This window comes from Homalodisca vitripennis, chromosome 4 (assembly GCF_021130785.1).
Source record: "Homalodisca vitripennis isolate AUS2020 chromosome 4, UT_GWSS_2.1, whole genome shotgun sequence".
In the NCBI taxonomy this organism is placed as follows: Eukaryota; Metazoa; Arthropoda; class Insecta; order Hemiptera; family Cicadellidae; genus Homalodisca; species Homalodisca vitripennis.
The window spans coordinates 132,196,660-132,268,748 of record NC_060210.1 but is presented as its reverse complement, the minus strand read 5'-3'; the positions used below and the strand labels follow the sequence as shown (position 1 = coordinate 132,268,748).

Genomic DNA, 72,089 nt, shown 5'->3' with positions numbered 1-72,089 from the left:
TATGAACAGATGCACAAAGAGACAAATGAAATTATTACATCTCTCTGGCAGACTCAAGAGAAATTATGCCAGCATAGTAGGTTACAACACCAGCATACAATCGAGTGATACTAAATTTGTTCATAAATTTATTGTTCATTCTGAGTTTGTTCCTCCAGGTCAGACTGTCAACCAAAGATTTTATTTAGAGATTTTAAGAAGATTGCGCAACAGTGTTCGCCAGAAAAGACCCGATTTGTGGCAGACTGGAGACTGGTTCTTCCACTACGACAACGCACCGGCACACACAGCCATCTCAGTTAGGCAGTTTTTAGCCAAAAACGGCATGGTTCCGCTGCCCCACGCACCTTACTCGCCTGACCTCGCTCCATGCGACTTTTTTTTATTTCCACACATGAAAAGAGGCTTGAAAGGTCAACGATTTGACAGCGTTAAAGAGGTTAAGAAAAAAACGAAGCTCGAGCTTGCAGCCATTTCTAAAGATGACTACAAAAAATGTTTTGATCAATGGAAATACCGTTGGGACAAGTGTATTAGTTGTAATGGAGATTATTTTGAAGGAGATAAGGTTGTATTGTAAAAAATTTGATAATATATAATTTTTATAAAATAATTCCGGTTTTTTTTTGGGTACCCCCTCGTAATAAGAAAAGTATTGATTCTTTGAATGGGACTTTGACTGAAAATTACTATGGTACTTGATAAGCGATTGGTAATGTGATATTTGACTGGAATATAGCCTTCTATTAACGATTATTCTTCCAACAGCATATTTAGTGTTTTAATTATTGATTTATTACAGAATGAAGAAACAAATAAAATATTGTTACTCGAATTGAGTGAAAAGAGCCATGATATCGTGAATTGTTGATACCTCAATACCCCTGAATTACAAAATGGAACGAAAACTGTCTTTATTATAGAAGCATAGTTAGGGTGATTCATGTATCGAAGTATTCTGGTATCATAATTCACCCATTCCTGCCTATTGAAGAAAGACAATTAACCTTTGCACACTGCTAACGAATTCCATAATATTTCTTCAACGCCAAGACATCTATAAAATATATTTTTCATTAAGCTCAAAGCTAATTTTATTATAAATATGTTATAAGAGGTAAATGCAAAAAAATATGAAACAGGCATTTTAGCTAAAACTAGCATATATATACTGCTAAAAATCAAAAATTAACTATGTATCATACTGTAAATATAATCTAAATTGAAATTTATAGTACAATATACATGGTGACCATTAAGTCTTAGGACGACTTTATAACTTTTAAACGACAAGAGATATCATAATCAAATTTTGTATACCATTACTAGAAATTTTAAGCTACTTTTTTGTGTACATAGTGGTCGGATTTCACCTTTGGGGGAAGGCCCGTCGGGGGTTATAAGAAAATCTTTAATGACAGCCTATGTTGAGTTGTACATCATTTTAAATGTCTACTTGAACTGAAAACAATGCCACAAACCGGACTTCAAAAGGTTGATCCAGTCGGAAGAAATCGCTGTTCAAAGTTTAAAAAATGTTTAATACCATTATTACATAAGAAATAACTAATACTGTAGCTGTTAAGGAAGAAGTTAAGGGGAATACTTACTGAAAATCTTTCAAAGTAGGTGTTCAAAATGCTCACCATCGGTCGTCTGGCAATGTGCTAACTAGACCATGGAATGTAGGTTGTCTAAAAATACTTCCTAAGCGTGGGAAGGGTTAATATTTGGATTGATACAATTGTTATTGAGAACCCATTGGTAAAAATGGTATAACTGTGTTTTGTTGCCGTTTTGAAATATGTAATTTATATACAACTATTTTCAGTAATTGTATTATTTGAATATATTTAAGAAAGTAATTTAATGAAATATCTGCAGTTTCCAAATGTTTAAACACAGTTGTCCATAAGTACTTCAAATATGCTAGAAACATCTTGAAACAACATATAGCTCAACTTGAATTCCATCAAATTATTGTTATTTACAACATCAAAACAAATTATTGCAGACAAGAAAAACAGCCAGCTGGCTCTCTGAGAAGATGTCCAAAGATGGCCATGCAGTCGCACTTCTGTCTGGGGAGCTGACGGTTGAGCAGAGAATCGCAATCCTGGACCGGTTTAGAGAAGGCAAAGAAAAAGTGCTCATTACAACAAATGTTCTTGCGAGAGGTTAGTATCGTAACACGTTCTTGATTATATTTATTTTTTAAGATGTTGTATGTATTTTGTACTATACATATCAAAAAAACCATAAAAATGCTCTATGTATAGCAAACATTAAAACACATTCCAAAATGCTGTATGATACATTTGATAAGACTATTGAAAGTACGGCTGGGTTAAGCTCACCTTTCAAATTATACAAAGTGCGTGGCTCTAGAGCCCCATGACGGGTTTTAAGAAAGGTCTAGAGCCCCTAAACGGTGTGAACGTGTTAAGTGAAACTCAAACAAATTCTCAGATATATTTTGATAAAATATTTTAAATAACATGATAAATTTTTAGTCCTCCAACAACAGATCCAGGAATGTAATATTGAATAATAAATAATCTTTTTTTTGATAAGCAAAGTTAGGCCCATTTAGGACCTTTCTTGTGCATCAATAAATATCATAAAGAATAACTTAACCCTTCCCACACTGTAGACGGATATATATATATCAGAATGGTAGACTGTTACCTAAACGTCAACTACAGTTATATCCGATATTACAGATTATGTCTCTTGGAGAGTTTTTTAGTTCACAAAAGGCCGTCAAAATGCCCATACACGCTTTGTGCTTATTGCGGTTGGCAAGGAAGTATTTACACATGACCTTCACTCTATGGCAGGGGGAGGGAAGCACCTTTTGTCTTATTCTGACCATCTGCTTGTCAGATGTGCATCTCCTACAGAGCCATAACCAAACATATCCATGGCGTGTATTACTGCTTTCTCTGTTGTCACATTTGATAAGACTATTGAAAGTACGGCTGGGTTAAGCTCACCTTTCAAATTATACAAAGTGCGTGGCTCTAGAGCCCCATGACGGGTTTTAAGAAAGGTCTAGAGCCCCTAAACGGTGTGAACGTGTTAAGTGAAACTCAAACAAATTCTCAGATATATTTTGATAAAATATTTTAAATAACATGATAAATTTTTAGTCCTCCAACAACAGATCCAGGAATGTAATATTGAATAATAAATAATCTTTTTTTTGATAAGCAAAGTTAGGCCCATTTAGGACCTTTCTTGTGCATCAATAAATATCATAAAGAATAACTTAACCCTTCCCACACTGTAGACGGATATATATATATCAGAATGGTAGACTGTTACCTAAACGTCAACTACAGTTATATCCGATATTACAGATTATGTCTCTTGGAGAGTTTTTTAGTTCACAAAAGGCCGTCAAAATGCCCATACACGCTTTGTGCTTATTGCGGTTGGCAAGGAAGTATTTACACATGACCTTCACTCTATGGCAGGGGGAGGGAAACACCTTTTGTCTTATTCTGACCATCTGCTTGTCAGATGTGCATCTCCTACAGAGCCATAACCAAACATATCCATGGCGTGTATTACTGCTTTCTCTGTTGTCACAACAACTGTTGTGCGTACATCTACTACGTATCTTGTTATTATTCTTCATCGGGTGGTAGTGTTGTGATTAGTTTGAAATATTTATCTTGTTTTATATTGAAATAAACAGTTTTATAAATAGTTAATTTTTATTTTTATCAATAAATATGCTAATTTTAAGTAAAATGCCCAGTTTTATGCCTTTTATAATTTAGTTATAGTACAAATTAGCTTTGAACTTAAAGAAACAAATCTTTTTACTTTTCATGGGATTATAGGAAAGTTAATGGATTTATTAGTGGCGTGCGAAGGGTTAAACAAAAATTCACCACATAGTAAAGCATATAAACAAAAATAAAATACTAAAAGTAAATTGTAAACTGTTAGAGAAGGCTTCTTAGCCCTACCTTCATCTGGTAAATGAAACATTCTTTACTATTTTCCTTTTTTTTAATTTATTAAATTATAACAATATAGATATGTGAATGTGTAGAATTATAACTATATTGGAGTAGTACTATAGTGAAGAGTGCATCCATATTTTTTGAACTTTTTAGTAAAAAATGGATCCATTTTTTTATGTGTTTGTTTGACTGTCATGCTTAACAGTTAAAATAAAACTATGACAGATCAAGTTATATATAATTCATACATACATACCTGTACACACAGAGTTTTCACAAAAGGGTGTCGTAAACTTCTGTGGGGAATAGTATTCATCATTTCAAGCAAAAATCTAAAAAAGTCCTATAAATATAGATAAAAAATGTGTCCTTTAGCCGCTAGCCGCCATTTTGTATTTTTTATAAAAAATGTAATATCTCTAATTATGTAAGCTAAGAAAACCAAATTTGGCACATCAGTTTGAATATATGAGAAAAATTTAAAAAAATTATTGTGTCATTTTCATTAATATTAACCCTGGAACTGGCCATCATTTTTCCCAAAATGGCAGGCACTTTTTGGTGATTTTGTAAGGGTTTTGTATTTTAATCACTGCTCATCTATTTTTTAAGATAAAAACATTTTAAAAACATCAATGTCTTTAGAAATAAATGCAGTTTCCCAAAAAAATATTAAAGGTTGAATCATTTAATGTATTTTTATTTTTTTACAGATTAACGTAAAAATATTAGTAAAGAATAAATGTTTCTCAAAATGTATAGCACCCTCTCAGGTAATATGAAAGTTTTTAGAATAATTCTAAAATATACAAAAGTTTGCTTATATACCTCAATTACAAATTACAAAAAAAATATTTAGGTAAAAGAAGTTTATTGGTACTTTTGAACAATATATCTATAAAAACTACAAAATCTGAAAAAAGTTTGTATAGCACTATTATGTATACCATTTTGACATTTTGGAATCTATTGGATGAACAAATATTTTTTTCTAAGAGATACATATATTTAGAAGAGAAAAATATGACATTTATAGAAGTTTACATTGTATAAGATATTTTTATATGGCAACACATTTTTTTTTAAATTTTTACAAAAGTCAAAATTGTGAAATAAATGCCTAACTTTTTTAGCTAACAATTTTCTTTTCATCCAAATATTATTTATAAAGATAGTACGTTTATTGAAGTTTACAAAAATGTACAATGTATTTTTATTTATATTATTTTTTTGTTAAAAAAATAAAACAAGCGATGGTCATAGAAATAAAACGCTAATACCTTCAGAAAAAGTAAAAAAAACCTTTTCACTTTTATAATAAATACCTTTGCATAAATTCAAATCAAAATTTAATTATAATTAAAATTAAATTGTCTACAAAATTATAAAACACTGAACCTACGTGAACATAGGCTTATTTTCAGTTTCACAAAAATCCAACCTATTCCCTAAAACCTAACCTCTACATTTTTCACTTCACTAATTAAAAAAAAAAAACGATAAACAAACTTTTATTTATACACACTAAATAACGAAATGTCTAAAATATCCTAATGAATAGCAAGCAATACACTAATACCGGCAATTGCGTAATAACAACAAAGAAATCAACATGGCAACCATGCGATGCGTTGTTCTTCTCTACTGGCTGAGTCGGTGATTGCGCAACAGAACAAAAATAAAATACTAGTTCATAGTCTTCGTTGTCTATTATACTGTTGCTTAGAGCAATTCTTCTTCTTTGTTTTGATATGATTTTCACTATTTCCAGACAACGATAAAGTAACAAAAATAACAAAATTTAATGAAGCTATTTTCGACGCATTAGGCATTTTGGGATTTTACAAAACACGAGCTTTTCAAACGCTTATTTTATAAACATTAATTTTCCTACTGGCTATTGAAAAGATGTTTCTGAAAGCCAAGAATACACTGTTTTCAATGACGACACTTACGATCGTGTAGAACGTAAACTCACGATAGGGAATTTTTACAAACATACAGTAATTTTAGCGTGTTCGGAAATTACGCAAACAAATGGCAATCGGAAATGTGAACATCCAAGTTTAGAATTTTATAATGAAAGATTTAACTTAACTATAGAGCGTTTTATGGTATAATATGAAACCTTGAATCTTTATCTTTAGATTTACGTATGTTTTACTTCAAACAAAGTAAAAATAGACTTGCTGTGAGAGATCATATCACGACATAGTTAATGCGTCGAAAATAGCTTAGTGCCATTTTGAAACTGTAGTTAATGCGTCGATAATCGCTTAAAGCCAGTTGCAGGGTTAACAAAATGGCGTCTGTTAAAAATATTTAAAGTCCAACAACAACAAAAAACTGTATAGTTATAACAAATTTACCAGATACCAGTTATTTGAGCAATATAATTACAATTCCAACAGTACTTTTTCTAATAAAATCCGTCAATGCATAAGCGAAATCCTGTCTGTTACCATCAGTACCATTGACCTTGTACTGTATCGACTCTCCCCCTTATTCTGTTTGATAAGATCCTCGCACAGGCCAGTGGCCCATGAGAGCGGACAGAATAAGGCTTAAAAGGGGATCGGCCTCTCCTTTTTTTTTTAAAAAAAAAAAAAAACACAACCACATTAAAGATACGCTTCCTCAAGCTAGAAGTGCCAAACATGTCACAGTTAAGAGTTATCATTGTTTGTTAGCCTGGACATAAGGGCTAACCCTGCCTGCTTTGTCTGGAGAGACTGGTACAGAGCTGGCCTCCTGTTCTTCTAAGGTGACATGACTGAGATAGATATTGCTCTTCATAGATCTCCTCCGTGTAGAACTAATTAAAATGAGAGGTTTTTCAGCTTCTTGTCCTAAAATAACAAAGTTAAACGTCTCAATGACACTCACCCAAATCCCATGGTTGGACATGTACATAGAACTCATTCTTGTCTATGTAGAAATGAAGTTTCATGTAAGATCTAGAGTCTGTAGGTCAGGTTGTTCTTGAGATATAATGCAGATAGACAAACAGACAGAATTAAATTTTCCTGTCCATCGAGTGATAAATATCACTAACGCTCAGCCAATAAACTTGTTCTGCAACTGTTTCTAACTAAAAACATCAACTACTAAAAAGTTTTAATTCAGTGAAAATATTTTAAAGTTTCCACCAACTGTAGTTTTTAGTCACTCCATGAGACACATATTTTGCAGTATTATACACAATTGTGATGAAAATAAACATGTACTACTAATAATCTTTAAAAATATAATTAATTAATTATATAATTAGCACTACTATGCATATATCAATGATTTAGTAAGACATTTACTGGTCTATTTGCTTTGTGGCATTTAAGTTTGTGATTTTACATTAAAAATTTGTATTCGTCTTACTCATTCACTTTATCTTTCAGGGATCGACATAGAGCAAGTAACAATAGTCGTGAACTTCGACCTCCCCATAGACCAGGCCGGAAATGCAGATTGTGAAACATACTTGCACAGGATCGGTCGCACAGGACGCTTCGGCAAAGCTGGACTTGCTATCAATCTGGTAGATGGTCCTCAATCAAGAAGAGTACTTATACAAATTGAAGAACATTTCGGTAAGTACATTTGGAATTCTAGGCCTATAGTTTGTTGAAAAAAAACTTGCTCCCGACTAATCAAACCGTAAACATGTCCATATCGCTCCAATTAAATTTTGAAATATTACTAAAGTGCAAATTTATTGGCTGGTAATTAATATAATTAATAATTTTTTAATCAAAACTTTTGTGTAACAACAATTTAACATTTTAGGTCCAGAGGCCAAAACCAGCTTTGATTACGTAAATATGGATAGAATAGAAAGAACTTTATTAAATTGCAAGGTTAGGTCTTGATACATAAAGTGTAAATTATAACACAATATTTCACGGAACACATTTTTACACTTTTAAAATCAATTTAAGATTTTATGCTCCAATACATACATCCCATCTTACTAAAAAAACACAAAAATTCACCATTTATTGATGAAGATCAAATAAACAAAATGTTGTTATTTTGTTTTGCTGTTAAATTATCCCAACATTTCATTGTCATTTATTACAAGACCCAATACTTATTAAATTCTAATGTTATAAGATTTAAAGTCAAATTAATGTTGGTTAGTAACAGTAGTGTGGTAGTTTTCGGGGATTTGTAGGAAACTATGAAATATGCCTTTATTAAAGAGGTGGAGTTAGGGTTATCAAATTGTATAAATAATGTATTGTATGTATTAGTATGCAAGTTTATGAGAAATTCTCCATAAATGTGCTTTTTTAACTCACTACAAATTCAATTTCTATTGGGTTTATTAGAAGGAATTTCAGTAAGTCACCACTTAGCATTTATCATGCATTCATTGCAAGTTTTGTGCAATTCTTCTTTTAGTTACGTTTTCATGTTATTATCCAATTATTTCCATTGTAGTCTGACTTTACTTATTTTTTTAAATTTTCTCTTTTCAGGAAAGAAAATTGTACGTCTCAACACTGATGATGTGGATGAAATAGAGAAACTGGGAAATGAATGACCTTAAAAGTACATGCGTTCTTTGTTGTTTATAATTTTTGTTACAGAAGTGATTCACTTGTTTGTATTGCCAGTAAATAGTTTTGCCAACAGTGCACATAACAGGAGGGCAAGCACGTTGGGTTACCAATTGAATACCTTAAAAACTATGTACACTCTGCGTATGGCCTTGTAATTTTACTATGTCTAATGTTACTCTTTAAGACTATTCCTGTAAATATTTTCCACGCAAATGAAAATGTAGAGTTAAGTAATGTTTAGTTAGTATTAAAATGGATGTCAGATTTTTAGGTTTTGAGTTTGGTTAAACATTATCATTTTTGTACTGTTTTCGATGTATGGACGTTGAGTGGATAGCTCAATTACTGCTTACTATTGCATTTACCTTTCATTAAATTTTAAATTATAAAGATCTATTATTTAATTTAGAATTTATTTTTCTTTACAATACTCGAAACAAAAACATTGTTAACAGTGAAAGTATTAATCATAGTATGAATTTTGTCCAATAAATTTATGAACTAATCCAATATGGCTCACATACAATGTAACGGACAATGACCTGCCACTGTTTTGTAAGACACGGCTTGGTTGTGATCCTCTTGTAATTGTTTTTATGGACAACATGAAAATTATTAAAACTAACAAATGGCTCAACATAAAATGTTTACATTCTGTTGAAGGCTGTATATGGGACGTAAAAAAATATGGATTTTTTAATAGTTGCACTAAAATAAACCATACTCATAATTATACTGTAGTAGCGTATGAAACTGTACAGTGTTAACAATTTTGCTCCTGTCCCAATACCTCTTGTACAATTTCATTTCCAAACAGAAGACTCTTTACACTTATTCTAGAGCTGAACAAAATTGTTTAACATACTAGCAAGTAACAAGCAGCATTCAAGCCAACGTGTAAAGCTATGTGGCAATACAGAAAACATGCTATAATTTGCTATATTGTTGGACAAACCAGACACACAAACTGTTAGTATTTTAGTCCAAGTGAAATACAAGCCGTACGTAAGCTTTGAATTTTTTCATTGTTCAAACTAACACTATTACATTATAAACCAAATTAGTTATAGCATTCAATCACAAATTGTGTACATTTTAAAATCCCTTTAATATCTCTTAGAGTCCTTATTAGTACTAGTTTTGTATTAATAGTTTAGCCATAAAGTTATCTTTCTCCTTAAAACGTCCAATTTGGGTGTATTGCAGAATCAAATTTTAATAATTAATGTATCATAAATTATATATTTTTAAGTAATCGTCTCAATACATATTTTTTTTGTCCTTGTTTATTTATTATTCTATTCTTACTTGAATATTGAAGTAATACTTCATCATTAGTTTTACCAATTATATTCAAAAAATTATTCAATTAAACATGTATTAACGTGAATAATATTAATTAAATATTGGGCAATGCTGGTACAATGAAACATGGATAATTCGAAATTTAAAGAGATGGTCGAAAATTCAAATTGTATAAGCATTTTAGGAAGAGCTGAAAAATTATATTAACCTCCATATGATATTTATATAACAAAACCAATGCTAGGAACATAGTTAAATGTTGTTTATACTGCATATTTGGTAAATTGTACTGATATACAAGGTGTTCATAATTACTCTATTAAATTTCACAATTTGATTTGTAAGGTCTAATTGAATAAGAAACATCATATAAAGTAGACATATCTTGCTTAGTTTATCGTTTGTCAATCTGTTCGCGTTTTAGGGGATAATAAAAAATTATATCTTTAAATTGAGCAAAGGTATAAAGTTCAAACTTTGCAAAATGTTCCACCCAACTAAAGGCTGCCATTTTTAAACCTGACATGATATTTTTCTGAAGTTTTTTCAAAATGGGGTTTAGTTTTGCAACTAAACAATTTTTCAAAGTTTGAACTTCATACCTTTGTTCAATTTAAATATATAATTTAAAAAAATTAAAAACAGGCATACAGTAAACTAAGTAAGTTAGGTTTATACTTTATACGACATTTCTTACTCATTACAAATCAAATTTTATAGATAATTTATGGACACACTGTTGTAACAAATACAAAATGTAATTATTTACTCAATATTGAGTATTGTGACAGTAATAGTGGCTAAATAAAAACAGTGAGTATGGGTTTGAGTTGGAGAGGTAGGGGTTAGGCCTTGATCTTTACAGTGTTTAGATAAAGTACTGATACATTCAGCTATGCTCATAGCTATAGTGAGTCAATTACAGTACAAGATAATGCATTTTAGTAATGCATTTATTTTTAAGAATCCTAGCTCAGAAATTATGTACTATGGCCAATATAGTATTTAGTGAACAAAAATAAAGTTCATATTAACCACCCTATTTTATAATTACATATAATGCTAATGTCAAATCACCAGAAGAAAAGTTAGAACTTTTTTTGAATTTCAAACTTTTAAATTATCCATGTCCCACTGTATCATCTGCAATGTGTATTGATCCTATATTGTATAGCTTAAAGTATAAAATTTGTTTGGGCATATAATAATTGCCTAGAATAAGAAGTGTAATTTGTGTACTATTGCAGTGGCAATATGTTGGTCATGTTAAACAACATGCAGTATCAATACAGCATATTCTATACTGTATATGACTACTATCTGTATTTTAACTGATCGTTTGGTTTATTAGCTTACATTAATCTGAATCTTAGCAAAATTTCACTGAGTAAGCAATAAATAATTCAAGAAATGTTTTTGTAAGCTCTTGTTTTTAATATTGCTGTTGAATTGTTTTTGTGATTGTAAGTATACATTGTTTTTAGCAATTTGACTGGTGATAGGTGGTGTGGACCCTCTATTTAGTGAGACATTGACAGAGTGTATCAGATCACATGGACCACTGTATCGCCTAAACTGTGGGCCACATTGGCACCTGTATCGAACAATCAAAATGGAAAAAATCTTTGTTCCAACAATAAACCTATGTTGTAAATCATAACTAGTACAACACATTTTTGTGTTTTATTGACCTTTCATTTGGTGTGCATATGGATGGCATAGGTTAATATTTGAAAATTATGTCTTAAAGTTTTTTTTGTTTTCCATTTCCCTGATATTAAATAATTTTGAGCAAAATGAAGCTCAGTTCTTTAAATGTGTGTTTTTTTTTGTTTATTTAACAGAGTTAAAAATAATTCTCTGAGTTCTTTGGAGTTGAAAATGTAAGATTAGAGTTAGAACAAAGATTAAGTTTTAATTTGTTTGGCAGATACAGGCAGTGGTAGTCCAGATGGTTTCATACATCCTGTATAATATTCTGTCATTGTTGAATTTGGACTTTAAATTTTTAAGTGGCATTTTAGATATTATCATGCATAAGGAAATGGTAGTAGGCAATATTAGTTCACATTTATAAAATTCATAAATTTGAAACATTTTATAGGACTAATACCAGTAAACATTTTATAGGACTAATACCAGTAAAGTAGTATGAGTTTTTCTCAAAGTATGTATATAATTTTTAAAACATACTTAATTTAACTGGTTGTTTAAAAACTAGAAATCAATAACAATTTCTGCCCTTGGATGAAGAACTTTATATTAAATGACCAGAAGGTAAAATTATTATAAATCTGTTTTATACGCTTAGCCTATGTACAGTAGTGCCCTTTTTATCCGCCCCAATCAGATCATTCAGGTTTTCTTATTAACCAAATCTACTGGAAAACTTCAACAATATTTAACGAAGATTGATTGATAAGAAGTGAATAGCATGCTACAGTTATCAGGTGCCTTAAAAGTGTACACAGTATGCAGTGTATGTGCAGCTATTGCTGAACATTCTCAGGTATCTAGCGTGTTTGAGATCTTCAGGTTTACCATCACATTTGACTTACTCCTGTGTTAAACAATGATGCTTCAAATTAGTATGAGTACATGTTAAGTACATTAGGATTTGTTGTATTCAAACTGAATAGTCTTTATTTTGTCTCATGAGTAAGCTGGTTCTTTTATCTCATGGATGGACTCAACTAATTGAGGCAATAACTTCCCGTTTGTGTTTATTGCCATGATAGAGTAGCAATCAAAATTCCATGTATGCGAACATTTACACTAACGTGTGACAAAGGATTTGAACTCCATTTTGAGTGTGCTTCTTGTTGTTTTTGTGGAACTTATTTATAATGGCTAAGTTAATTCAAAATACCACCACATGTTTAATTATGTCTGTAATTATTTTTCTGAAGGCGAGAATTCAGTAATAACGTAAAGTAGTGGACATTTTTACTAAATAGGCCTGTAAGGTTTATGGACAATATGGACAGTGTTTCGGTACAAACATTGTGTTCTCTTTATAGATTTGCTTGAAAAGTTGTGTCATAAAAACAGAAAAAACTCTGTGGAATGACCACCAGCGACATTGTTTTGATCCCAATTAATTCTCACCCTCACACTTTAAATGCAAAAGGGGACAGGTATTTGAACATTTAATATAACAAAAATAGAACACTACATTTTAAGGATTGGTATCTTTCCTCTTCTTCACATGTAAAACAACATAACATTAAGCATACACACAAATGAAAATTAATTCATTTGTAGCTATGAACTCGCCAAAGTCATGGCTAACAAGAAGTACTTAAAAACTTAAGCATATACCCGAGAGACCAGGTGTCGAGCATTAATTAACCATGTCATTACACAGAACAAGTGCTATGAACAAGACATTTGCAAATCACAAGATATGATGAAAGACTGACAAAAAATCAATATAAGCACTTCCCGTGGCAGTAGGCCAAGTTATCTGAAGCAAAATGGCGGGGGAGGCAGGATGGTAATTGTTGGGTGGGTGGACAGTCAAAAGTTAGCCGCTTTCAGCTTTGTATTTTTATTCTTGATCTTAGTTATAGTGTGTGTGCGAAGTTTTTTTTTGACTGACGTTTCTCTGATTGTTACAGTTTGTTTAGGTTTTCTTTTTTCAACCCTTTGAGGACTATAGGCAAATCCGTTGGTCTTGACATTTTTCTTTTCCTGATTAACTAACAGTGATTAACAAATTTATTTGTTGGTAAAGCTTCTAGTGATTTAGATGACGATACTGACAATGTTTTTTTCCACTTCAATATCTAAAAGAGAATTTTCTAAAGATGGTATCAGGATAGAAGAAGTTTACTACCTTAGGTTATGATTTGCCTTAGTAATGAACCATGCCCAGCTCCGAGTTCATAAACCAGGAACACTGTTTTTATCATAACTTTTTTATTTTTGAACTTAACTTTGTGTTTTCATTTACTATAGTATTGTAAAGTTGGTAAAATTGTTTCACACAGGTTAAATATTTAGTGTTTTTATCACAAATATGCTCCAAATTTTTAAGTAGCTATAAATAAATAATACAAATAGACTTTTAAAATACCTAGATTCTTTACAAACCATATTTCTAAAGACAGGGTGTCTAGCGACCGAGAATAGTTATGGAAGTTTTTCTAAATGGATAAAGTCAGGGAATTTCACGATAGACAGAGAAAATTGTATGGTTATTCTTGCAGGGTGTCTACCGGTCACGAAAGTCCGGGAAAAGTTATGAATTTTAATGAGGATTCACAGAAATCACCAAAATTCATAGATTATGACTTTGTTACAGAAATATCTGTTTTATAGCATTCTGAAAATAACCAGTGATGTGTCGAAGCAAAATCTCGAATCTACCGAATTAAAAAAATAAATTCAGGTCCGAAAATTGGTCAACGACATTTGAGGATAGACGCTGCATCATTAATTATCAGCTGATCATCATCAGTATACAAATCACCCATTATTTTGTTATATTTGTATTTGAAAAATCGTAAATAGATAATCTTATTAATGTATCGGCTGAGTTTAATATGTAAACACTAAGACGTGTTTATTGATGTACAAAGAAGTAAAGAATGTCTTATTTTACCAGGCGAAGTTAGGTGATGTACCTTGTGTATGAAAATCCGTAGATAGATATCCTAATTTTATAAATATTTTGCTTGCAGTTCTGTAAGTATGATACGTATCGCTGCAATTATTACTGCGTATATTTGCGAACTGCAGCTGATCGGTAGTATACCAATCGTTAAAACATGTTATCGTACTTTGTGTATAAAAAGCGTAAATAGATTAACAAATTGCAATGTTTTGTTAATTGTCTTGATTTTTTACAAGTATTAAAGTGCTATGTATAAAAATTGCTTGGTCAACTGAATATTACACATACGTAATAAGGTAATGAAGGAAACAGGATTTTTTCGGCCATTTGCAATCTTTCAGTGATACAAAAAATCAGTAACACTCCATTTCGAAATCTGCAATCTGATTTTTTTTTTTTCAGGTAAATAACTAACCTAGCACATAATTACAAACTAGGTTAAAATAAACAAATCATACCAGAGCATTGTAACACGCATAAGTTAGGAATCACAACCACCATGCTGTGTCAACTTCACTAACTCTAAAACAAGCACTTAATAAAAAACACAACACTAATTATTCAAACTGAACTACAAAATACAGGTCACAATAGGTTTCTATTCGCTGACCAACCACCTGTGATCAAAAACAAACTTCAAACAAAGGAGTAAGGTAATATTGTAAAAACGGTTTCTTCAATGTATGCATATATTTGCCAGTTTAATAAGTGAAATATGGCCTTGAATATTGCTTTGTAAAGATGTCGAGTTTGTACATTACTTTTGTAATGGTTGTCAAAACAAGTAAACAAGTTGCTTCAAAGGTCACTCACTGAGAGTCATCAAAAGTCATTCCTCTGAAGTAGACACCCTTTCTTGTAATTGTCAAAATTTTATATTTGACTATTCAGAAGAAGCAAAGATAAGTTTTGTAGACCTTCTAGAACTTTCTGGGGTTGGGTTGGTTGTAAATTCCAAACATCCCAATATACTGCACATGCAGCCCTTTATTTTAACTTGTAACTTTATCCAAGTAAATATTAGCTTTTTTAACTTACAGTTGTATTTTGATCAGTATCTGTGACCATACTTTTACACTCACATTGTTTATAAATAAAACTATTTTTGTTAAAACTGTTAATTGTATTGGTCATGGGATATGGACATTTTTTTGCATGGAAAGTCAGGGAATTTCTTGAAGCCATTTTGCTAGACACCCTGTAGAGATTCGATGAAAAAACTTGATGTTATTAAATATATTACCATTGTTGTGATTTCCTCCTCTGAAAGTCTACAAACAGCTATTGTAGTGCAGTTTTTCACATATTCCTTTTGATGGGCCGTATAAATATATGGTCCTGTCGAAAAATAATGCAAAAATTGTTGGTCCTCAAATAATTGATATTGGTAGACAAAGTGGCAAAAAATTTTAAAAGACAGTTGGCTTATTAGTACGTCTGGTTGTTTTATGTTTGAAGCCTCAATTAGTTTATTTGAATAAATTATTTTTAAGGTGTATACAAAATGTTTGTTTTATCCTACTTCGCATTCCACTGTGATGATACAACAACGCTCTGTCTGATCATAATTTGTGGTAGTTGAACTTGATCCGTATCAGTGCCACTGTTAATCAGTTTTTAGGTGGTGAATCATTAAATAATTCATTTTATCAATGAAAATATAGGTGTAGTTTTATTCTTTTACAAGCTGATTGTTTTTGATCATTGTTGTAATTTTTACTGACATTCAGTTATGTTTATTATCTTTTTACACATTTTATGTGTTTTATTTATTTATTTTTGTATTGTTTTATATGTATGTAAGTGTTCATTGTCTAGTTAATTATTTTTTGATTTGTTTTTTGTGATGTTTGGAGGTAGCGAGTAAATGAAGCATGAATTATATTTATAGTGAAATATTAACTCGAGAGTTGTGATAGGATAGGAAGAGCAGGCTTACCTTTATCAGATTGTAAAGATATTTGTCTTCTTCTTAATATAGAGACATTAAAAGTACAAACAAATGGGTTAATTTATGCCCACTGGGTACTTTATCGATTTAAATAGGTTCAATTTGAAGTATCCAATGTTGCCAATCTGCATAAACAAAGGTAGAACTTTCACTAAGTCTATTTAACACATTAGTGAAATATAGCATACAATATCTACACAATACATTTCCAGTTAGTAAACCTGCAATCGATGTAGTGAATTAAATGAGGAAATTATTTTATGTTTAGGTAAAATCTCTGGATTTGGTTATCCATGGGTAAGCCAACTCCCACCTCCTCAGTATGGATTGAATGGGTATGGCTTTTATTATTTTGCTTGTCATAGGCCTCATGTGTTTTGTGGTATTCCAAATAGAGGAGATCTTTTGGTAATAGGTTTAAGTTGAAGGATGCTTTAAGGAAAAGGATTTGAGAATTGATTTAATAATTTTGAAAGCATAGTAATTTAGTTGTTTTTAGTGGATGCTTTTGTGGATTGATTTTTGAACTGTGAGAATTCATTTTTGAGGATTAGTAGAAAAGAGGATACTTTAAGGTTTTTTATGATTACAGAGGCAAAAAGTCAGATTTAACCTGATAGTTCTGATAGGATAAGATAGGAAAAGCAAGCTTAACTTTTTCAATTTTTGACACTTTCAGAGCATTGTGACTTTTTTGTGAGTTGTAAAGAGTAACAGCGATATAAAAATGTCTCTAAACAAGTTCATTCTCACGTATTTTCCTTCTTTTTAAAACATTTAAAAATCACGCACATTAAAATGATCTTGAAGAATGCTGTGAGTAATCCGGTGTGAAATTCCAAGTGCAATGTGCAATGGTTTATCTGACACAATCAACATTGCCATGTGTGGTGAATATGGAGGAGTAGTCACTTTCAAGATCATCTTCAATATTTGCACAACTTTCACAAAAATGCATATCCAGCCATGCACTGCCGTTTGCATCATCGCACTGTATGCTTTTTTTTAAGCATTGCAAGGATCTCAGATGGTAGTTTTTAATGCAGAACAGAATTTGTTGGAAAGCTGCTCAAAACAAGATATCTTGAATCTTGACATATAGAGATATGTGAATGTTGAGTTTAGCTTCAGTTCACCTTTCTCTTCGTGCAGCATCTGGAATCTGGAGTCATGTTTGCCTAAAGAGATCCATAAAAAGTCGATGACAAAGGAGCTCAAAATGAACTCTTTACATCGTTTCGACATAGAGACACCTAGACTACAAAATATAGTGTGATCTAGGTGAAGAGGCATTTTCATTGTCTCATCCGTTGCACAATTGACGATTGAGTGCAATATAATGTTTTAGACATGATCTCTAAGCATGTTAGAGCAATCAAGTTTTCTACACATTTACTTTTTTTACAAATTTATTACTGTGCAAGTTTTTTGTTGCCATCATAGATACCCGCAGTACCAATTTAAAAATATTTGTGTAACCCAGGAGTAACAAAACATGTCAAAACAGCTGATGCCTCTCAGCTGACAATAAAGTTGAGATATGTTGCTCCTGGCGTTTGCAAGCATATCTTTAAAGTGGTCGTGCTTGCTTATGCGTTGACGAATTTCATTGAAAGTACCATTGGAATTGTAATGAAAATGGCAAAATAGTTGGTATCTTGTACATTTTTTATAACTATACTGGCTTTTTTTTAAATTTAACTTAAAAAGTTACAACAGGTGCCATTTTGTCAATATTGATCCAAATCTCACAATTATTTTGTTACAATTTTCCTCTTATTTGTGATAAACCTATGTGTAGAGTGCAAATATATTTTTGATCTGATCAGAATTGTCTCTTACTACTTCATTGATTAAAAGTAATAATACAGTAGTAAGATTAACAAAGTCAAAGATTAACATCAACCACAAAGTTGGATATTGCAAAATGCGGTACTTTGGTAGTGTAATAGTATTGTTTACCATCAACATCCTGTGCTAAGGTGTGTGTGTGTTGCAGCAAACATCTGCTGCTTGTACGCACAAATTACTGAAGAGATGAACCAAAGTCGGAATAGAAAATCCTCAAAGAATAAGTTTGCATTGACACACAATCCAAAAGCGTTTCAAGGATCGCAAAGAGTAACCAGGCTCTACGAGCTTTCGGATCCACAAGAGTCACAATCTCTTTGTGACAAAGCCCTGTCACCTGGACAAATTGTCTTGCGAAATGGGAAATTAATTTATGATCCAGTTTGCATCTGATCCTGTTTTCATCCTAATTTTGAAACTCATCAGCATGGCAAAATAGCCATGAAACTTGGAAATTTGAATTACAGCTGGTACTGTTTGTATTTATCAAATACCAAGTCAAAGATTAACATCAAAGACAAAGTCGGATATTGAAAAATGTGGTACTTTGGCAAGGTAATGTTGTTGTTTACAATCCACATCCTGTCTTAAGGAGTGTGTGTCGCAGCGAACATCTGCTTCTACACACAAACTCCTTAGCTGAAGAGACGAAGTTGTAACAGCAAATATGCTCTTGACATATTTGTGGATTTTCTGCAACACACTCACCTTAGAACAGGATGTGAATGGTAAACAATAACTGTAAGATTGTATTTAAATCTGTCAAAATAAGGTTTAACTTGTAACAGCCTAGTGCAGCCATATGGAGGCAGGGATATATTGAGTTCTTGCACAGTGTTATTTCTCTCTGTACCTATGCTGATACGGGCTAAGTGTTTATGTAAATATCTTGTAAAAAATCTAAAGGTGCGTCTGCTTGCCAAAATAGCAGAATTGGCACTCAGTTCCCAATCTTATGATACGGTTTCTAGGAGGTAATTTTCTCAACATTTTACATGGGTAAACCCACTGTTTAATGTTTTAATCTCCAGACTCCCCATTTACTATGAAGACAGTTATTCATCAATGTTGCTGTTTCACCTAATTTTATTATTATTCCACCTCATGCCACTGATTATCTATAAATTATTATCCTTTACATTCGTCTACTTATATATACACATTGAGCTGGAGATTCATAGATCTGCAAACTTTCTAGGGTCTGCCTTTTTCACCTGAGAAGGCCTGGGGAATTCTTTTCCAATTCATCCTGTGGACACTCAAGATAGGATATCGTACTTTGTGGTAGGAGAGTTCAGCCAGATGTATTCCCAGATATTTTTTTCCTGCCAAATCTATTGACCTTTGTGTCATTCAGTCAGTCATCAAAGATATTTTGGGATATATCCCTTGCTTGTAAACATTCTTATCAGAAGTCTGTATTTCTCTTTTAAATCCAATGCACTGATGGCATGCAATATTTTAATATTTATGAACATTCAAAATATTAAAAATGAATTGAACAGCAGTAGTTACACAATTGTCATAGAATACTAGACTTGGGCTAATTAAGTTTAAGTATCATGATTAGCTAGAAGTTGGCCTACTACTGTTGGTCTAGCCAGAAAAGGTAAGTTGATCTGAAATCGTTTGTTGGTGGGAAGTTGGACGGGAATTTGACAACGTTAATGGGTTAGTGGGAAAAGGGGACTTGAAACGGTGTTCGGTGCATAAATCAGCAAGTAATATAAAATCAAACGTTTATACCTCTTTGTGGGACACCCGGTATAATTGTGAAAAATCGTTGTTATATTCTCTTTTTGCTATTGATAATTAATACCACATCTGCCCCTCTCAGTAGTACAGAGTACAAATATGTCTGTTCTTGAGGCCTTAAATTGTTTAGGGATTTAATGGTACTCGTATATTCCTTAATGCTGTTATTAAATATGAAGGAACCTCATAACAGGCTTGCCTTTGAGGCCCTATTGTTTTCCCTTTGTGTGGGTTAATTTTTGGCATAGAATGGAATTATTGTAAGCAATGTATTGTTTATACCTACTTAATTTGAGGAAAATAAATTATTCTTGATTCTTGCTTATATGCTTATATATATATATAAATTTTCAATTTGGCATCTGGTCCAAATTTTTCTTTACCAAACATCCAATGGATGAGGTGCTTACACTCTCCTACTTAAATAATTTTGTTAGTGGTAAAAAAAAATTGTGGTTTACAGAATTTTAGTTCTGAAAGAAAGATCCGGTGAGATACTTTAAAAAATTATTTCTGCGGCATTTACCAAAACATTTTATCAAAAGAAAAATTAATATTGCCTTTAATTTTGTACCTATGCATAGGTGCTAAGGTGTGTGAACATGTATAAAAAAGAATTCAGTAGAATAGATTACATGACTTAAGAGTGTAGATGCTAGTGATTTTGCATATGGCAAGCTCCGATAAAACTTCCGCTAACTGTAATCAAGTACATTCAATATTTAAAATGCTTAAAAAATGAATGTACAGGCACATTTAATTACCATCAATGTAATTGTTGGCAGTTTCCAGCATCATCATTGTTATCCTTAGCAGTTTTCAACATACCATAATTTTATTTTTTAGGCTTATGTAGCCTATGTATGACATCTGGTTCCAGTTTCATAACTCTTGACTGAAGATGCCTCTCCTTAACATGGCCAAATTATCTTAATGTAGTAATAGGGTTAGAATACTTACAAACTTAAAAGATAGTCATACTCATTTTGGCACAAAGTCATACATTCCACATTCTCCTTAAATGCATATTCTTTGGCATCATAAGTTCCCTCATCTTCTTCATTATTTGGTTATTATTAATTTTAATTTTGTAAAACTGTATTTGTATTATGACTGTCTCTAATTAAGATATTTGAAAACATTTTATACTTACCAATCCAGAAAATGCAGTTTCTTACTTTTGAAGTTGTATGTTTATAATGATTTAGGGTATAAATAAACAGCTTATTTGGGCCACAATCTTATTGTGAAAATTGACTTTTTTTCGCTTTTGGTGAAATTAGTTTAGTGCTATAACAATATAAATCTAAAACCTTGAATGCTGAAATAGTGTGTTAAAACTTTGAAGAATTTAGTTCAGGTGAATAATCAATGGTCAAAAAAAGTTAACTATTATAAAAATATTTTAATTCTTTATTTTTAATTTAATAGAAAATGAATCTCATTTATGAAGACGTTTCTGTAAACCTGTATCTTCAATTTATTTTAAGTTGTTATACATTAATGTTTTGTATCCATTGTACTGATTTCCGTTTAAAAACATCATTTTATTGAAATATCCATTTTATGTCAACCATAATACCTCTATGACTTAGGTTACATGAGGTTGTTATGTCGGACTTTTGTACTGTTGATATAATATAAGAAGGAGAGATAATAAATTAAACAATCTACATTTCTACAGTATGTTTTCTTTCAAAACCTATTATTGTTTAAACATTTACCCTTGATGTATAACTGTAATACGTGTTATACTTATCACTGAAGAGTAATATCATAAATAGATAGAATAAGTCATATTCATATTTATGAACTGGCATTTGATTTTAGCTCCAAAACATTAGCTTCACACACTTTTTCAACCTTATTTTTACTCGTAGAATCATAAAAGATGTCTTATTTTAAAGTTATATTAATATGCGTCCAAACACATTTTAGTGTTTTTTTTTTTTTCATAATATTATTTGTTATCCACAAAAACTTTTCTGTAGTGCATTATTGAAATAATTAAAAAGTATAAAAACTTTAGAAGAAAATGAAAAGGTGTTTGGATGCGTAATAATGCGTTTAATTTTAATTAAAATGAAACTTTTTCTACAAGTCTATTTTGGATATCTAATATGGATGTAAAATTGTTTGAAGTTTAATAATTTTACAGGGTAAACATTCAAGGTTGTTCCATTACTGCCAACTTATGAGTACACATGGTTTTAACAACCTCAGATTTTAAATCAAAAAGTGTTGTCTTTAAGAAACCATATGGGGTCTCTGTTGGAAGTAAAAACACTTTGGCTGGAGAAAGATCCTTTCGATCTTTATTTAAGGAAGCCACACAAACTTCAACGTATGGTCTATATTGAACTAAAGACTTCTTTTTGAATGAGCCTCCTTCTCTTCAATATCCTGTATGCTGTAATGGGCTAAGAGATTTATTTTTGTACATCCTTAATTTAGCCCAGATTTTATTATTCCCAGATCAACTACAAGGTATCATGAACAATAAATGTGAATCTAGGAAGAGTAACCCTATACGTAGGGTTACCATACATGCAGATTTGAAACATCAAGAGATAAATTCACGGTCCAGAGAGCAGATAACCATGTTGTTTACAAGAAATCCACAAAATACCAAAGCGTAAATGCATCTTTACTTACACTGAAAGAAGAATATAAGTTTCGGCAACAGTACCAAAATAGTAACGATCACGTCAGATGTTGACATGTAATTCAGAATTTTCTGCGAAGCATTGAGGACGGTATATGTTGAAAAACACTGGTAAATTGAGAGGAACAAGATGTATAACCAAGCAGCATTCGCCGCAAGTATCAAAAAAGTTTTTAAAAGCACTGGTGTTCAGTGATAATGTGAGGCGAAAGAAGCAACTTTTGCCTAACGTAGTACAATGCATAGACTTAGCTTTAAATCTTCTCACTGTACACTTAACATGTTAAAAACCTTTATGATCAAAAATTTACAGGAGCTGTGACTTAAACTGAAGCAGTTAACGTCTTTGTAATATCTCCAAACATATTTGACAAATTTCTATCAGATCTAAAAGAAGCAAAAGATATTGTTGCAATCCTTTTCATTGGATGCTTTGTCCATATTTTACAGAATGTGTGTGATGCCCTGCCTCTTGATATTAAGGTAAATTATTGTGAGAGCACACAAATTTTTTTCATTATACTTGGCAGTATGGCAACATTGAAAGTTTTATGAATTTACAAACAAGCCAAAGCCAAAATAAGATATACAATTTATAATTTTTGTTCTTATTTGTGTATGAAATGAAATTATTTGTATTCAAGTAATTTTCAGTAATCATATTTTAGTTGCATTATTTCCAATTCTTCAAGTGATTGCAGAAATTGTAAAGTTGGAATCATCCACATGCAAGTAAAGTATGGTTCTGTAAACTACCGAATAATTTTCTCATAGTGTTGATGTAGTAAAGAAACAAAACTGACCCCAAAATAAAACTTTGAGAAACACTACATAATAAAGTTTGAAGATATAAAGATCTTAATTTTTTCTTTCCTATAAAATGTGTTATTTCAATCCGGCCTGAGGATTAAAAACATATGTAGGCAATATCTTTTCATTTCAATATTTTTAATATAGAAAGATGAATTTCATGTCAAACGCTATCAAAAGCCATACAAGAGGATCCTAGCTAGAATGAGATGGAAGAGAGTGCTAAAACCATACTCAGTGTGGTGCGAGATTCCATCAAAGTGGATAAACTACTTGACGAGCAATCACTCCTTAAAATTCTCAAAACCTCCAATCTAAATGGACTTCCTTGCTAAAAGAAGAAATTCCAACAGTTTAAGGAAAATAAAAGAAATGTTTTAATGTTTCTCAAGAAACGTCTCCAGTTTAAACAGTTTTATAGTGTAATTTTCTTTGTGCCTGCCAGATTTATTGGCACCACAGAGCACATTTTTCTATGATGGGCTCAATTTAGACGGCCAAAAGAGATAGACTAGCACTGCCAGTTGTAAAAAATAACTGATTAAACCAATTCTAAAATGCCTTGTTCAGAATTTGATGAACAAATAAAAATACCGAAGCCTTTCTGAAGAAAATAAATATTTTTTCATAAATATATGAACTAGTCATACTTATACCTGGCACAGACTAAAAAAATAGAATTTAAGAACGTATTAATAAATAACATCACTATATATTTGTAATTAATTTTATTTTCAATGACCTAAACCAAAGGTTTAGTCCACTCACTAATGTATAATATTTTATTTCTTCGTGTATTATCTAACTTTGACTGATTTTAATACTGTAACTCTATACTGAGTAAGACCAACTACTCTACCTACCTTTCCGCACCATAAGGCATTAGCCACAATTAACATGTTTAATTACATGTATTACAGCTATATTGTTGTATTGTACAGTAGTTAACCACTTCACTGTTGCACTGTACCCAGTAAAACTAACTCTATTTGCCTTTCTGCGGTGGGTTGATATGTTAAGATGGGTTGGTGAATGAACAGGGTTGTCTTGGTGGTCATACAAACTACTACTCTCTCCACGTCATTTACATCTGCACTCATGGTTTTTAGATCCACTTAACTGATTTTTAATACAGTAACCCAACCAAAGTGCAATGTCTAAACAGTCATGGAGGAAAAGGTATCTCAATGCTTACAATTTGGCAAAACAAAATGTCACAGTATAATATAAATTGCCAGTTTGTAGCATTGGATTCCAAAATTTACATAATTTAATTAAATGATTTATGATGTTTTACAAACTATCCATAGTATACAATGTTAGGGATAACAAAAATGTCAGTTTTATTTTAAATGTATTTATTGTTTTATATTCAGGATATTAATTGTATAACTGGCTATTATTTAATGGAAGGTTTGTAAATCAATGATTTAGTCCTGCTGTGAAGAGGTCTAATTTTATTATATTGTAAGTTGACTTTGTACTCGTATAATCCTCCCCTTTCAATCATTGCATTTACATTTTGTATGTAATATTATTTCTACAACTGGAAGTATTAACTCTCTAAAACAAGATTTATATGATTCAGTTGAATGTATAAAAATACTTATCTTAATAAAATCAAAATGGGTTAAGTTACTGGTGAAAAGACCCAGTGCGACTAACAAAATCCACAAACCATAACAGGCTAAAGTTTTTCTCCCAGGTAATACCCAGTTAGTTTTATTCCTTTTTAATTGTTAAGTAAACTATAAAAACCTTTAATTCTAAATGTTTTGTTATAGAACATTTGTAATATGATAACATGCTGTCATTATGATAACAACTGTTATATCATTTTATCAATAGAATATTTTTTACTATTAGCTAACTAGTTAAATTTGTATTCAAATTGTTTTGTATACTACTACTGTGATTGAAATGCTATAGTTAGTTAGCTCAATAACCTTTCATTAAATTGGTTTAGTTATCAATAATCTAAATTTAGAAATAGCCTTGGATCAATCAATAACAGACACTACAATCCAAGGTGAAGTCTGCAAATAGTTAAGGTCATTAATTAATTAATATCATGCAGAAGTTGCTGATTAATACACGATTTTGTTGTATATCCCGATATAAAAAGAAAGCACTTTCAATTAAATTTATTTTTTAGCTGTTAGTAACTTGCATAATATTGGAAATTCTATTTATTTTACAAAACAATCAGCCATCCACTTTTATAGAGTAAATATTTTTAAAACCTCTTCGAGTTTTACATACGAGTTGTATTTATAATTTAAACTTAACATACAACATTTAAAAAAAAACCGTAATAATGTACCTGAATACTAATTTGTGATGAAAATGGCTTAATAAAAACTAATTCACACATACAAAATTCAAAAAATACAATATAATTCCAACCATGTTAAAAACTGATTCTAAAAAGATTAGCTACAAGAGGAAGTTGTACAGCAACAACTGAAGTAGTTTGATGAAAAATAAAACTGTTCAAAGAACACAAATGATGTAACACAGAATTAGCTCACCAGCTCATACTAAAATCAAGACAACCATATTTATAGTCTGACTAATAAAGACTATTCTTTACCTGCTATAATACATAAAGCTTAAATGGTTATTGTTTTTGTTAATTATTGTATTATATTATCTTCATTTGTTCTTTTTATAATTACTTGAAAAAATTTTTCATTTTATAGAAATATTGTAATAAATTAAAGATATAAAAAATCGTGACAATATTTACTAATGTATACAGGGTGTTCAGTAAAAGTGTTCCAATACTTTTTGCAATACAATTTAAAAAGGGCGATCCACTTCAAATATGTAACTACTGACCAATTTCAATTCTTCCTGTTTTGAGTAAAATTTATGAGAAGATCTTTCTTGAGAGACTGGTGTGTTTTTTGGAACATCTGGATATTATCGACCCAGAACAATTTGAATTCAGGAAAAACTGGTTGACTATAGATGCAATTACATATCTTATAAAATCGATTGTTGATGGCATGGAGAGGTGGGAACATGTGCTAAGCATATTTCATGACCTGCCAAAAGCTTTTGACTGTGTGCATCATTAGATACTGCTGCTCCAGTAAGAATCACAAGGCATTCGTGGTCTGCTGCTTGCATGGCTCTCGTCTTATCTCAAAGACAGGGATAAGAGTGTTCAGATTGGGAATGTCATATCAGTAAAGGTTGATATGCCTTATGGTGTCCCTCAGGGATCCAGTTTTGTTTTGATAATATGTGTTCACTATCATTTTCACTAACCCAGGTTTCCAAAAATCGAAGTTCTGATAATCTGGGTTTTCTGTACAATATAGTGTTATTGATATATGTATATATTTGGTCATAAACCGTTTATATCGAAGAGTGCATATTTAGAGTAAAATATGTCAAAAAAATGAAAATAATGTTTTCAAAATTGCTTAAAAACATGAAAAGTATTTAAACTATTGCCATTCTTTCTATCTATTTCATAATCGGTACATTATAAATAATTAATCAAACAATTTTCAATTAACACGCCTTTTACTTGACAATAATTTTTTTTAATTACCCATTAATCAAATTAAATTTCTACTAAAAACTTCTAAATTTTAATTCTTAAATGAAAAATTAATTCATAGAGTAGATATTATTTTAGCAGAGCATTCAGGTGCTGGTGACATACTGTACTGCTGAGTTTTAAAACAATGGTGTTTAAATATGATCTATATGAAGGGAGTGCTATGGCAGCTGTTGAAGAATACAGACGTTACCCTTACCACAGACTTCCAAATGCTTGAACAATTAGTGCTATATTTCTTATGTTATGGAAAACAGGTTAACTTCAAATCGCAAAGTTCCAGTATTACCGTTATTTACCAACATGTTACCTTACACAATTACCTTACAGTTATTCTGGGACCTGTTTTATTCAATTTATCAGGTCAAAAATTATAAGAAAAAATTGAATTCACCCCTTAATCTACCTTGCCGAAACTTTGGGAAGATCTTATAAACACTAACAAACATGGTGAGCTGAAATCTTTCGCTAGACATAACTCGTTGATGAAGCATTTCCGAACCCTTGTTTATATAAGCTTTTTTCACCGTTTTTACAAGTAGTATGAACTTCCATAGTTTCTGCATATCTTTGTGAATCACACTGTATTACTTTAAGAAAAATATCGAACACATAGGATTATGCAGCAATTAATTGTAAATAACATAAGTGTAATTGTATGAAAAGGCAATATATATATTTATAAACACAAATTTTCTTCTACATCTCTTATTTCACTATAACAATTTTTTCCTTTTCTTTCTCTTAGCCTTTGAAAATAGAAAACTGGAGGCAAGATATTTTCCTTGTATCATATAGTATTTTACAAGATTCCGTAAAGAAAGATCTCTTTTTAAACAAAAAGTTCTCTGAACCCTCATACAATGACACTAGGAAATAATATAAAATCTGTTAGGATAACATATTTATAACTTTTATTTTGCAATAGAAAACGAGAAACATTCAGTACATTTTACAATAACAAAATATTTTTAACTATCTATCAAAAATAACAAACATAACCATTTTTAGAGAGAAAAGTCACTGGCAATTTTCAATAACTAGTAGGAAATATAATGCATTGTATAAAGTTAAATATAATTTTTGTTACTTCACAGTAAATTAGTGTCAGTAAACTATCTCTAATTTTCTCATATACAATTTATAACAAAAAAATATATAAAATGAAAAGTCAACTAACAGAGATTACTTACTCTATGACATTTATCTCACTTTAATAATGCCTTTTGAACATACATGATCTACACAAACAATTCCATGTGTTATTATTCAACATTGTACTTAATATTCCATTGCTTACAGGTTTGATCAATTTTATTGTTTGGCATTGACAATTGTTACAAAGTCAGGTTTCAGCGAAGCTCCACCGACCAAGAATCCATCAATGTCACCCTCCTTGCCTAGTTCCTTGGCATTACCAGCTGTCACTGAGCCTCCATAAATGATCCTTGTTTCTTGTGCAACTTTCTCTGACACTTTGCTCTTTAACCATTCTCGCAGCTTCTGGTGCACTTCTTGTGCCTAAAACAAATTTATATTTAAAAAAGGCTAAATTAATATTTTAATAAGATTATATAAAATCTAAAAGTAGTATCTTATCATAGTGTGTCTGTGTGTCTTTAGGGGAACCCAGTGGTCAGTCTGTGGCGTCGAACTAAGGGTTTAGTTAAAGATACAGTGGGAATTATCTGTGACCATTGCACTTTTTATCAGTAACATCAACCTTGTACGGTACAGACTCTTCTCCTTATTCTGTTTGATAAGATCCTCACCAGTGGCCCATGAGGATGCACGGATTAAGACTAAAAGGGGATCAGCCTCTCCTTTAAAAATCTATAAAATAAGCTACTTTGGCACATGATTTGCGGGCTGAAGGCAAGTATGAAAATAGCACTTCTGGACAAGTAAGGAACAATATTTATCATCGTACTGCAAATAGTGATTTTTAGAGAATAAATCGTTATAGAGAATTTCATTAAAAAAATTAATGTTAATTTGCTTAACCCTTCCCACGCCGTAGATGGATACATCAGAATGGCATACTTAGACCAAAATGCCAAATACAGTTATATCGCGTTTGCAAAGAAAGTAATAAACGACCTTCACTCAGTGGCAAGGAGACGGGAGTGCTCTTTTTGTCATAAACATATAGTATTTAAAAATTACTTTGTTTGTGAGTTTAGTGTACTGGGCCATCATGCATGATAATTAGCTGCTATATGTTAGTTTATTTGTGCTATGTGAGTCAGTTTAGAACTAATTTAAAATGATAAAATGAATTTATTAACCTAAATGACAATAAAACCTGTTGTAAATTTAAATAAATATTTGAATAGTTAGACGTTAAGAATTATTATACAGTGTATAATAATTTATTCAGACTTTGTTATCTTACTTATATGTAGTGATAGACTTTCATGTATGTAATCACAATATTTGTTTATTGTGTATCTAATTATTAACAATTAACACTTACAATAGAGATATATTAACCCTTTGAGTACCGTAGCTATTGTACTATGTTAACCCCTTAAATTGCCGGCCTGATTTTCTACATTTGCTTTTCAAAAAAATCTATTTAACAGATTTTCCTAATTTTTGTTTTGTTTTTTGGCAATAAAATCAAGAATATAATACATATTTTTTGTTATTTAAAATACAAATTATTTTTACTATGGTTAGTACAACATTGTTAAAAAATGTTTTGTTAACTTTTGAGTTAATTCAAAATGGTTTGTATGTATTAGTTTTTTACTGCATTGAATATGCCGATGTCGCAGCTCTCAAATGGTTAAATAACTGGCCTAATTTTTCAATTACAGACTGCACCAGTATAAGTAGTCTATATCAGCTGTTCCTTATAAGGTTTTAATCTGTGTTTGCTTTAGCATAAACAAATTCATTGACATGGAGTACATATACTTTTATTAAAGCCTGTTTAAAATTGGTTATGGACACAAACAACTTCTCACTGAATATTCTTTAGAGAAGGAGCTGAATGATGGTATCTAAGATCGTGAGCACGTTACATATTATGCTGTTTAGTGGCGGATTTATCAATAGGACCAAACCTGCAGGCCCAAAGGAGCTGTAAATACAAGAGGTTTTATTGCTATTATCATAAATGCACAAATAATTTTCTCACCTTTTGGTTATTCAAAATATAAAGTATTTTCTTTTAAGGTGCTTTGAACTCAACAAAAATATATAGAAATCTATATTATGAATTTATTCTTATTGTCACAAGTGGTGGAACAATTTTCATAAGAATTAAAAATAAGTTTTCACAGGAAAGTCCACAAAATTTGTTGGGATCCTTAGGGGTTCATGGAAGTAGAACTGCCACTGTGCAATATGTAGTTATATAACTACATAAAACACACTGTTGTACCAGAACAAAGACTATGTTTCTAAGTACGAACATTAAGTACAGATCACACTTCCAAATACCTGTTGAGGTGTTGCAGTCTTTCCAGTGCCAATGGCCCACACAGGTTCATAAGCCAGGACAACTTTGGACCAGTCTTTGATCTTATCTGCGATGGCCTGTGTCTGTCGGAAAACCACAGCCTCTGTCTGACCAGCCTCTCTCTCTTCTAGCTTCTCACCAATGCAAGCAATCACGGACAGACCCTGATCCAAGGCATGGGCCACTTTATCTGCTACTAACTGCAACACATATTCTCAAATAAAACAACTAGTTTCATTCATAAAATTTTGTTTTAAAATTGTAAAATATAAATAGTATGAAGCCATGTTAAAAGGTACATTATATGTATTTTTGTACCTGAATATTTTTGTTTGATCAACTAATGGTTTCTCAAGTTAAGTAATGTCATAACATTGGGGGAGGGGTGGGACTTTGTTTCTCTTTGTAATGACCTCAACCACACAATTTTTAGAAACAATGACTTTGGCAAAACTGTGTAATCAATTTTGTATCAGCTTTCAAATGTGTATTGGGACACAAGTTATCGTAGTGGGATAGTTTTATATCTTCAATAATTTTAAGAACTGAATTTTAAATATTGTACATGACTGAATGTTATTTTCTCAAAATACATTTCTTATACCTTTTAGAATTGAGTTTTATTTTAGGCTATATATATATAGGAAACAAAAAAACTCAAAATATCCGGTGCATTAGTTTAGTATTATTTAAAATTCTATACCCAGCTATTCATAATGATATCCAGCCTATCCCATGGCTACATTAGGCCAGAGATGATAGGTTATATTGTACAAAGCCTGACCCTCTGATCTCACTATGAACAATTATTCTAGTAAAACTTCTGTTTTATAGTTTTTCTATTGGCCAAACTGTCTTATTCTTATATTATACTGGACAATTATTCTCATATGTAACCTCCCAAGAGTTTGAAAGGTATGAAAGAGATCTGGACCTTCCAGGCCCGGGGGGACAGGGGGATGTGTCCCCCTGCGCCCTCGCCTTAAAGGTAAACCGGCGCCCTCTTGAAACTAGACGAAAAAGCCAAAAATCATTCGAGAAAAGAGCTAAAAAGGAAAAGGAAACAGGAGAGAAGAAAAAGGTAGTCGGAAGAGGTAGCCACGTGACATTTCTCAGCAATACAACATTGATTAAAATTGTTAAAATTCTTTGTGATGAAATTGTAAGTAATATATCAGCTCAAGTGAAGGAAGCGGTAAACTTCTCCATTTTAATGGACACTACAATAGACATATCAGGAAATGATCAATGTTCATACGTTGTTCGGTTCGTAAACGGAGGCCAAGTGCAGGAAAGACTGATAGCTTTACAATGTGTATCATCAACTAATGCCGATGCTCTGATGGATTCTTTAGAAAATACATTGAAAAATGTCGGAATCCCAGTGGAAAATTGTATAGCTAATGCTTTTGATGGGGCGTCAAATATAAGTGGAGCCTATGCAGGCTTAACTGCGAAATTGTCAGAGAGAATTCCGAAACATATACACACTTGATGCTACGCTCATGTTTTAAACCTAGTTCTTACTGATACAGCACAAATACTTCCTTCAACGATCACATTTTTTGGTTTGCTCCAAGAGGCACAAGTATTTTTAAAGGAATCATTAAAGAGACAACAGTTTTATTCAGCAGAAAATCCTGTTTTTAAACTCGGCGCTATTGGTGCTACACGTTGGCGGAGTAAGAGTGATGCTACCACTAAGATATTTGGCAGGATTGATAATTGGACAACAAGCACCCCACTTGACCCTTCACATCAAGCCAAACATGTATTCCATGAACTGACCGTAGCGTTACAAAAGATTTCCTTGTCCCCTGAATTTAACACTACAGTCAGGAGTAGTGCAACAGGACTTCTTAGTAAGTTTCTAGAGTTTGAAACCATAGTTATTGCAATGACCTTCCTGCAAATATTTAAAGTTACTACACCGTTATCAGACTACCTCCAAACGAAGAATCTTGACTTTGCTCAAGCCTGGAGGCTAATAGAGTCAGCAACTGAAAGACCTGCGAAATAGGTTTTATGAAACTCTAGAAGCAGCACACACATTCGTTAGGAAATTCAATGAGAAGATTGAGGCGTCCTCAGAATTTGAGGATCTGAAATATTTTATGATGGAAACTACATTCAAAAAGTCAAGGTCAAGGATAGTAAAAAAAATGGCCGGTGAAAAATGTAGTGATGAAAGTGTTGCCTCTTCTCCTGAAGATACTTCTTTCAGGATAACTGTCTATAACTGTGTTGTAGACACTATAATACAAACGATGGAAACTCGTTTGATTTAAAATGAGTTAAAATGTTGTTTAAAATGTAACATGTAAGCCTTGCCGAATTGCTGACTGAGCGGGTCTACACATTTGTGCAGTGGCAGTGGGCGATTCTATAACGCAGTCGTGTTGGGGGAGGGTAGGAAAGAGGAGATGCTTGAAAACATAAACAACTTAATTAGTTCAAAGTGTTTGCAACTAACTACCATTTATTTCTTTTCCTTTTTCGAGGTATATACGTTAAATTTATTGATTTCATTCTTATTTTTTAAATTAATAATGCACAAAAATAAGCAATGTTCGTTCATTACAATTTGTAAGTGTCAAATAAGGTAAAAAAACGCAGATTTAAGTGGTTTATTAAATTTTTTTGTATCTTTGATTTGTGTGCATTATTTGTAATATTTTTACAATGAACAGGTCTTTGCTAAAGTGTAAATTTTCTTCGTTACTGCTTGAAGAAAAATGTGCTTGATGTAGCTTAAAAACACGTTTTTAGGTGTTTATTTTTTCAAAAATTCCCGGGGGGACCCCCCGCCAACCTGGGGGGTTTTCCATACCCCCCAGACCACCCGGTGTCCCAGTTGGTTGGCGCCCTCACCACCCCTGTCCACCGCCCTTTCGACGTACCCAGCACGGGCCTGGAACCTTCAGAAAATTTTGAAAAAAATAGGTCCTGAAACCGTGTTTTTATGCAATTCTAATGTGCAAGGGAAAGTTTTCCGTACAAACCAATAGTGCTTATTTTTCAAAGAGAGGTACCGGAACATCCACTACGTAACCTAATATGAAATTTTTGAAGAAAATCACACGTTAAGTGGCTATTTTATTTTCTACATATCAGAAAACAACAGGAAATAAATTGTAGATAAAAAAGAGGTATACCAAGCTCACCTTTACAACTATAACATAACTGTTAACAATGATAGATTACTAAAATATCCTCTTTACTCACCTCGTCAGACTCTCCAAAAATGTTTCTTCTCTCAGAATGACCAAGAATCACCCAGTTTACACCTACATCCTTGATCATTGCAGGGCTTATTTCTCCTACAAAACAGTTTTGTATTAAAATCTAATGTACATGTTCATAAAATCATGAGCTAACTAAGAACACAGTAAGTTTGCCGTTGATGGTTGTTTTTCTCTTTGCAAATTTCTTAACGGCTCCTGTCAAATTAACTCACCATCTATTTTTGTGCTGAAAAATTTCTACTGAAACCCTTACCTTGTATGTAACATCAATTTTAGTTATGATTTTGACAAATGCCCAATCTTAATATTGGAGAAACTGTGAACTAGATATCAATATCAAGTTCATGTTACATAAATTAGCACTGGATCCTTCCTTTCAATGGGATGTTTTAAAACGAGTAAAAAACATTTCAGAAATTGGTTCAGGGTATCAAAACAAAAAAATAATTTTTTTAACACATTTTCAAAAACCTTGTTTTCTTTCTGTTTTTTAATATAAAATATTGTTATTTGAACACAGTTTGAGTTGAATCAAAATGTAATACACGTCATTAGCTCAGTTACCTGTAATTTTATGAAACAGAAACATTTTCCTTCTGACAGTTTCAATTAAAATATTGCAACTGTTTAAAATCTTAAAATTTTGCATTTTTGCAAAAATTATTAAATACTTAAAAATATAAAAATGTGGAAAGAAATATTTTTGGTCACACTTAGGATAAATTTAAAGCTGTAAAAATTACCAAAAAGTCTTCAATTTTGAATCAAATCCTCTGTACTGAAAAATATTTTATGTTCTCGAGCAATACACAAGTTCACTACTCGTACAGTTTAAATATCTTTAGTCTTAGTAGGAAAAATCTTCAAATTTATATTAAAGCTATATCTAAAGACAAAATTGCATCATTAGGCTTAATAGACAAATTGTAAATCACTTGTAAAAAATTCAATTTCATAACAGTATAAATTATTCCACTGCATCTTACTCTACAGCCACAATTACCCTATTTCTACTGTATGCCATAATTAATTTGAAATACTTCCAACCCAGATTTCTGGTTAGGTCTGAAACAAAATTGATAGACATTAAATATCCTTACCAGTGAAAGCTCCACTGGGAACTTTATATGAGTTTTGTGCTGCAGCCACAACATTGCTTGGCAAGTTGTTCTTGGTATATTCCAAGTAAAGTGCTGGTACTCCAACAATTACCTCTGTAACATAAAAATGTTTCACTACATTATCTATGTAGGCTACACATATTTTGTCCATGCTTAATATATAACTTGTTTTTAATTTCACATTAATAAATAACTAGTAGATTATATTTCATTCAACAAGTTAAATGCTTAAGTAAATGGATATTTTAAGCATGAGAAAAGGTTGTAACTTACAGATCAAGAAAGTATAATATACTGTTAAACTTCAATAGCCTGAACCTCAAGCATTTGTAAACTCCTCAACAGTAAATTTTTATTAATCCCTATGAACTTCACAAAACAATCCAAAAATTTTTTCTATTACACTACATAAAAATTCTCAAAGAACCAAACTTGTTATTAGAAATGAGAAATAGTTCATTTTGCCTTTATAGCATGAATTCCTTAATGCTACACATTTATTGTAACTTTAAAACTTGAATTTTCCACTGAACCCACGCCAAGCTGCCAAAACTTAAAAGATCAAATTTGTACATATTGTTAACAGTTGATTGTGGCAGATGCCTTGCATCACAAAATCCACTATAGTAGTTGGTGCACTCAGTATAAAGGTGCAGTGAAGGTGTTGATTAAATGTGAGATGTCATAACTCAAAATGCCTGTTTTTGTGATTTTGTTTCATTTTAGTTTGACTTTTTTTGTTCCCTGATAAATATTGGTTTAACCCCTTCAACACATTGTCATATTGTTACTGTTTTATTGTCATATTGTTACTGTTTTATTCTGTTGCCTACTGTAATATTGTGCAAGAAGCATTTATATGACAACCACACGTTGTTCAAATAGTTCTGGCATTTTCTACTAGATGCCTGCACTTCCTTGATCCTCTGTAATGAGTGTTTGCACCTTGGTGACTTCGCTGTAGTCACACAGTGCAGACTGCTACCATGTGTTGTTGTTGCATGTCACCTTCCTGGAGTATTTTATGGTTTGATTTCTAGTGTTTATTGTACCATAAAAATATGACACACAAATAACCGATTGGCTTCGTTTGGGTGATGATGAAACAGACACAATGACAATTACTTGGTGGACAATATAACAATAATTTTAAGACACAAAAAATAACCTATTATGCATTTAAAAAGTATATATCTACACTCTACAAACATGTCTCAGTAAAAAACAGCAAAAGAACATAATTTTAGATTCAGAAACAAAACCGTTACAGGGTTAATAGTTGTGTTTTAATAGTTAATAGTACAGCCTTGCTAAAAGTTGAACAAATGTTGATTTTTTTATTGGCTATGACAAAAACTGCAGACGTTTCTGGTCTTGTAGATTTAGACAAGGATTCACAATTACTATTCAACTACCACCCAGTCCATCCTCTATTAATTTACAAGGGAACTGGTTAGCTGAAGTTCTGCTTTCAACCAGTTATTATGTTAGCTAGTTTAACTATTTACATGGCAGTATACAGTAAGTGCTTTATATTCCTTAGAATAGACACAGGCAAGACAATGTATCTAAATGCTCAGCCTATCACTGAAGGGACTGGATAAATTTTAATTTCTCCATCTGTCTGTTTGTACGATATCAGAAACAAAATTATCAATAGAATTGAAATTTTCTATACATTTCATTATCATTTTTGTACAAGCAACTCTGAGTTCAATGTGGTGCATGTCATTCCATGGGATTTGGCTGAGCATTAGAAAATATTTTTAATTGGTCTTAGGGGTAACCATGGTGACGAGAAAACAGCAGAATAAATATACTTGTAAACAAATTGCATAAGATCATATGTGATTTTGAACATGTGACATTTTTACTCATGCATTAAAACAAAAGAATAATTCAGAAGAAAGTTGATGTTAAAATTCGGTAACAAGGCTTAATTTCAGCATATTCTTACATTGTAGTACACCTACCTAGCTCTCAGGAACTTTTATTATTATAACACTGCTATGAGACCTTAACTTGATGAACAAAAATTTTAATGTATTACATGGCAAGATATCCTGACAAAAATTTCATCCGCAGACTTAAAATTTTGCATGAAACTTCATTTCTACAAACAACAATGTGTTCTATGATGGTGCATTGTCCAACCATGGAATTAGTCTGAGCGTAATTTTTGTGTCAATTTCTTTTATCTACGATTGATTGTCTGTTTGTCTATCTGCCCACAGGACTTGAGAATTAAATGAGTTATATATTTGAAATTTTGCATGCAACCTCAGCAAAGCCTGTTATGGAACACATGGTGTGATGTACTCCTACCTTGTTTGTATATAGGAAAAATGAATTGGTTGATGGTGCATGTTACTCCACGGGATTTGGCTGAGCGTAAACAAATATTTTTACATTGGTCTTATAGGTTATCATGATGGTTACGAGAATATCACTGAATATATAAATCTGTAAAAAAACTAAGTAAAATCAATATTTTTATTAGAACAATTTAGAAAATAAACAATAGTATAATGAAAAGTTGATGACAAGTTTTGATTTCAGTGTATTCTTGCGTAGTTCTCTCCCCAGCTCACTGAAACTGTTATTAATTAAACACTACGTTATAAAAGCTAAATTAATGAAAATGAGAATACAACTTGTGAATGAAGCTAAATGTATTTTTCTTCTTAATTACAAATAAAAGAACCACTTCATGCAAACAAGAATTTTAAAAATTGTATTAATAAACAAAATAATTATTAAGCAACAGAAGTGGGAGAAAACCCCCGACTATATAAAAATACAATACAGTCAATGTTACAAAGAGCTCAGCTTTGCATTGACACAAACAGGAAAAATGTTGAAAATTTGGTGTAATAATAATTTTTGTTCACATTATGTGATATTTTTGTGTCATTACATACAAAATAAAGTTTTTTCATCAGCTTTGCATTTTTTTTTTTTTTTGCACAATCTCAAAGAGAACACAAAATTATTTTGCCTACAAGGAGACATTTTACTAATTCTTTATTTTCTCGGAACGAAGCATTTGTGACACCACATATATTAGACAAAAAATATTTGCATTCACATCTATCAACCCTGAAAAATGTGCACTTGTATCGTAATCACCTTGTATATATCAATTCTGTATATACATGATAATATTTAGTCATGAGAAATATTACACAAAACATGGAACAGATTTCTTATCTGAATACAGAAAAAATGACGTTATATGGTATTTTAATACTGCAGGCCGTACTGATGGACGAATGCATTCCCATTCAGACCCTCAAATTTGTATGTTATGCGACATTATTATATAGAGGACTGTTTATCGTTTGCCTATACTATGTAGCAAATTTGGTATGGCTACTTTAAATAAATTGTTAATACTTCGAGAATGTTAATACAAATATTGATCTAATCATTCAATCTCATTTTTGGATGATCTTCTCATATTTTGACCATCATTTCTCCTGTATTCTAATGACAAACACCAGAAAAATTACATTCTGGACCGAGATAAAAACATGTTTCTTAAAATTAACTAGTCTATAGGTTCAATTAAAATCAAATTTATTAGTAAAAACTGTAAGAGTTAAACACACATTTATAATTTAATAAATTTATTAACTTATAGGGGTGGTAATGGCAAATAACATGAAGTTATTGAAGATTACAAGTGGAACTACTTTTTTCACGTGAAGTAATATTTCATTGCTCTACATCTGCTGGGGATCATGTGGTCTTAATGTGACCGAGATTCAACGTCATATTGAGCGAACATATTAGTGTGTATGTAATCTTTGGATATGTAAAATGACAATAATGCTGAAATCAGGGGATTTTGATCCAAACAAGTGTTAATTTAGACCTTCAGAGAATAAAAGTTTATATTGGCTTGATACATGTGCCTCCAACCAGCAGCGAGGATAAAATCAGCACATTTGGTGCTGTTCTACGTTGATGGCGGCATACAAAAACCATCCCTTGAGTACCTACCACTAAAAGATCAAAGTCTAGAGACTGATCACGAATGCTTCTGGCCTTTTCTGCTAGCTAGTAAATGCAACTTGATACAGCAAATAAATATTGTAAATTCACCCAACTATAGCTAAGATTTCTGCAAGTAGTTCCACTTATTTATTTGTTACTGTCACCCGTAGAAAACTTAAATTGTCTTGTTCAGAACGATAGCAATAGGTTAATAATGTTAAACCTCAGCCATTCTTTTCAAACATACACCTAAGGGTATAAAAATTAATTACTGAATTTCCTAATATAACCGTTAATAAAGCCTTTCAAAACATCTAATAAAAGTAGAACTGATAATATTTTGCATTAAAAAAAATTATTTTGTCATTTTCTTTAGCTTTGAAGTTGTAGCTTTCTTACTGGCTAGATGTAACCAAACATATGTTTTTTTTGGACAGCTGATACATTGTTAATAGTTTCCCTCCAAACAAATTGAGGTTATGTTCAAGAAGATTGAAGTTTTCTCTTCAACTGGGGAAATTTTCATTTTGATTTGGTAAGTTTTTGCTGGTTTTTTTAACTAATACAAAAATCAATTCTTGATGTCACGTCCGTAACAAAAAACTACTAAAAGTTTAAATACCAATTGTAATAGTTGGTTAATCAACATGAAATTTTATAAAAGTTAGGAGTGTACCTTTTTTAATTAATTGGTAGTCTTTATGTGAATGAATAAAAATATTTTCGACAAAAAATAAGTGTTACAGACGTGACATCTCGTACTGTTAAACACGATACTATCTTGTCTGATATGGAAAAGGCAGTGTTTAACAGCTTGTGTGTGCTTTTAAAACCTATAGGCCTACTTGAAGTTTGTTTTTGTACCTTGCAGTGATTTCAGTAGCCTAGGCTTACATGGTGCCTTGTGTTTCCAACCTTAAAAAAATGTGTGCTAAACATTAAACTTCGTTTGAGTAAAATATGCCAATATAATTAAGGTTGTGAGTGAGTGGTGATATCAAACCCTTAGATAGCCTACAGTATTTGTAATTTTAATGGATTCTAAACAACAGTAAAGGTTAAACCTTCACTTGTCTTCATTGGGCATTCCTATTCGCCAGTTACTGAGTTACTGGACATACCCACACCGCAACTGGATGAAGTGGGCAGATGTGATCACCGCTTAGGCCTACTGATTACAAAGAGGTTACATTTCTAGTTATGTTATAGTCTTAAACTTATAGTTTTGGAGTGGTTATTTAAAACTAATATAACCTGTTTTATTTTTTCCAGAAAATGTCGAGTAGAGATCGTGTTGCCAAATGCAGAGCGAAGAAGAAGGAAAATCCAACTAAGTGGCAAGAGCATCTTGAGAAAGATAAGTTGCGTAAGAGAGCCGTCAGAGCTAAGGAAAAAGAAGATTTACATGGTGATAATAAACTTTTACTCCTAAAAAGGGAAAAAGATAGGGAAAGACAGCGTCGTTGCAGGTTGAGAAAGAAAAATGTTAATGTTGAAGTCTCTGGGTCTGATCTTGGCTCTTACAAAAGTCCAAGAACCCTAGGAAAGGCTGTGAAGAAGGTAAAAGCTTTGTTGCCTAAGAGTCCGTCAAAAAAACGTGCAGTTTTTAAGCGTTTAATGTATGAAAACCTTGGTCCTGAGATAGTTAAAAATATTTTTAAAACAAGAAAATCTGGATCAAGACAACTATCAGAAGAGTGCAAACAGAGCGTGATTGAATTTTTTAACAATGATGAGATTAGCCGTCAGGCTCCAGGAAAAAGGGATGTCAAATCTGTAAAGGACCCTCTTACTGGGAAACGGGGCCTGATCCAAATTCGCCATATGGTTATGGGAATTAGAGAGGCTTATGAACAGTTTAAAAGTTCGCATCCAGACGAGAAGATTTCAAAATCTAAGTTTTATAGCTTGCGGCCTAAACACATCCTGCCCTTAAGTGAGATGCCCCATACAGTATGTGTTTGCATTAAACACGCCAACTTCTCGTTCTTGATTGAACCAATATCTAAATTTCATCCTGCATTCCCAAAAACTCATAATGAGCTTTTAGGGTCAGTTTGTTGTGATACAGAATCAGTGACCTGTATGACAAATGAATGCGAGAACTGTATTCAAAAATTAGAGACTCTGCTGAGTTCTGATGTTGATATGAATAAAAGGCTCAAGTGGAAGGAGTGGAAAACAGTAAATAATAGACCTAAGTTGGTAGAAAATACTACAACGTTGAAGAGGATGGTTTTAACATTAAACAGTCAACTAGCTGCATTTAAGACGCACACATATATTAAAAGAGTACAGGCACAATACTTTGAGAAGTGTAAAAAATCTTTGACCAAGAACCCCAAAAGTGCTGTAATGCAAGTAGACTTTGCAGAAAATTATTCGATCATCCAACAGGATGAAATTCAAAGCGCTCACTGGGCTCATAACCAAACTACAATATTTACCTGTTGTATTTGGCACAATGACAAAGTATACAGTTTTGCTGTCATAAGTGATGACTTGAAACACAGCAAAAACTCAGTGTTTGCTTTTATGAAGGCAATTATAGTTAAATTTAAGGAAGTAGTTCCACAAGTAAATAAGTTGATTGTTTTTTCAGACAACTGTGCAGGCCAATTTAAGAGCCGGTATAATGTCGCAATTGTCTGCTACGCTGAGAAAGATTTTGGAGTTACGTTGGAGTGGAATTTTTTTGCTTCGGGGCACGGCAAAGGGGCAGTTGATGGAGTGGGAGGTTCTGTCAAGAGAACTGTCTGGAGGGAAGTTCAAGGGAGGCAATGTTTTGTGAGCACGCCTTATGATTTTTATGAGACAGCCAAAGTAAAGTGCAAAGAGACTGTCATTTTATTTGTCCCACAGGCTGAAGTAGATTCAGTTGCAACACTCCTCACTAAAAGATGGGACAACCTGATTGAGATACCTAAAATACAATCTATGCATCACTTTCAGGGGTATGACGATAACTACATGCTCATTGGTAAGACATCGGTTGATTTGATGTTAAAAGTTCCAATTGTAGAAGAATCTTTAAGTGATGAACCTTCAAGTGAAGAAGAAGACAACCCTTCTAGTTCAATGACTCTAACAAAAGATCATGACCGCTTCTATAGGTTTAAGGATGTGTATACTGACTCTAAGGACAGCTCTAAAGAAGAAGAAGAAAATACAACGAAACCTGCTCCATACACATTTGATGAATTGAAGCTGGATGTGTACCTTGTCGTCTCATTTACCACGGGTAAAAAGACTTTGAATTTTGTGGCAGTAACTCAAGGAGAAGTACAGCCTGATCGTGAAATTGAAGTTATGTTTATGGAACCTTATGGAGGCAAATCTACGTTTAAGCCTAATGAAAATGACATAAGCTTTATATCTTGTGACCAGATCGTTGGCATTTTGCCTAAACCTGATATAATTACCAAGGGAGGTAGAATTCTTTACCAGTTTAAAAATGATGTTGCTCTGTAAAAGTTAGGACTTGGACTTTTGTCAAGCTCTGTCACTAAGACAATTTAGTCATTATTTTATTTATTATTATTATTTTATTGTTACTGACTAGTCAGTAATATTCTTCTTGTAATTTTTTTACATTATTCAGGTTTTAGATCAGGTAAAGTTTTTCCACCACTCACGGTGATTTTTCTCTCGCCCATGGCGATTTTAGCCCTCACACACATATATTACATGATTATATTATTATTAATTATATTATTACATATAATATATGTTAAAGTGTGCATTGTGTCAAATAAATGGTTTTTAATGAGAAATTTTACTTTATTGTCACGTCCGTAACAAACCCCAGTCACGTCCGTAACAATGTTTACATTTTTTTATTTTTTATTTCCAATGTTTTCTGATTAGACATTAATGTTTCCCAGTAGGAAATTTTCTTAAGACTATCACAGATAATTTTAAATTGCATATTTCTCAAATAATTAACAGACTTTTAAACAGTTGTCATACTATGTCAGAACCTAGGTGCTTTTCACGTCACGTCCGTAACACCAACTCTATTAGATATGGCATTAAAACAAATAATGTTATGTATTTTATATTCAGGATGAAAATTGTATACACATTTGTCTATCTGCTTGGTATTAAATATTTATAGAAAAAAAAAAACTTTAATTTTTATTCTAATGAGAAGGTGTGTAACTGTCACGTACGCAACAAAAGAATGGCTGACCTGTCTTTTGCCACTCTGATAGTTAATTTGAAATTTAAATTAACAAGTGCTGAAACTGCTGAAAATAGGGTGATCATTTCATACTGAGTAATGCCAGTAGGCTATTATAAATAGATGCATACATCAATGCATTTGTACACAGAATTTTGTTATGTTCTGCTTTAATTATCTAACTGAAATGTTTGATACATTATCCTGAGAATAGTTTAGGCACTAGGCTGATAAAAATTCTAACCTTAAAAACACTTACCAACATTTGGATCCAAAGGCCCAGTTTTCAAGAATTGGATGATTTCATCAATAGACTTCTTGCTTCCATTCATTTTCCAATTTCCACCAACGCAAAATTTCCTTCCCATGTTTCTCAAATTTGAAAAACCTAGAGAAAATAAATGTACCTTTACAGTAGTTTCTCCAAAGAGCAAGAGAGAATGAGAGAGAGAGGTTACGACCGTTAAGCTTTCAATGTGAAAAGATTAAAATGACCTTGTATTGACCTTCATTTCTTAACACAAAAAAAAGCAGTACATGACAGATAACACGTACTTTACTGTTTTAACGGTATATTCTACGTTTTGATTTTTTTTCTGTATATACAGACAAATATTATATAAATAATGCGCAGTTTTCAATGTTCAGAATTTATATATTAATTATGAGTCGTTTATGTATATGTTTTATTGTGTATTATAGTACCACATTTTTATTTGTGTTTTATTATAGTACCACAAACTCTAGCTCAATAAATATAGTCACTAATTTTCATAAAATGCTGAAGCGGCCCTTTCCCTTTCGCAGTGCAGATAATAACTACGGTACCGTATTTGTACACCCTCGGGATGGAAAACATCGCAGTATTGGTTATGTTGTAGTATAATCCACTTTAGACCCAGTGAGGAAAAAAATAGTAGATGGGCAAATGAAACAGCAAATGAGCTAGTATGGTTGTGTATTAGGTATGCATTTATGAATAATTGTTATTATACCAGAAAGCCTGTTGAGCACGTTAAGAAAGACAAAATTTCTAAGTGGATCATAAGTTCTACTGCAAGTTATTTATCTATGGTATTAAGCAGTTTTGTTAGTCTATGGCATGACACCAACAAAAAGCACAGCTGTACTTTGAAATTTGTCTTAATCACAATTCGAAAATCACATGATCATACAAAAGAAGAGGAATAGAGAGGTATTGTTACTTAAAAGAGTGGAAATTTAAAAGTACTGTTCCACTCAAATGATTGATATGAAAGTAAGTTGAAAATTGTTAATATATTATAACATTGCAATATAAAAATGTAAAATATTGACTTACTTCGGTAAATATTGAAGTAAACACTCATAGTGTCTTTCTTTATTGCTGGTTCATTAACAACGTAAACAATCGACTGATAAGCCAAATTGGAATCAATACCAAAGTGCTATTATCAGTCTTCAACTCAAATGACAAAACAGCTGATTTTATTAGGGCGGCAAAGTTAAAAGTATAGTAAATAACATAAATTTATAAAATAGAGCATTTTAAATAAAGCGCCCGGAGAAAGGGGAGGAATTTTATATAGGCTTACATTGACGTTACTTATAAAATGTCAATTAAATGTGCATCCATTTTTACGTCTAATTCATGCCTTATAATAATATATACATTTAATTCCACATTACCTGCTCCACTTGCAGTTGTAATTTGTAACAAATAAATAGTTAAAGAGATTTGAAGGGCTCCTGTTAACAAATTAAAATAATAGTGTTAAGAAATTGTGGACAAAATAAATTAAAAATCACACAAAGCGCATTGATCAAAAACTTTCTTTCATGAATTAAAATACAATTATGAGGTTATTATATTATTTGTCTATTATTATAATTACGATTCGTACTTAGCGTAATATGATTCATTATAAATTATAGTCCATACAAAAAATGCTATTAACTACAGAACAGACACAAAATTACAACATGTTATAACTTAGGCAGATAGGCTGCACTGTATTATAAGCAGAGGAGCAGTGCTTATCAGTGTGATTTAATACTGCTATCATCTTGGATCTTGACCCGTTATTATAATTGTAAATTAATCGCTCTTTTATACTTCTAATCTTAGTTAAAATACCATAAATAGGTAGGTTTGCTGAAACATTTTCATTTTGAGGAAATAAGGATCAAATATAGAGAAGAAAATTCTACTCAATAATAGTATTAAAATATCCATTAAGTTTTACAAATAATTATTGTGTTAACTAATTATGAATTCTTGCCATAATTGTTATTTATTTACTACAAAAAAGTACTCATTAACTTTTACATTATATAATTAGTTTAAATATACATCATCTCTACTGAAATGATGCTATTAACTACAATGTACTGCAATGATTTTTTGATTGAGATGTGTTTTTCTAGGTTCAAAACAATCTCTTGAACTCCAGAGACAGCCCTAGGCTATCACAGTTGTAGCCTTAACAATTCTGATATAATTCAAGGACAACAAAATAGAGAGAAATTTAGGATAAGTTGCTAACCCACAATGATTAGTCTAAATATCAGTGAAAACTAATAATAAAAATTGCTTGAGTTATAGTTCTTTTAAAATTAGAATGAGTTTTAATGAAGGTTATATTTAATGGCATTTAATTTTGCTTTTTATTTGTTGCCTATTTTGATGTTCAAGTTATTATAATAGGGCTCATACAGTCAGCCAAGTAATCTGTTCCAAAGTAGTCAGTCTGAAAACTGTTCCATATAAGAAAGAATGGATCAATTGATTTGTAACCATTGTGTGACAATAATGTTAAGTTTCTACATGTCATGTTTATTAACTACAATTTGTATTCTAAATCAGCCTTTTGAAATTGTCTTCATAGTAGTACTTCAACTGTCCAATAAAAAACCCAAACAAGTTGAAACTTGGTACAAAAATTAATTGGTCTTATAAATATCTAGACTGAGTTAATTGGCCAGCTTTTATGCCATTTGTTTCCAATATGGTGACCGCTTAATCCTTAAAATAATTCACAACTTATCTATGAACTTATAGCAAAAAAATAAAGTGTTGTGGTATGTTTATAACATTTTCTAAACTTTTGTGATTAACAAATTTTTGCATCTTGAATGGTTTTTAAGGTACTTGTAAATCCCATTACAAATAAATTATTAATATTTAAGCTGTAACTAAATCTACATAAGTTACTTCTTTCAACTGAGCTGGGATGACTATGTTTTAATTATGTAACTGTAGGATAGTCCTTGTTTCAGGATGAATATTACTGATGTGGCTGATGATGGAAGTTTATACACTTGTATTTCTAATAATCGTCTTCTGATTTATGACGTTCCAAATAACAAATTACTTCATAGCCTGACAGAAAAACCTGAAACTACAAAAACGAAGGTAATTTGTTGATAATGTTTGATTATGTATGTGATATAAGATCGCTGAATAATCTTTGAACTATAGCCTATAGTATTTATTCTAATGACATTCTACTAAATACGGAAAACCAATTAAATACTGTAAAAACAACCAAATAATATTCTTTGTTTTAAGTTTGCTATTGACCATGGAAGGTTTAAAAAGATTACAGGATTTCAGACATTTGCCGTCGTTACATCGAGGTTTGAATGTTTATAATGTTTACAACGTTTATAACATAACGTTTTGAGGAATCTATCCTCTCCATCAGGTGGGGAGGAGGGTTAATATATACAAAAATAAAGAACAGAATGCAAAAAAGAAGGGAAATAAAAGGGTTCATCAAACATATCTGAAAACTGCTTGGATTCCAGTCCAGGCGTTGTCACTGCACAGAATGCAAGTCACAAGCACAAGTCACGAGTACGAGAATCACAATCACACGTCACAACACCAGCACAGGCGAAAGAGCTTACTTGTTTATTTTGGAATAGACTTCCTCTCGTCATTACTTCTATTGAGACATGTTCTTGTTTTGTTTTAATTGTGAAAAATAGATATTCTAATGGCTAGCAGAGGAAGGTTCGGTTTGAGATGTATCAGACAAGGCGCTGGGCAGAGGGATATATGTGAATATGTATGTAAGCATTTAACATTCAATAAATTTGTATAAATTGCGTAATAGAGCAAGTACTTTCTGTGATTCAATCTTTACTGAAATTAAATTTTGCTATTGCCGCTTATACAAATTTAATGAATGTTAAAAAGTCGATTGACAAGTATTTGGTCTCTGATTATGTGTTTGTTTGGTTATTTAAACACATTTGTGACAGAAATGGCCAAACGAATATATAGTATAAATTAAAGTACCTTTTTGTGTTAGTCTGTTTGTGCATCGATATTTTCTAAAATACTCAACGAATTTTGATATGGTTTTTGACTGTCGGCTTTGTTATGAACTAAGACAGGTTCCTAGGTATGAATACATGTATAGTTGTATCATAAAAAAGGGAGAAAAGTTTGTATAATGTGAAAATTGATATGTTTGAGCTCTTCTATTGTTAATACTGACTAAACCTTACAAACGACTGGACCGATTTGGCATATTTTGGTTTTAAAATATTTTTAGAATTTAAAGGAAGGTTTGGAAGGTGAGAAGCATTGGAAAAGTTTTTAGAATATTTAATAATTCTGGAAAATAATATTAATGTTTACTTTACGTAATCCCAAGTTAACTGGCCTTAAACAGCTAAACACTTTCAATAGAAGTTCAGTAAAGGGGCAGAAACATTTGCTTACGTTTTAATTTTATAAAATATTTAATAATTATACATACAGTACTTGATCAGTTGTGTTATGCAGATTGCAAAGAGAAAGATACTATCTAATTTTTATTTTACATTGCACCAGTGACGAATAACCCATCTAATGCATTAAAAATTATATTTAAATGGTGTTCTAAAGCCCACCTTTATGATAAAAGGTGTGAATGTTTTCCACATGAGTTTATCGCAACTGGTTGTCTCTCTTAACAGTTTAACTGTAGTTAAAGGAAAATCAAATGGAGTGCACACTCTTCCCCTTATATCAGAAGCAGAATACAAGCGACAAAGATGCATTTTATATTTTATTACTAAATTGGTCCTTTTAAGCTTACATATGCACATATTTTTTTGATTGGGGTAAAAATCAATATTACTTATAGCACCTGAAACATCGCAGACCGAAAATAATCGCTTTAAGTTGGATTCCAAAACCTACTATGTGTTTATTTTCTTGGTCAGTGCAAAATATAAACTTAACTGTAAAACTATAAATAAATTAGAGCAGAAATGAATTTAAATGGTCGTATTTGACTCTTTTTGACCACAGTAACTTTTCTGTTGTACATAAGCTAAATATTGTATTTATCAGAACAAAAACAAACTATGGCACTTAAAATATCTTAGACAGAAAGTAAATTGAAAGAGCCAAAAGTAGACGCTCTTTAATTGAACTTGGTTTTTGTTGGCATATATTTTCTTCATCAGGCCACAAGTCAAACTCAACTTGAAATACCTTAGATAGAAAATTAATCTAAACAGACTGCTCTTTTGGACCAAATTAGGTTTTCATGACTTATGTGTGTAAATTTATTTATTCAATCAAAACTAAAATAGAAACAGTTAGTATGTTATTTACCATTAACCATGGATACTGAAATTATATGTACCTGATAAATCTACTTATGTTTAAAAAAAATTGTAAGGATCCATCATATTACGTTTTAAATGCTTTCACTTAGTAAGGTGTGTCCTTCAGTTTTGAAAATTGCGTGTGAAACCGCGGGTAACTGCTAGTACAAAATAATTGAATCATAAAAGATAAGGGCTCTTTGGTGTAGTGGTAGCTCACACACCCGGAAAGTGAGAGATCTCTTGTTAGTTACGCTTAGTCTTAATGTGTATGAAAGGGTGTATTTAATATACTCTAACATGAACGTTTTAGAGTATAAAAATATTTGTTTCCAGTTTACTCTGTTTATTAAAATTAATATATTACAAATATGTTGGTATTCATAGCAAATTTATGTACAGATTCTGAAGATTTCCCCAACAAACACTGCAGTTGCATGGCTCAGGTCCGTTCCAAATCAGTTATCAGTGATTCATATTAATTCAAAATTTGTCTCAAATGTCAACCCGTCTGAAGATTGTTCTTTTGAATATGTTTTATGGAGCCGTCACAGTAAATATTTGGCAGCGTTTTCCATACTTTCAGTAAGTATACTCCAAATTTCAAATCAAATATATTCATTGGACATTTGCTTTTTTTAATACACAGTATGACTCAATTTATTTAGATAATGGCACAGTTAATATTCATGTCTGAGTATTGGATCAAAGGTTGACATAGTACAAGATGAAACTCAAATTTACTATGGCCAACCTGATTGTATAACAGTACCATTATTTTTATATCTGATTGGTTAATATTGTGTATATATGTGTGAGGAAGTGCAGAAATCTTCTTTTACCACCTTTTGTTTATGATCATTATAGCTTTAATTTATTTTTTGGTTGAGACCGAAATGCAAGATTAATTTGTACAAGAGGTCATTGCTCTTCCACAATAGTTTGAAACAACGTATATACTGTGCTTCCATGACAGCTGTTGTGTTCTCGCAGGTAGCAAGTCTTTGATGTATAGTGTGTTCAATGCTAAAATCAATTGTTACATTGTAACCTCTAATTTTTGTCACTAGCAGAGTTTCTAATTTTATGTTAATCATGTAATACATTTCTTTACTTATTGATAATGATAATTTAAAATATCAAGTTATTAATTAATTGTTATATTTTTATAAAAGTTTTTTTCCAAAATACTGTTTAGTATATTTTCTTAATATTCTTTTACTCAATAAGAGGAATTCAATCCAATTTAGTACTTCATAAACATTGTTACCAGATAAGCACAAAATAAGCAATGTTAAACTGTTTCAGATATTTACGGATGTGTACACGCTTGAAAATGATATTGTTGAACATTTAACAAGTATAAATGGAGCCAAGTTTGATGATCTTGGTCATCCCATCGCTCAGTTTAGTCCTGATGGAGAATACTTTGCCTCTGTAAATATTTCAAACAATGGCCATACCATTTCAGTGTACAGTATCACAAATTCATCATGGAATTGTGTTCAGGTATAATTTAGTTATTTTATATACATATGTGAAATGACAGATATGTTTATCTTTATGATCTAATATTGTTAGTTAAACACGCAGAATTTTGCATTTAGATGTTCTATATTCCCTTCTCCATCTAAGAAAAATAGCAGATGGAGACCCAGGGCAAGAATCTCATTTGCTATAGTGTAAAACAGTTTGTATAACCCCTAGGCCCCAGAGGGTTTGGGGATGTTTACTGTTAGAATCTCAGGCAGTGGTCTAGTGTGACAGAAGTATCACCTGGAGTCTAGAGGATTGGGAAATGTTTACTCTTAGAATATCAGGCAATGGTTTAATGTAACAGAAGTATCACCTGGGTTCTATCTCAATCTAAAATATTGTAAATGCCTGAAGCAGAAACTTTGATTACGAAATTTTGTTATAAAACCAACTTATACAACTGTTTTTAAAATAGACAGGACTAAGAAGAATACTTTTATTACCATTTAAATTTAAACTTCTATTTGTCTCTTATTTTAGTGTAACGATTCTCAATAAGTTGTTTTTTAAGTATATAACTGGTGACCTATCAACTATATGGCCGTTCCTAGGGTTGTCGACACCCAGGGCAAGCCTGTTCACCCTCACATCAAGATTAATACAATCATAAAGTTATAATTTTTACATTCAGTCACATTATAACAAATAGCATTTATTATGAAGTATAGTTTTATTGCAATTCTATATTATAATACAAATAAGTGTAGATTGTGGCTGTTTTTCCCAAGTTTCCTGCTTCAGCCTAAAACTGCAGTTCCCTCTCCCTCAGCATACAACCACTGTGATTGGGACAACTTGTCCCAGTAGCCTCCCCCTTTGAATGGTCCTAATCACCTGTTAAGCAATATTATATATAAATATAATAATATTTGTGTGTGTGTGTGTGTGTTTGTGTGTGTGTGTTTTTGTGTGTGTGTTTTTGTGTGTGTTGTGTGTGTGTGTGTGTGTGTGTGTGCGTGCGTGCGTGTGTGCGTGTGTGTGTGTGTGTATGTAATATCTTTATTGAATTTTTTGTATTGCACTCGTCAAATCATATTAAACTAAAAAGAACCCAAATCTATACAATCAAACTTATATTGCTTTCATTCACTCCTGCAACAGACACACTACCTAGCATCTTTCATAAATCCCAGTAGCTCATCATGATCTCACCAACTAAATCAAATTTTTTAGACACCAAAAGACATTTGATAAGAGTTTTAAATTGAATTAAGTTTTGGATGCTCATCAGAGTTTTGAGGGATAAACTTAAAGTTGTCTTAATGGTATAGATCTTAGTTATATATAATAATGCTATAAAGTAGAATAATGTGAAATTGTTTTATGATTACAGTTTGGAAGAGTTTATTATATATTGGTAGATAAAAAAATCAATACAATTTTTGAGAAATGTGGATTAATAAATATTTTATTAAAGGAGCATTCAATTTAAACTGAGTTAGAATCATGTTAGTTTCTTTTGAGATAGACGGTGTTGGTCACCGACTGCCTGGATGTAGGCGGTGTACTGTGGTGCCAGGATTCGGCAAGTCTACTGGTCTGGCAAGCAAGTGCAGGCCTAAGCATGTCACTGCAGCTCGTCACTGTTGACGGCAGAGTGGAGCACACACTGCACGCAGACTCTGCACCCATCACCAATGTTTGTCTGTCTGCTTGTGGTCGAATGGCTGCTCTACACTCGTCTGACACAAGGGTATTACAATCTTCAAGCTGTATTATTCACGTTAGAGATATCAACACTACTTATAACTTCTTAAATTTAACTTGGAGACATCTGAAAATTTAGGATTTTCAATTAATTGAATACAAAAGAAACATTGGTGGTTATTTTTTAACAATTAAAACATTTAGCAGTTTAATCAAATGTGTACTATGAAGAATATTTAAACTGTTCGTTCAAGAGTTAAAGTGAAAAATGTTTTATGTTTTAATAATATACCTTTAATAATTTACCTAGATTATGTTCTATAATTTAATTCAAAATATAAGACTTCAGGCAACAACAAAAATATAATTTTCTTAATTTTATGCCGCAGTCTATGTTTAAAGAGTGTATCATTTGTTAAGGATATCTTACAAAGCACCACACATATAAGTTTGCAATGACTTCCAATCAAACTAAAGGTGGTTGCAGAAAAAAGGAATAGTTTCAATAAACTTTCTTAAAGCAATTTACTTTACTAAGCCTTCATTATTAAAAGTCTGATTGAAAAGGGGTCAACTTTTAAAGACTTCTTAATGTAGATGTTAATTTATTACATTGTGGATCTTCAACAGGTAAGGATACTGGACTTGCTGACCTGGCAGCTGGGGTCTATGGGAGTGTTATTCCATCCCCCAATCGTGCATGAGTCTTCCGCTAGGTCCAGGCTGAGAGAAACAGTACATCAGAATGAATCAATCAGTGTTTGTAAGCTCTTTGGTTAAATATTATTTAAACTGTTATTGATAGTACATAACTTAATTTGATGTAATGTATTTCATTACTTTGTTAACTAGAATAGACTGCCAGAAATCTGAAATGCACGTGCTCAGTAATTGTAGAATTGATTATAGAAGTATGGATAAAAGTTATTCTAAATCTTGAACCATATCATTCATATAAAAGGTCTCAAAATGTGACTTGTAAAGTGCCAACCTCATTGTTAATGGTTAGGACAATAAATAAAGTTGTTACCATGTGGTCTAAAATCATGAATTTAAATTTATTGGTGTGTTACATGTAAGTATTACATGTTATTCCTTTATTTGTTTTAAATGATCCATTTTAAAGTATTATGTTGACTGATAATTTAGTTGAAAATCACTTTATTAATTATATATATAATATTTTATATTTATAATGGCATCACTAATTAAAGTAATCCAAACCTGTCAATTCAGATCAAAATTCCAGGCCTATTCTATTTCAAACAGATTAATTTATTGATCTTCAATATAAAATCATAAACACAAATCATTTGTTTTCTAGTTAAACATTCTTTTAAACTTTTTTAAAATCAACTTTACTTATCAATATTCTTGAAACCAGAAGGTACCTTATTCAAAAACCTTTTTCTTGCACAGGATTTCTTTTATCTGAATGATAAATCCAATTTATGATTAGAGAATGCCATTTTATTCCCCATGTCTAGTGTTTTAATTTTACGTTTATCACCCAGCCTCTCTATCATATTAGCATTTGATATATTTTGTTTTATGTAAGACAGTGGTGCACATATATAGTCATTATAACCATATTTGAAAAAAAAACATATAATAACAGATGTAACCTACCTTAAATTTATGTTGTCCATAATATAGGTAATTTTTGGCCACTTCATGGTTTTTGACGTAATATTAAATTCATAGCGAATGCGTAACAGTGTGTTACTTACATAATATTATTCTTGTTTTATTTATTGTCTTCTATAACATTGAGCAAAAAGCATTTCTATGGCAGCCGTTCATCGCGCAAGTAGTACTGGCATTTTCTACTAGATGTCAGCTCTTACTTAGTCCATTGGCATGGGTGTTTGAACTTTGGTGAATTGGCTGTAGTCACACAGTGCAGACAGCTACCACGTGTTGTTGTATGTCATCTGTTTTGGATTATTTTATGGTTTTGTTTCTAATGTTTTTAAACTCTAAAAACCTGTGTCTGTAAAAAAACAGAAACATTTGAGCAAAACAATATAATTTTAGGTAGAAAAAGCTGTTAAAGGGTTAAGACTCTACTATAGATTCTTGGTAACAATTCAACCTTAAAATGTAGTTACAACATTTTGCAACTTTTAATCCTTCTTATTTATTAATGAATATATGGTATTTTTGTATTTGCTTGCTGTATAATCCATAATATTATTTTTACTTACGGTTTGTTTTTAATTAACTGATGTTAGTTAATAAAAGCTATGTATTTTAGTTAAACAACTGAAAGATTGAGTTTTTTAATTTTAAAGGATAATTGGCTGATTTTAAAATTGGCATCATCTGTTTAAAGACGTATTTTACTGGAGAAGTATTAGAAAATGTAAGTGATAGATCCGTTATATAGCAACAGAATAAGAGAGGACCCAAAATAGATTTTGTTAAACCCCGGCTTTTGTTAAATTACGGCAACTACCTTATTAGTAACTAACTAAGTGTTTAATTTCAACATTTAGTCGTGTATGAATTAAATAAGAATTAAATTATTTTAAGGTATAATCATTAATTTTTAATTTTATTCAAAAGAGGATAAAGTGACATAATGTTAAAGATTATGTACTGTCAAATCAGATACTTGATAGAGTTTATAGAATTATGGGTTGTGTGTCAAATGAGGACACACACACACACACACACACACACACACACATATATAGAAAGAAAGAAGAAAGAAAATATTTATTTCCCAAAAATAAAACATAGTTAATACATAATAAACAATAACAGATTTGTATACAATAAAGTCCTTGACCTGCCAGGGTGTCGACCAGAAAAAATATGCTATAAGATTTACACTAAGATAATTGAAGCTCACAAAATTAAAATATTAATATTTACATAGACATCAATATAATCTAAAAGTTTAACTTAACTGTTTTCCTAGAATGTACTAAAATTAAAATAAAAAATAAAAAAACACGTTTTGGTTAACTAACATACTTAAAATACTCTCCCCCAGCTCTAAATAATTCATCTTTTTTTATATTTATATATATATATATATTTATATATATATATATATATAAAATATTTACACACATATATATTTATGAGCTAACATAGTTATGGTTTCATTGGATTCTAAAACTAATTCATTTAATTCAAGTTTGTTGTTGCCAACAGTTTTCTAGTTGAAAATTCCAGACAAGAATTTATCAAGTGGTATGACATACATTTCTTTCTTTTGTAATTTAACTTTCAATTCAGTTTTAATCGCTCTGTATTTTAGAAAACCCTTGTTTAGCTCTCCTAAACAATACCTCACATTTGATCGACTATGCGACTTGACAGATTAATAATTCTTGATTTTTCATTATTTAGTTTTTCTAGTAGGGTTTTTAGTTCAAATCAAACTAGAACATTAAGATCAGAAGAAAAATGCCTTTAGCAAACAGTTTAGCTGAGTATGCATTTATGCAATTTCCATTATTCACTAAAATAAGTAATTAAACATAAGTGTATTACTTTCACTAAAATATTTTGCTTCTCAGTTTGTGATTGTATGGCTAATAAAATACAACCGATGTTGACTTAAGGTGGCCCAATAACTTCAACTCTGTGTGAGTTGAATCATGATGCCTCAAGATCAAGATTCCCACGTTTGCTACAGTTCAGCAGTGATGCCCATTACTTGGCCACATATGAGCCCATCTTCCCTAATACACTTTGGGTGTGGGACCTCACTTCCGAGCTTCCTCTGGATACCATCGTCAAACTAGCAGATACCACTAATGTTCTAGGTAAGGGATACTTTTCCAGTCACATTATCCGTAGAGAATATCTTGCAAATGGTTGGAGATTCTGAATAGGAACCTCTGTTATGAAATGAAAATTGTTTATTTGAATGGGTCAAAATGACTTTACATTGATTGACATGCCCTTGTCATACAAATACTTAAACCTGACCATTAACAGTGAACTCCTTTCAATGAGTATGTGTAAACAAAGAGGTGATTTCTCACAAGACAAATACAATTATGAAAGTATGTGTACGCCAGAGGTGTATTCAGGGGAACTGTCCATACCCTTCCCCTCCCAAATTATCTGAGAAATATAATGGAGTTTGCAAAAAATTATATACTTCTACTAATAACTTTAGTATAAAATCAAATAGCACAATTCATTTAAATTTTTAATGCCAACATATTGATTTTGGCTTATAAATTTTCATTGCTTAATTCAACCCAACACAATTGACAGTTTTTTTTATCCCGACTTTGAAGAAATCTGTTGCCTGAAATCTTAAGCATTGTTTAACGCCGGTGTGAAATTCAACATCCACTATTGAAGCGCTGTGTAGCGAGTTAGATCTTCTATCACTGGAAAGAGTCACATGTTGCTAGATGTGGGCTCTATGGAGGATGACTGAACATCTCACATCCAAAATTATCTAAGAGCAGTTAGGCACAATTGGATGTATTGCATTGTTATGAAGTAACAAAATTTTCAATTTTCATTTTCCCCGTTATTTGTTTTTTATCACCTACCGTATCTCACTGTGCTTTCACTCATTATTCCATCCTCATAAACATTAGAAAGTCGGCAATGGATTTTAATTGGTTTGTATTTTTTTACAAAACTTAATCACTGAACCCATTTACAGGAATTTTCAATTGCAGCGCTCATTTTAACTAGTTGTGGTGAGTAAGTAGAAGATATACAGACCATCCACAGTCACAGCTTGATGTGTACTAAGGGTACGAATATTTTTATCCCAAGAAGGCAGCTATAGTCTCACCTATTGCTGAGAAGTTCTCAAACATTTGTAATATTCTGGATAACCTCTGTACATTTTTTTATAACGCCATTCATTTGCATTCTCGTACAGTAAATTAATAAAGGCCTTCAACTTTGTTTGTTGCTTGAACACTGTATCTAATTAAAAAATGACTTTGGATGTATCACACAAATATTCAGGTGTTTCATTTTCGTCCTGAGAAATTGATAATATTCTCTGTTGTCTGATCTTGGGAATTCTTCGGTCTCCTATAAAAACAATCATGACAAGTCATAAGGCTGAAAATTCACTTGTCATATAAGGCAAAGGAGACCTCTTAGTTAAAACTTCAGTGATAATGTAGCATGTTTGGTTTACAATTATAATACAAAGACATTTAAAGCTATTCAGCTATATAGTTAACAGCCCAAGTTTTTGAATGTCCGTTTATTTATGCATATTTTGTCTTTGCAGGTCTGCTGTGGCATGATAGCGAGCCTCAGCTTGCAGTAACTTTGTCAAACAATAGTGTCTTGGTGTGGACACCTCAACAGACTGTAATTCACAATCAACATAAGAATAAACACTACCCGCTCACTGCAGAAACATACATGTATTCCAAATGTAAATAATACTATCATTAAAATATTTTTTTTTTACTTCCACTATTTTGATTAAAGGATTTAAAACTCCCTTTTTGTGAATAAAACCTTTCTGTGATAGGTACTGGAAGTAATAGTACAAATTATGAGGTTTGAGGAAACCCCAGAAGGATTCAAAATGTACTGTGTAAAAAAATTTCAAATTGTTCTATTCTTGCTCATAAAAATTGTTGATTATTTTCAAAGAATAAACATTAAAAATGAATTAATTTTAGACAGGCCAAAAGAAGAGCATTGACACCTTCACTACGACTCTAATCATGTACCGATTCTAGGACAGCCGGGATAGAAGTAATGTGCATCCAGCTAGTGATAAACTAGTGTTTATTATATTTTATTGTTTCGTTTTAATGACGTGATGTGTAGTGCATAATATTCTTTGTTTTGTTTTTTTAATCATGGAAGTTAGAAAATTGTGTAAAATTAAAAAGTTATTACACTTAATTCCAAGCAAGGATAAATAAATTTATCCTTAAATTTATTTGATAAATTCTTACATCAAATAAGAGTCTAAACATAATAAAAACACTTGTTAAAATATGATATATGATTTTCATGAAAGTGTGTTATTATTTGTAGAGTGGGAGCACACAATTTAGGGCCAACACTGGGCAATAGAAATGTGCCCAGTAGAAAACTGTGAAATGGAAATTTCAGTTTTCAACAAAGACAATCAAATGTTTGTTGTTCATCACGTACTTACGCCCTAAGTATGAAGTGGTATAAGAACCTAAATTTAAGTAGTCCTTCTGGTTCAGTCAGAAGAAATAGATACGTTTTGTGACAACTGAAATATTATTAATTTATTCTCATGGGATCTGCACTACTCAATATATAAAAAAAAAGTTGGAGGTTTATTAATAATGGAGTTGTGAATTATTTTAATGTTTGAATGGCTGCCCTGTTGAAACAAAATGGTGTAAGAAGCTGGCCAACAAACTTAGCCGAGATAATTATAAGATCAATTTTGTTACCAAGTTTTTAACTTTTTGGGACAGTTATCGTTTCTATAAGCCATATGTTATATAGCATTTACATATGTACAAGGTGTTCAGAAAAGGGCATGATAAAAATCTGTGGTATAGTACTCATAATTTCAAACAAAAAATACCCTATAAACGTAGGTTGAGAAATTTGTTGCTATCTGCTGGCCACCATTTTGTATTTTTGTTATAAAAAAATTATCTCTAGAACTAGTAACCCTCTGGATACTAACCTTTGCACGTAAGTTTTGATAAATAAGTGAAAAGATAAATATGTGTGATTTGCTGTAATATTAACAAAATGGCCACATAACAGAAACCCAGTATTGTTATAAAATATTCACAAAATACTGTAATAATATTAATATTAATATTTTGAAATTTTTAGTACATGCAACTTTAGAATTGCAGTTTTGTACACAATTTTTTAACACCTAAGCGAACACGACATTTTAAAGGTACACTTGCACAAGCCAGGATCTATAAACAATTTGTCAGCTGAAGGGCATGAGCTATTTGACATATTACTTGAGGGACTAAAAGAATTTTTTTGTATGTTTGTCTGCCCGTATGGTCTATTAAGAACAAGCTGACCTGTACAGTTGAAATTTAGCATGAAGTTTTGTTTGTTATTTATTTCTATATAACAACATTGAATTTTATTATGGTGCATGTCACTCCATGTGATATGGCCATGTACGAGGGGGTACCCAAAAGTAACCGGAATTGTATTGCTGGCAGCCGGCAGCGTGTAGTACACATTCCTGCCGTTAGGCGTGTGTCGCGCAACCCATTGCGAGCTCAGTGACCCCAGTTCCGTTGTCCTAGTGCATTCTGTTCGTTCGTAGTGACTGTTTTCGCTAACCCTGTTTTTTTCTTGTTTCGTTTTTTGTCATGGCAAGTTTAAGTGAACAACGTGCAGCTGTGAAATTTTGTTTTTTACTTGGTAAAAATGCTGCAGAAACTATTTTAATGTTGAATACAGCTTACAAAGATGATGCTATGGGGAAAACTCAGGTCTACGAGTGGTTCGCTCGATTTAAAAATGGCAACATGTCGATTGAAGACAAACCTCGTTCTGGACGTCCATCAACCTCTCGAACGGACGAAAATGTTGAGAAAATTCGTGAACTTGTGCTCACTGACCGTCGACAGACAATTGAGGAACTATCAGAAAGTAGTGGGTTAACTTGGAGCTCGGTTCAGCGAATTTTAACAGGAGATTTAGGACTGAAAAGGGTTGCTGCCAAATTTGTTCCTCGACTTCTGACTGACCATCGAAAGGCACATCGAGTTGAAACTTGCCGCCTTCTGAAAGAACATCTCGAAAATGATCCCGATTTTCTGGAAAATGGCATGGTTCCGCTGCCCCACGCACCTTACTTGCCTGACCTCGCTCCATGCGACTTTTTTTTATTTCCACACATGAAAAGAGGCTTGAAAGGTCAACGATTTGACAGCGTTGAAGAGGTTAAGAAAAAAACTAAGCTCGAGCTTGCAGCCATTTCTAAAGATGACTACAAAAAATGTTTTGATCAATGGAAATACCGTTGGGACAAGTGTATTAGTTCTAATGGAGATTATTTTGAAGGAGATAAGGTCGTATTGTAAAAAATTTGATAATATATAATTTTTATAAAATAATTCCAGTTTTTTTTGGGTACCCCCTCGTATTAGCAAATATTGGTCTTATGGAAAATCTTTATGGTAATGTTAAAATCACAGAATAAATAAAGTAGTCAAAAAACTGAGAACAGTCATATGACAGTTTAACATGTGACATTGTATCACATGAGGCCTAATCACCCATTAGCTATCTAGAGGAATATTTTATCTACAGACTTGAAATTTTGTAGAACACTTAATTTCTACATAGTCAAGAAGTGAGTTCTATGATGGTGCATGTCCATCCATGAGATTTGGCTGAGCATTATTGAAGCCTGTCATTAAGTATGCTGATATAATTCTCTTTTATCTGCCGGGTGGGTGTAAAAAGTTCTTTTCTATATGATTGTCAGTATACAGGACATCTCAATAATGAAATAAGCTATAAACTTTTAATTTTACATGCAACCTCATTGAAGCATCTTACACAACATGTGGTGTGGTATAGTAATAGTAAATCCATAGTACAGCACAAATTCATAGATCGTGCTTGTACTATCTTAACTTGTATTTTATCTATTTCAGCCTTTGAGGGACACCATGCTGCAGGCTTTTATTTCTACATACTACCAGCTGTGTTTACTAATAAACAAAATAACTTAGTCAAAGTTTTCAATAAGAACTGTTTGTAAACAAAATATAATTGTATTGGAATCCAAATATCAAATCTATAATCCATTTTTAAGTATAAAAATAAATCTAAGAGTTTGCAGGGAAAATTTACTAGTTTTTAAAAGTGCATTATATTGATATTTTTAAATTAATACTTTCCTCATGGATACAAATTTTGAAATTTGAAAATGACAGAAGAAAAAACAGAAAATGAAAATGGTAAGAGGGAATTGGAAGAACAAGCCACTTTGGAAGAAGTTAACAATCTGATGAAACAGAAAAAGCTTACCATACAGAGCCCTGGGCAACTGATTAAGAAACTGCAGAGCATTGGGCCCTTGGAAATAGCTGATTTGAATGCATTTTTGGTCCAGGCTAAGATTGATTTTGAATACTTATACAAAGACAAAACTATTTTTGATTTTAAAATATCAGACTTCAACATAATCCGAAAGTTGGGCCGTGGGGGCTTTGGAAGTGTAGTTCTTGCTACGATGAAGAATGGTGATGATGGTATACTTTATGCAATCAAGGTTATTAATAAGAAAGCAGTAATAAGACAAAAGATTTTTGCAAGTGTTTATAATGAAAAACGAGTTCTTCAGAGTCTCAACTTTCCTTTTGTTGTGTATTTAAAATATTTTTTTGTTGATTATCACTATTTGTATTTTGTGATGCCATTTGTACCCGGTGGGGATTTTTCCGACTATCTCGCTACACAGACAGTACTGAGTGAACCGCACGCCAGGTTTTATGTGAGTCAGCTTATTTTGGCTTTGGAGTATTTGCACTATTTAGGGCTGATACATAGGGATGTAAAACCAGAAAACATAATGATTGACTCATTTGGATACATAAAACTTGCAGACTTTGGTCTTTGCACGAGATGTTTTGGAAATGATAGAGCGTGGACTATGGCAGGAACACCACTCTACATGGCTCCTGAGATCATTATGTTAAAGGGATATGATTGTTCTGTAGACTGGTGGGCTTTGGCAATATTACTTTACGTAATGTGTTCAGGAGATTCTCCGTTCCACAATAAAAGTACTATTAAGACATATGAACTTATTATATCTTGTAAATACGAAGTGCCAACAACATTCAGCAAACATTTGAAACAGTTACTTAAAAGGTTATTACTGTTTAACCCTGATATGCGAATAGCCAATAGTAAAAAGGGTGCCAAAGAAATTAAAGCACATCATTGGTTTGAAAGCACTGACTGGTTAAAAATTCTTAATCGCACAATTGAAGCCCCTTATATTCCAGATATATCTGGCCAAGAACCTCAATGAAACTGCTATATTTTTATTATATAACGTGAATGTTTATTAATGAAATTAATAATTTATTGTTATGAACTTGCAGTGTTTCCATAATGTTGGAACAAAACAACTAACAATTATGTATAAAATTTTAAGAGGTCTGTTAATTATTGGATTTAGTTATACCTATCACTTTAGTCAAGATAAAATTAATGCTAACTGTTATTCTTTTTTCCACTTTTTGTTCAGAGTCAATTCTTTTACAAGAAAATTTTAATTTGTTTCTACAATGCGTTTTGGTTCTAGAATATACCACTGATGCATTCAATGAATTGATCGATTTTGTTATAATAAGTTAGATAGATAAAGAAACACATCAGTGTTTTTCAAAGTAGCTTTTTTGACTGTGTTAATCCTAAAAAATGTTCATATTAAACATTACACTATTACGGAAGAAGAGATTTACTTGTGAAAGGATCGAAGCGTATGGGTGTTGAGTTCAGCAAGTTGAAATAGAAAATCATAAATTTCTCTGTACATATAACATATATGTTATTATGTATTTAGAATAATATTAATGTAAATCAATTTGAAATACCAGTTTGTTTAATGTTAAGTGGTTTGACAACATAGACAATCGAAATTGTTTGTTCGACTTGTATTTTATAATTTTCTTGACCTATTCCTCGGCCAGTAGTTTTAATAATAGCTCTTGTCCCACCTCACAAAATTAATGTACAACACATTCACAGTAAAAATATAAAGGATTTTAAAGTGTTCTCTACAGCTGACTATGGGATTGAGAACTGCCGTAATTCTTGCTGTTCTATTCTGTAATATCATTTTTTCTATTCTGTAATTCTTGTCCATGTATGTCGTGAACATACCCCACTTGCTAATGCCGTTCTTATTCAATTTATTGCACAAAGATTTTTACGCAGTCCTCTCCTCAACAAGATAGATTCTTTTCATTGAGGTCAGACAGTAATATATACTATTGTTACTGTTGAGATGTATCTCAATGTACACTTACAGAATAAATTATTACTGTAACATTATTAATATAACATTATACCATTTTAACAGGCCCCAAGATTGATAATGGATTTTTCAACTTATAATTTGTCATTCTCTCTTAATTAATGTTAAACCAGAAAATTAAAACAAATCTGTCTTGTTATGTTATGTGTAAATTTAAAAATCACAGTATCTTCCATTTAATCAAACATGGCAGCATAACAAATAAATGAGGAACAATTTACTGAAACAATTGTTCTCTATAGTTTGTTATAGGAATAGCCATAAAATGTCTAACGCTAATCTTAGATTTTAGGGTTACTCAGCTTGTGCCTTAACCAAGTTTCGGTAGTAGAGTTTAATATCCTACACTGGCGTGGATGGTACTCGAAGGGAGAGGAAAGTCCTCAATCTTAAACTGAGTATGCTGTACGTAATACTAAAGCTTTCCTAGCTAAGACGATTTGATACACTTGCAATTAGCCTACCTTTTCATGGGTACACTAATTCTCCACAGTAAGGTTGAAATAATCAAGAATTTAATTGTTTAACATCTTCACTGTGACATGAGCCATGTACCGACATTAGGATTGCCAGAATAATAGTAATGTGCGTACGCAGCAATCAATGTGTTTAGCAATATTTTGATACTGCGTGACCCAAGAGACTGTGGAGTTAGTTATATCTAACTAGTATCCCTTTTCAATGGTATTAAGATGTCTTCTATGCTACTTTTTAAATGTGTGTTCCACAAAATGTGCAGTAAAACCATTTGATATGTCTAAAAAAACCAATATGTATAATGCTTTACATTAAATGAAAGTAAACCAAATTCCTGCATATGTTCCCAAGGTGAAGAAGTAGTGATTATATTGTGATGCCCAAGAGTGCCAATTACATCACATATAAAGTTGTTTATTCTGTTTCTTTTCTAACAGACAAGTTACTTTGAATTTTGTATGTTTACACAAAGGTTACTTTCATACAATAATGAGCAGCTAGGTTTGTTACAATAGAAATGCATATTGTAAGTAGTTTAAGCCTATCTTTACCAAACACCAGGGTGATATCCTCAGAGTATATGATGAGTATTCAGCTGTTCCCTACGTATGGTAGTTTTCACTTGTGGTGAGAATGAAAAGAACATGCTTAGAATGGATCCTTGAGGCACTCCTATTATTACTGACAGGGTATTAAAAATACTATTTATTGTTACTCTTTTGATGTCACAGAAGGTCCACAATCTGAATTTGTCTGACATATAGCTATAATATTAGCAATTAGTGATGGGCCAAGCAGTTGCCTCACACACATGCACCCCAATATCACGTGTGCAGAGAGTTATTTTTGAGGGTTGGGACCAGCCCGTCACCTGCTGTTGTCTGTCCCATTAGTCACATAATTTTACTGACCAGATTATCAGTAACATCTTTGACTCATGTGAAATGCATGTGAGTGAGTATGAACCTGCCTGTACCCGTAATGGCTAATACCGTAGACTTTTCTATGATTTACATCGACTGAATGCAGAAGTTATATTATGAGATTCGTTCCTTTTATTTATTCATGTGAATCAAAATCTAGTTTTAAAGCTGAAATATCAACACATTTTGTAAATGCTATATTAATACTTTATTTCACATTAAGATGACAACTTACTTGTTAAATTTGTTCCTTCATCATTATATGTTAATGTGGGATATTTATGAGGTTATATGTACTTAAATAACATATTAGTCTTTAGTTTCAGGTACCTAACCAAGGGGCTTGAATAGATCGATAGAAAAGAGCCAACCAATCAGTGTCCTATAACTAAGCGTATTCCTTGACCTTCGAGGCCATTGTTTGCCATTATTTTTAAGGTTCACCAACCAGTAAATGACTAACAAAAAGTTTTTTAATGAGCAACTAAAATGTTTTGGGAAGGAATATTTAACACTCAGTATCCGCAGTACTGCACAAGAAAGATCAAGGGTGCATTTCATTCCGTGGGATTTAGAAAGCCTATCAATCCAGTGATGTCTAAAGTTATTATTGAGCTATAGACTTACATTTTTCAGGAGCCTTAATTTCTACATAGGCAAAATCGAATTTAATGGTGATGCATATCCATACATGAGGATATGCATCACCATGGCTGAGCATTGACGAAGCCAATTGTCTTGAAGAAGAGAACAGATTCCAATCCTTGAAACATAGTGTTCTGTTTTTGTCACATATAATGAAGGCAAATTTCAGAAATCCTGTTATCCTTCCATGTTCCCAGACGTGTGTACACTAAAACAATGCTAAATGTGGTAAGTGCATAATTACAACAGAATAACCGCTTTGAGAACGGGTTTCACTTCCACATAATTTATTACCTTTTTCTATATTTTTAATGGATACCTGTATTTCTTAAAAGTATTTAAAAAATACTCTAAAGAATGTATTGATTAATTTACACTACATTTTATGCAATTAATACCAAAATTTAAGTTTTTAAAACGTTATTACTTTTCACTTTTATTATATTTGATTTCTAACAATTATATGTGATAACAGTGTACTCGTATTATGGGGTATCTGCAAGTATATCTTACCACAGTGAAGAGATACAGAAACACCTAAACTTGTGGGTAAACACCTACAACCATAAACATAAACATTAAAATAAAAATCTCAATATAATCATGTTTCTCTAAACAGTCTAAATTTGAATTATTGTGTGCAGTACTATTCTTACATAGCTACTCAGCTGTATTTCTTGCAAACATCACTACAAGATTAAAATGTTTGTCAACAAAACAAAATATCCAGTGAAGGCTTAACGAACTTTCCAAGTTTTAATTGGTTTAAAATTATGAAAATATATTTAAAATTCAACAGTATGAGTTCCTAAATTTTAAAATAAGCCATTTGTAAATAAAAATTTTGTCAGGAAAACCATTAGTTCTCTTCAACCATTATAGTTGAAGAGAATTTTATTAATTGTTAAATCTGAACGTATAATGACTGAAGAGGTTAAAAAAGAAAAACAACTTCAAGATATTAATTTGAATTGGAAGAAATTTGGAAAACATTTAAAAACTGATAAACAAATATACAACCTTCAAAAACAAAATGAAACTACCAGACAAAATTATAAACAGTTGCTTGAAAAGCTGCAGAGTATTGGTCCATTACAGATTGCTGACTATAATGACTTCTTGGCTAAATCTAAAATTGATTTTGAGTACTTTTACAAGGAAGAATCGATTTCAGACCTAAAGATCTCAGACTTTAAGATAATCCGAAAATTGGGTGAGGGGGGCTTTGGTAAAGTACTTCTTGCTAAGAAGGGAGGTGATGATACACCTTATGCAATCAAGGTTATTGACAAGAAAATGGTGTTGCAACAAAAGTGTTTTGCAAAAGTTTACAATGAAAAACGAGTTCTTCAGAGCCTCAACTTCCCTTTTATTGTTCATTTAAAATATTTCTTTGTGGATTTTTACTCTTTGTATTTTGTGATGCCGTTTGTGCCTGGTGGAGACTTCTTGGACTATATTTGGTCAACACCAATGATAAGTGAGTCCCATGCCAAGTTTTATATGAGTCAGCTAGTACTGGCTTTAGAGTATTTGCACCACTTAGGGGTAATACATAGAGATGTAAAACCAGAAAACATAATGATTGATGCATTTGGATACATAAAACTTGGTGATTTTGGTCTGTGCACACGATGTTTTGGTAATGATAGAGCTTGGACTATGGCGGGTACTGTTTTCTACATGGCTCCAGAAATTATTTTGTTAAGTGGCTACGACTGTGCTGTAGACTGGTGGGCACTAGGGATAACCATTTATGTAGTGTGTTCTGGTGGTTACCCATTTAATGATACTCGCAACAATACTAGCAAAATATATGACCTAATACTGACTTGCAAATATGAAGAGCCAAAGACATTCAGCAAGCATTTAAAACATTTACTTAAAAATATGTTTCAACCTGAACCTGAAATGCGAATAGCAAATCACGCAAAAGGAGCTAGAGAAATAAAAGCACATAAATGGTTTAAAAAAATTGACTGGTTAAAAATTCTTAATCGCTCAATTAAAGCTCCTTACATTCCAAAATATTAACTAGAACATAAGTTTGGATGTATGTTCTAGTTTTGATATCATAGAAATGTTATATTTTAAAACAGTGTGTTAAGTTATATTTATTTTTATATTATAAGTATATTCTTTTTTGATATATTTACAAATAAATTACATATATACCACAACACAATACATTTTTAAGGGTGAAAGATTTTTATACATGTATACGTGTGGCCTTAAACAGATTACCTAAATTCAACTTTTGTAAATCTTTCTGTATTATAATCCTTAAATTGGTTTTTGACGTTGGCATGTAATAAATATGTACTTTTTTAAGTCTTTGCTGCTGACATTTTTAGATCTCTTCAGATGGATGTGGACTCCAGATTTCAGGAATCAATTTTGTGACAGGGTCAGATTTCAAAGACTGAAGGTGAAATGGATCTAAAGTCAACATTCGCATTAAATCAACCTTTTCCACCATAGCTATGTGTAGAAAACTTGGTTACTCTTCTTTGGGATCATATCTAAAACCTCATATTGCACTCAATTGTACATGTGATGAGACAGTCAGAACACCTCTTCATTTAGATTACTCTGGATGGCTGCTGAGTAAACCAAACAGAAGTTTTTTAGTCTAGGTGTCTCTGAAGATGAACAATACAAAGAGTTTGTTTTGAACATCTTTGCCACTGACTTTTTTATCTCTTCAGACGGACATGGTTTTCAGGAATCAAGTCTGTGACTGTCAGATGTCAGACTGCACTCAACGGAAGTTGATATGGGAATATATCTTCAAATCAGAGATGTCATGGTGTGGTAATGCACCAAAACAGTCAGATTGGTTTATGGAAAAAAACCTCAAATTACATTAAACTGAAATCTTCCATTTAATACTTGAATTCTATTCAGAACTTGAGGGGATTGAATATGTCTAAAAGTTGTGGTCCTGATTATATTCCACCCAAAGTATTGCAGCACTAGAGTAATCTATTGACTTTAGACTCAATACACCTTTGCAACAGAAGCCTTTAGACAGGCATTTTCTCATCAGCATTAAAAACAAGCTATGTTACTCCCGTTTTCAACACTGGTAATACATGTGCTGTTTGAAAATATAGAGCTGCACTATACAATCGCTTCATGCTAAAGTTTTGATACTGAAATGAGAGACTGAAGCCACCTTTGGAAATATTATGTTGGTGAGCAAAATGGTTTTACACCCTGCTGATCGACTGTTGCTAAACTTACCTTGTCAATTTTATATTTATACTTGCCTTCTTCATGGACTGCGGGTTGATATTGCCATTGGTTAAGAAATAATAATTCTTCAAATTCTTTCAAGAGCGAATAGCATAATGGAAAATTAATTATTCTCACAATATTTTTCAATAATCAAATCTACTATATACTGATTGCTTTAGACTTAAATCTTATAAAAAAAAACACCTGAACCTGTTCTCGTTAGTGGGTCTACCATAAACTTCCTATCTTCTACAGTTTTCATAATCAATATTGCATTTTGTGTACAATCATCTTTCTTACTGATTTTCAAAAAGGCTGCTTGCTGACCTCTTGCTAACTTCAAGTGCAATAGCCAATAATTAATTTCACTTAAACAGCACAAGTGTTTCTAAAATTGGATGTATAAATGAATAGATTTTTAAAATCAGAATGTTAATGAGATTTCTCCAAATATAAAAAAATATATTTTTATAATGTTTATTTTTCTTAAGCATTAAATTTATATTTGCCATATTATTTATGGTATTTTAATTTTAAAGTACAAGTGCTATTATGATTATATAATTATTTGTTTTGTTTCAAGTACATTTCTATAGAATTCGACAGTAGTAAATATAAGATAGAGTAAAAAGTCATGTTAACAATCAATACAAAAATGTACAACCTGAATCGTATCCAGCTCACTGAGAGAAATGAGAAGTGAGAAATCTTAGTGCCTTGCACCAACCAAACACGTAGAGTCAATTACAAGTTTTTTTTTTTTAAGGAGAAGCCGATCTTCTTTTTGCCTTATTCTGCCTGTCCTCATGGGCCACTGGCCTGTGCGAGGATCTTATCAAACAGAATAAGGGGGAGAGTCGATACAGTATAAGGTCGATGGTACTGATAAAAAGTGCAACGGACACAGACAGGATTCGAACCTGCGCTATCTCTAACTCAGACTCACAGTCCAGCGTCTTAGACCACTCGGCCATCAGCACTCCCGAAATTAATAGAGTGTAAAAATTGATCTGCTGTTTTCCAAGTACAGGATTTCATCCTAAATTGTTTCCAATTAATTATTTCTTTTGTTTTAATACTATATACATTAGGTTAAAAAGGTGAGAGGGCTGACACAAAAGCTTCATACGTTATTAAAATACTCTAGTATTGATTTAAATTAAATAAAAAAAACCGTGCCATTGCATGACACAATGGTGCAATTAGGCTGGTTGAAATTCATAAATAGTGAAGGTTTAAAATGTACTTTTTAAAGTTTATTTATTTTTTAGTTCTATAACAATTGTAATGACAATATTTACCTTTCTTTATTTAAAGTTTGTTATTGATGATGGAATGTTTGGAAGGAAAAGATAACAGGATTTTTTTACATTTTACATCATTATGTGTTACAAAAGGTAAAACACGATGTTTCGAAGATTGGAGCTTTCGTTTCAATTAATGTTTGTGAGTTTATTAGTGACTGTACAACTTGCTAAGACCCCTAAGATAACTTGTAATCTGCTTACATAAAGGAGAAAAGTGGTTACAAAAAGGATGTTTTTATAACACATGCTCGCCATAACAAAAACGAAAACAGCAATCCGGGAAAGCATTGATATATAGACCCAAGCATTAAAAATAATAAGTAAGAACTGTTATTTTATGGCAGTTACTGCCATTCACCTTCGTAATTGATGTTTACGTGATTTATCTATTAACACAATGTTGTCATGTCATTTTCTTCAGTTTACTTAATAAAATAAGCTCAGTCTGGAGGAAGCTGTTCAAAGTGTGTTAGCTCTGGAATCAGCTCACAAACCGAAAGTTATGCCCAAAATCAGTACTCATATGTTGGAACAAGCCAGAACAAGTCTTTCTCTGAGACTCAAGAAATGTTTAATGTTTCTTGTCAAACAATGTATGGGCCCAAATTCAGTCAGATAAAAACAAATGTTATTTTTGTGGACACAACGACATTTCCTTTCTTATAGCCGCTGAGAAGAACAATGGAGCAATTACAAAATTATAGAACACTATGCGCGTGTCTGTATAAAACTAATACAATCCCTAATTCAAAATCTGTCTCTGCAGCAATCGTTGCTTCTTTAGGTGAAGGACTTTTGCAATAACTAATTCTGGCTGTTATTTTTGCTACAAAACAACGGTATTATCTTTCAATGTCTTATGCACAGGAAGTTTTGGGAGTTTTATCAGTCTCAAAACATGGTATGAAAATAGTATCCAATGAATATACTGTCAATGTGGTCAAAAATTGAAGGATATGTGATAGTGGAACTTGAAATAGTGGAATATAAATACAATAAATTCAAATTAAATGTTCTGAAGAAGCTTTGTGTAGACGTTTTTTTATTTGACACAATATATTGAAAGAGCCATCTGGAATATTAGTGGAATTCTGTGGAAATACAATATCTCACTCAAGTATTTGTTCATATATCGCAGTTAGACCAACTAATCTCTTTGGACATCTGTCATTAGACTGTCAACCTACTGCTACAAAATCTCGTTGGTACTGTGACGCTGATATAGGTTCATTGACAGTGAAGTCGATCGTTTACTTTCAGAAGGAATTATTTGAACCTAGTCAATCACCTTGAAATACACAGGTTCTTGTTATGGAAAATGAAAATCGTAAGAAGTGCCTTGTTGTAATGTAAACAAGTTTACCCAATTATCCATGTACAAATTATACAAATACATATCCTGTCTTTTTTCTATGGGATTGCCTATTGCCATGCAGTTGCGTCAAGGGCCATTCACGTACCCCGGAAGTTTACCCAATTATATATATAATATATATATACATTTATATATATATATATATATAACAAAAAGAAAAATACGGGATATATATATACATATATACATATACATATATATATATATATATATATATATATATATATATATATATATATATATATATATATATAAATACATATCCCGTATTTTTCTTTTTCTTCTACTGTAAGACTGAATATTATCATGTACTTAAGCCTCAAGGGTCATTTGCACACCCCGGAAGTACACGTTGAGACCGATCAGTCTAGAGTTTCGGCAATTCTACAAACCGCCGAAAACAACCAACCGATCAGGTCTTCCTAGGGAAATTCACCACCCTTGTCCAAGCTACCAAAATTGCATACCTCTCCCTTGCTATAATAGGACAATCAAAGAGCAGATGTTCAGCAGTTTCCTCCTGCTCGATACACATTCTACAGAGCGGACCCTAACAAAGATACCGACTCTGTGAAGATGCTTCCTCAGGTGACCATGTCTCATAATCAAACTCATACCCCAGGAAGACACCGATCTACTTAGTGATAGGTCAGACGCCGCCCTAGGGGAAGGTGACCTTAGAACCATTATGCTCACTCTCAGACCGGAATGCAGCCTCCACCTTCTCTCATGTTCAGCGCGAACCCATTTCGGGACAACCCCCAAGGATTCTCACCTAGGAATGCCACAGAACGGTTGAGGTCCCATCATATTTGTCAATAAGCCCAAAGTTGGCCAGGGTATCAGCTCTTTCGTTATTATTGATCCCCTCATGCCCAGGAACAAACAGTCACATTGTTAATTCTGACAATGGAAGAAATGACTTCATACCAATCCCAGACAAATTTGGATTCGAGTTGAACACTTGTGCTGTCTAACTATCTGTGAAGATGCTAATCGTCTTACTAATAACGGCAGAAGAAGATTCTTAAGAACACACTCCATAATGGCGTCACTCTTCTGCTTGAGAGACTGTGGAATAAGTACCCATAGGGACCAACAGTTCCCTACATGGTCTCACCCCCACAATTCCAGCGTCGGTGCCACTTTGTTTTACTGCCGTCTGTAAACCATTCAAGCTCCTCTGGCGGAAGAGGTTCTTTTCCCTTGGCCAGTTCACCCAAGTTATAACGTATAACAATCCTAAAGGGTTTGTCAAAGGAAGATCTTTGAGGC

At 32.0% G+C, this 72,089-nt stretch overlaps 5 protein-coding genes across 8 annotated transcripts in view; 4 read left to right on the top strand and 1 right to left on the bottom strand.

The window, feature by feature from the left end:
• The window catches only part of LOC124360183 (DEAD-box helicase Dbp80-like), a 33,421-nt gene extending 21,904 nt beyond the window's left edge, over positions 1–11,517 (top strand). The window contains exons 8-10 of one of the 2 annotated variants that reach the window (XM_046813569.1): positions 2,015–2,177; positions 7,373–7,564; positions 8,456–11,517. In XM_046813569.1, the coding sequence (XP_046669525.1) occupies positions 2,015–2,177; positions 7,373–7,564; positions 8,456–8,520 (420 nt within the window). In that variant the 3' untranslated portion in view covers positions 8,521–11,517. The remainder of the gene's footprint in view (positions 1–2,014; positions 2,178–7,372; positions 7,565–8,455) is intronic. The other variant, XM_046813570.1, reaches the window with a different exon arrangement.
• Positions 11,518–27,959: 16,442 nt separating this feature from the next.
• LOC124360182 (triosephosphate isomerase) lies at positions 27,960–45,056 on the bottom strand. Of its 2 annotated transcripts, XM_046813567.1 has the most exons (7): positions 44,969–45,056; positions 44,754–44,813; positions 43,345–43,473; positions 34,883–34,996; positions 33,763–33,857; positions 30,519–30,737; positions 27,960–28,589 (listed from the first exon to the last, which is right to left on the bottom strand). In XM_046813567.1, exons 1-7 carry the CDS (start codon positions 44,985–44,987, stop codon positions 28,383–28,385), a joined length of 843 nt encoding a protein of 280 aa, XP_046669523.1. In that variant the 5' UTR covers positions 44,988–45,056; the 3' UTR covers positions 27,960–28,382. The 2 variants fall into 2 exon arrangements, with proteins under 2 accessions (XP_046669523.1, XP_046669524.1); XM_046813568.1 differs by lacking the exons at positions 44,754–44,813; positions 44,969–45,056 and adding an exon at positions 44,407–44,425.
• LOC124360181 (WD repeat-containing protein WRAP73-like) lies at positions 44,008–57,281 on the top strand. 2 transcript variants are annotated; one of them, XM_046813565.1, is made up of 8 exons: positions 44,012–44,343; positions 46,344–46,479; positions 49,077–49,259; positions 49,983–50,183; positions 51,679–51,903; positions 52,488–52,620; positions 55,436–55,639; positions 57,091–57,281. In XM_046813565.1, the coding sequence occupies exons 2-8, from the start codon at positions 46,345–46,347 to the stop codon at positions 57,246–57,248; spliced, it is 1,239 nt and encodes a 412-aa protein (XP_046669521.1). In that variant the 5' UTR covers positions 44,012–44,343; position 46,344; the 3' UTR covers positions 57,249–57,281. The 2 variants fall into 2 exon arrangements, with proteins under 2 accessions (XP_046669522.1, XP_046669521.1); XM_046813566.1 differs by lacking the exon at positions 49,077–49,259 and having other exon boundaries at positions 44,008–44,343.
• Positions 57,282–60,629: 3,348 nt separating this feature from the next.
• LOC124361489 (cAMP-dependent protein kinase catalytic subunit beta-like) lies at positions 60,630–62,031 on the top strand. The gene has a single exon (XM_046815542.1). It carries the CDS (start codon positions 60,727–60,729, stop codon positions 61,834–61,836), a length of 1,110 nt encoding a protein of 369 aa, XP_046671498.1. The 5' UTR covers positions 60,630–60,726; the 3' UTR covers positions 61,837–62,031.
• Positions 62,032–65,605: 3,574 nt separating this feature from the next.
• Positions 65,606–67,072, top strand: LOC124361488 (cAMP-dependent protein kinase catalytic subunit gamma-like). The gene has a single exon (XM_046815541.1). It carries the CDS (start codon positions 65,814–65,816, stop codon positions 66,924–66,926), a length of 1,113 nt encoding a protein of 370 aa, XP_046671497.1. The 5' UTR covers positions 65,606–65,813; the 3' UTR covers positions 66,927–67,072.
• Positions 67,073–72,089: the final 5,017 nt, after the last annotated feature.

What these genes read in the sequence shown, in the direction of transcription:
- LOC124360182 (XM_046813567.1), bottom strand. An exon ending in TACAACTGCAAGTGGAGCAG is followed by an intron (nt 43,474 to 44,753) that starts GTAATGTGGAAT and finishes TATTTTCTCTAG; the next exon opens with GTTTTTCAAATTTGAGAAAC. An exon ending in TCCCAGTGGAGCTTTCACTG is followed by an intron (nt 33,858 to 34,882) that starts GTAAGGATATTT and finishes ACTGTTTTGTAG; the next exon opens with GAGAAATAAGCCCTGCAATG.
- LOC124360181 (XM_046813565.1), top strand. Translation starts at nt 46,345, where the DNA reads ATGAATATTACTGATGTGGCTGATGATGGAAGTTTATACACTTGTATT. An exon ending in GAATGAATCAATCAGTGTTT is followed by an intron (nt 52,621 to 55,435) that starts GTAAGCTCTTTG and finishes TGTTGACTTAAG; the next exon opens with GTGGCCCAATAACTTCAACT. An exon ending in AGATACCACTAATGTTCTAG is followed by an intron (nt 55,640 to 57,090) that starts GTAAGGGATACT and finishes TTGTCTTTGCAG; the next exon opens with GTCTGCTGTGGCATGATAGC.
- LOC124361489 (XM_046815542.1), top strand. Translation starts at nt 60,727, where the DNA reads ATGACAGAAGAAAAAACAGAAAATGAAAATGGTAAGAGGGAATTGGAA.
- LOC124361488 (XM_046815541.1), top strand. Translation starts at nt 65,814, where the DNA reads ATGACTGAAGAGGTTAAAAAAGAAAAACAACTTCAAGATATTAATTTG.